At 47.3% G+C, this 72,089-nt stretch overlaps 1 protein-coding gene across 1 annotated transcript; it reads left to right on the top strand.

Moving 5' to 3' along the window:
• Window positions 1-29,566: 29,566 nt before the first annotated feature.
• Window positions 29,567-54,148, top strand: LOC144806529 (uncharacterized). The gene is made up of 3 exons (XM_078672869.1): window positions 29,567-29,700; window positions 41,134-41,201; window positions 52,343-54,148. The coding sequence occupies exon 3, from the start codon at window positions 52,979-52,981 to the stop codon at window positions 54,146-54,148; it is 1,170 nt and encodes a 389-aa protein (XP_078528995.1). The 5' UTR covers window positions 29,567-29,700; window positions 41,134-41,201; window positions 52,343-52,978.
• Window positions 54,149-72,089: the final 17,941 nt, after the last annotated feature.

Here is a 72,089-nt window from a genome sequence, read left to right as displayed (position 1 = left end):
CCATCAGTTGACCTGCATGTTGAACGAAAAAGGTAAGAGAGGCTGGCTAAGTAGAAGGCGTTCCTTTAAAGAACGGTTTCCCTCAACCAGCAGAGGCTTCATCATAGGGAATCCTCCTCACACAATGAAGCGTAGTCATGGTGCGGGCTACAACCTTCTTGCTGTGAGGTAGGAGCTCAGGGATGTTTTGGTTTGAAAAGGGTTCTCATTAACCTCTTCGATGCTCCTGACGGCTCCCAGCCGTCATGAGTCACGGTGGGCGTGTGCTGATGACGGCCGGGAGCCGTCATGACCACGCCCGCGATTGGAATGTCAGCACTGCAGCGGAATTCGCGCCGCAGTGATGAAGTTAAGACCCGATGTGAGCTGGCAGAGTGTTGTGAGTGGTACAGTGCTTAATGAGGGTGAATTAAAGCTAGCTGCATGGTTTACCACATACTTTTATTCTGGCTGCTTTATACTAGGGTTAGAAACAGCAAGGAGAACATACCGGGCAATGAATGAGTAAGTATACAACTCATAGTGGCTGGGTCACTAAGGCCCCGATTCACAGAATGAACTTAAGACTCAATCCTAAACTTACTACTATTTTGCTATTCACAGAATGCACTTACTACTTTTGGTGTTCACAGAAGTTAGGATTTTGTCTTAAGTCTGTCTTAAGTTTGTCTTAAGACAAACTTAAGACAAAATCCTAACTTTTGTGAATACCAAAAGTAGTAAGTTCATTCTGTGAATGCCAAAAGTAGTAAGTGCATTCTGTGAATACCAAAATAGTTGTAAGTTTAGGATTGAGTCTTAAATTCATTCTGTGAATCGGCCCATTGAGTTGTATACTTACTCATACATTGCTCAGTTGTTTTTTGTTCCCCTACAGGTACCACCAGTGAATCCACCATCTTGCTACCCCTGGATCACTGGTCTAGTATCAAACACAGGTTATTGAAACACTTGCCATTCTTGTGATTTCTTTTCACTATTACAGCAGTAGCTCACTCACTATCCTGAAGAAAACCATGATACTTTCAAGTTCATAGGGTGCAACATGTCGATTTAAGTTGAGGATGAATTGATCTAATGGTTCCTGTCATGCCTCTTTTTCTCCTTACTGTTTTTAACCCTAGCACAAGGGGTTTTGCTTTGTCTTTTGCTTTCTCGCCCTAAGTGCGGCGGGTATGCCCCCAGTAGTGGGTCCCGGGCTCACTGTACCAGTGGATTCAAGTTAGCCTGGCTGATGAGGGGTTGAGATCCCGAAACTGGTCCCAGGATGCTTATTTCCAGTCCAGGGAAAACCTAATTTGGCAGTTCAGGCTAGACTGTTCCCATGAGGCACAGGGTCAAGACTGATTTGCATATGGCCAGTTCTAAACTGGGGTGGCATGGTGAGCAAAAGAATGATGGATTTAACCCAGATCTATTGACTGGAGATGAATGTTCTGATTTGCTCGCCATTCCGTCGGTCAATTTTGTTTGTCGCAACTGCTGGAGGTAAGAGCGGTGGGGCAGTTGGGCCAGCTTGCGGGGGTAAGGGGGATTTTGAGAGACAACCACAAGGGAAAATGAATTATTCATTTAATTTTCCCTTGTGGTCGTCTCACTAAATCCTCCCAGCTGGCCCCACCGCTCCTACCTGCAGCGCTGAATAGTGTGTCTTTTGCTGTCTCACCCTAAGTGCGTAAGGTCTGCCCAGATGTGGGTCCTGGGCTCACTGTGCCACTGGATTCAAGCTAGCCTGGTTGATGAGGGGTGAAACCCCGAAACCAGTCCCGGGATGCTTGTTTCCGATCCAGGGAGGACCTGGTTTGGCAGTTCGGGCTAGACTCTTACCATGAGGCACAGGGTCAAGACTGATTTGCATATGGCCAGTTCTAAACTGGGGTGGCATGGTGAGCAAAAGAATGATGAATTTACCCAGATCTCTTGACTGGGGTGAATGTTCTGATTTGTCCTGCATTCCAGCCATCAATTGTGTGTCTTTTGTAAATGTAAATGTCCAGTATTTGTAATGCGCAAACAATTACCTGAAGGTGTCAAGGTGCTGGGGGCCGTTGGGATTAAGCGAGCTATTGCCCAGAGTCACATGGTGCTGGGCAGACACCTGCCGTCGGAGCCGGGGATCAAACCATGCTTCAAAGGATTATGGTGGAGGTTTTCAGAGATCTGGAAAACCTAAAGTTTTCCCAAGATAATTTTCTGGTTTTTGGAGAGTCCATTCAGGAACACAGCAACATCTTAAGGCTAAGGTAGGCTAAGGGAGGCTGGTTCTACCCTAAGGAAGGAGAACTGCAGGTTCCTTGTAGAGGAAATTGAAAACCTTGGCTGTACGATTTCGGGGCAGGGCATCCAACCTAAAATTTAATTTTTGAAAGCTATTAAGTCTGCACCTATTTGACATGATAAAGACCAGTTACGTTCATTTATGGGCTTGGTCGAATACTACACAATTAATTTTCCCAATTTTGCAAACAAGACTGAGGAATCTAGAATCTTATTGCGGATGGGGTGTTCATTGGGTTAGGGCAATGCTTAGCAAAGTGCTTTTGATCGTGTAAGGAGAGACATTTGTGAGGCGGGAATTCTTGCACATTTTGACACTAATCTTAAAACATTTCTAATGGAGGATGCCAGTGCGCATGGTTTGGGGGCAGTATTATCCCAGGTGCGGACGGGTACGCAAAAAAACTGTGGATTCTACCTCATGCTCATTGAGGGAACGTGAAAGCAACTATTCAGTTATAGAGGTCGAGGCCCTAGCAGCTGCCTGCGCTGTCGAGCATTTTAGGAACTCTTTATGAGGTTTACATTTTTGCATACGCATTGATCACAAACCCTTGGTGAAAGTTTTAAGTCCTGGTGGTACTGGTAAGGGCTCAGTTAGGCTAGCAAGACTCACTTCCAGACTTTAGGAGTATCGTTACAACGTTTCCCACATATCAATATGGAAGAACGTGCACGCTGACTGCCTTCTTGTATGTCTTTGGAGTGTCCCGGGGAAAACGGTCACAGTGGGTCTGCCTGGGATCAGGAAGGGGCTTTGGTTTCATTGTGCGATTTGGAAGAATGCTGCGGTGGCTGGGTCTGTGCTGATGAATTGGGTTCGCAGGAACTCAAGTGGGATGAAAACTGGGGGAGGGTCTCTCAAAGGGGTGTGGCCGATGGTATTAAGGGCGTGGCTTAAAAAATCTAAGCTAAAAACCTATGCTTAGCATAATGTGCCACCAGACAAATATTTTGCTGCTTCTGTCATTGCATTCACATACATAATACAGCACAGAAGATTACACCTACAACAAACTAGGACTATTGGCTTTGTCTTGTTTGTTTCAAAAACTTTATTCGATTCAGAAAAAAGAATCATAAAAGTCAAACAATTGCATTTACAAACATAGTGTGGAATTCATTTAAAAGACAATTTTAAAATTATAACACTAAACTAAACTAATAAAATACATTAATTAATATGACCACAGTTGTAACCCATAACTTTTTCAATCAAATTAGGTTAATTCATAAGTTCTTCATACCAGGGTATACATTAAAGGACAGGGAAAGAAAATCATGAAACAACAATATACATGGGCAAAGAGACAAGTTCTAGGAGCCAGAATTAACCATACCGTTTTCTAATCAAGAGTGACACTCGTATGAAATTTAACATTGCACAACAGACACCAGATGAAGACAAAGATAACAGATGGTCATAACCCTCTTTATAGTGACATGGTTGCTTTTCCTTAAGGATCGCCTTAATAAACCTAATTCTCGGATCCTTATATAGGGAACAGAAGAGAACAACATGCATCGTGCTTTGGCTATCTTTGTTGTTACAGGGACAGGGGGGCAGTCTCTCACACCAGCCCCCCTGTTAAGATGTGTAACCTAAACCTTGTCAAATAGAATCGCCATTGCACATGATTTGTAAAGGTTAAATAAAACTGGTGCTGTAAAGTAACCTTAGGAACGTGAGGGCTGACCAAAGAGTGCACAAGTGAGGATTTCCAATAACTTGATTTGATAACAGCTTTAATATCTCCCTGAATATTTTCGGGGTTGTCAAAAATGTCACCCAGACCTATTTTATGGAGTATTTCGTTAACATAAGATAGCCATGGGATCTGTTTCATGTTTGCCAGTTTTAAACAGTCCCGGAGGATATCTCTAGAAAGCTGTAAATCCTCTGATAACCATATTTTACCCCATAATAATAAGGGGGAGAGGCGAATGGTGTCACTCACGTAACTCAGACCTATCTCATCGTGGGCAAATCTATTTGAGGAACTTAATGGAATAGCCAATACACGCTTTAAAAATTTGTTCTCCATGGTTTGTATCGTGTCAGGGCTTTCGGTCCCCCAAACCCCTGCCCCATAGGTAGCTACCGACACACATTTTGCTTTGTACAGGGTTTTTAGGTGTGTAACAGGTTTTTCACCTAGTTTGCCACAGAAACGAAACAGACCTTCAATAGAACGACTGGCACTCTGGACTCGAGTCTTCATTAACGGGGCCCAGCTTAGTTTGTTGTTGAAAAGGTTTCCCAGATAGTTAAAATTTTCAACTTTTTCGATGGTAGAGTTATTTACTACAAACTTTCTGGTTTTGGTACCCTTTGGGCCACAGACCATAGCAAAGGATTTGGTGAAATTTACCTTCAGGTCTAGGTCCAACATGAAGTTGTGGAAGGCATCAAGACAATGCTGCATACTGTTTCCTGTGAGTGTCATTAGTACCGTATCATCGGCGTAAGAAAGCATTGGTATGCTCCTGCCGTTGACCTTTGGAAAGTCATGGCAGTGGTCCAACAAGTATTTTTCCAGCCCATTGGTGTACACTAGAAACAAAAAGGGGGCTAATATGCATCCTTGGCGGACACCCTCAGTTGAGGGAATGGACTTAGTTTTCTCTCCCCCTGGCCCGAACCTTATGGCTACAGTGGTTGATTCATGGAGTCTACGGAGCAGGATGACCAAGGGTTCCTCGAAACCCATAACCTCCATCATTTGCCACAGCTTGCTCCGACACACAGTGTCGAATGCACTTGAGAGATCCATGAAGGCAAGATAGATGGAAGAATTCCTTGCCTTCATGTATTTCCCTATGATCAGAGCCAGGTTCAGGCACTGTTCGACGGTACCTTTGCCTTTTCTGAACCCATATTGAGAATTTACAATGAGGCCCACCGAATCTGCCCATGTTTCCAGTCTGGCTAAGATAACCCTACCCAATATCTTACACGATGCGTCAATTAATGAGATTGGGCGATAGCATCGGGGATCAGATCTATCGCCCTTCTTGAAAATTGGCACCACTACTGCCTCCTTCCATGATGTCGGAATACGGCTAATAACAACTGCTCTAAATACATTTAACAAGAGAGGGGCCCAAACCTTAACATTGTGCTTAAAAAAGTCCAGAGGCACTAGATCAGGGCCGGGTGCTTTTAATGGTATGCCTTTCGACAGAGCATCTTCCACTTCTTGCAGGGTGAGCGATAAGCTCAGGGACAAAGAGGATTGAGAGACCACCAATTCCCTAGGATCTCCTAGTAATGGTTCATTAAGTAAGATTCCATGTGGGTTAAAAATATCCCCAAAATGTGATTCCCATGTTTCACATGCGATCTGCATCACAATATTGTCCTCGCCATTACTTATAAAAAGGGGGCGATTAATAACTTCCCAAAAAAGCCTGCTGTCCTTCAATTCCGAGGCCTTTTCTAGATCTTCCCAGGCTAGGTTTTTTAAGTCCAGCTTCCTTATTCTTATGGCTTCTTTATAGGCCAGTCTAGATGCTCTAACCAAATCTATGTCCCTAGGTTTTTGTTTTAATGCCACTTTCAGGGATCTATGTGTTGCCGAGCATGCAGCATCAAACCATCTGGGCCCTAACCTTTTATTTTTCCCAATTGGTTTTGTGAGACGTTCGGCTACGTGCCCGCATAATGATTCAAAATTCCCTATAACCTTTTCGGGGTTAGCTGTAGGTGATAGACATGCCTCATATTCGGAGCTATATCCATTTAGGATCTCTGCCTCAAGACCTGCTGCGTCTATTTTACCCCATTTAAGAGTGATTCCTTGGTTCCTGTTATACTTTATAGATTGTTCCCAGACAGAATGTTTGGGTTTAACAGGACAAAGCAGGGATAGGATTAAAGGGTTGTGGTCACTGGCAGCATTAGCGGTTACTTCCAATTTATCAACATAGTGAAAATACCCACTGGAAATAGTTGCAAAGTCGATAAAACTCATCATACCTCTACTTCCCTGAAAAGTTGGTATCGGAGCCGAATTTGGACCAACCCAGGGTTCCACTATACATAAATCATTTAAAATAATGATGTTATTTAAAGCGTCCCCCTGGGGTGTATGTTTGAAGTGTGTCAGGGGATGGTCATGGGAGTCTCTCAAACCACACACCTTCGAGTCCCCGTGGGTGCATAACGAGCAGTTGAAATCTCCCACCCAGATGACAAAGAGTAGGGGTTGCTCGTGGCGTGCCCTGGCTATGGCCTCCTCCAACTTCGACATTACAGTTGTCTCATTATTATCAAAGATGTTGTAATACCAATTAATCAGTAACAATGGTTCAGGAAACAAATTGACCAACATTAGCACTTGAAACCATGGGGTGTCAGCTATCTTAGAGATTGCGAGTTTACATAGTTTTAACGAAGTTGCTGTCATTAGACCACCTTTTGCCCTACCCGCTTGTGAAGGTACCGCTAGGGTGTTAAAGGCTTGGAAGCCCTCAATATTCTGAGTGGATCGACTCCATGTTTCCTGGAGACACAAAATGTCACAGACACCCACAAAGTCTAACCATGCCTCATCCTCCAGTCTTGAGGCAAGCCCAGCAATGTTCCAGGAAATTAGGCACATCCTTAGTTCACTTTGGTTCTTTCTGGCTGGTTCAGATGATACTTCCAGATTTTGCCTTAAGATAATTGAGTTTGGTACACTTTCTTTAATGGGACCAGCCTCCGGGGCTTGGGGGTTGGAGGTACGATCGTCACCAATTGAGAGATTCTCCCATAAGTTATCGTTACGACTTTATCCCTTCTCCCTCTGGCTAGACTCTCCCATTATCAGGGCATTACCAAGAGAATTTTGTGATGGTCAATCTAGCTCTTCCATGCCCATAAGTGGATCAAAGCGGTTTCTTAAGGGGATGTTACTTGGAAACCATCCTGCCACCTCCTCCGGGCAACCAAACATATTGGTGGTGGGTGCCCTTTGCCACCAGTTATGCTGGCTGTATCCATCGTTCCTGTTTATTGTCCGTCTGGGATTCTGGACAATTGACCATGAACCTTCCTTCACATGATGGTGTCTTGGAGGGTAAAAAAAGGTAAGGGGTCTCACGACTATTGTGGGATTGACTTCGTACGATGGCCATGCGCATAGGTGCTGTGCTGTGTGAGGGTCAGCAAAAGAAACCACGATACAGTCACCTGCCAGGGACTTATGTGTGGGACCTATCCAAGGCACTCTTCGTACCATTAGTACACTGCTTCTTTGATGGGCAGGAAGCTGTTTGTTGGAATTAAGCCAATGAATGACTTTATTTTTCAGGGAATGATGGTTCTCCTGAGAGTGCTGGTCCAACTCGGGTACGCCGGCTAGTATGATAACATAAGGCCCAGCTTCTGGTGGAAGATCAATAAATCCTCCACGAAAATTGGGACGACTGGCCGGACGCGGAGGGTTATTCACATAGTCTTGCCTTATAGCATGTTGTGGGACAGCTCGTGGGTTGGGATTCTGCCTATGGACTGGATTAAGCAAGGGACGGGAGTTTGGTGCAACAACACTAGGAGTTGTTGCAGTGTGGTTTGCAACAGTGGTGCGTGGCTTCGGTATAGGTTTAGGTATTGGTAGGGGCATAGGAATATTTTGAGGTGATTGTAAGGATAGTGATAAGGGTTCTGGTGCTTTTGTCTGGGGTGATGGTTTAGTTTCACGAGGAAGCTTAGCTTCCATTTCCTTTAGGCTCAGGCTGGCCAGGGTAACTATGGTCCTATCCATTTCTAACAGATTATTCTCTATACGAGAAAGCCTTAGTTCCAAGGGGGTAAGTAGTTGTTTTAACGTGCCCCAAACTATATTAAGGAATTCTTCATCACCCCCTCTATCATTCCCAGATCCACTCAACCGCCCCACCAGATGATTCGTTATGTTCGACCCTGGGGAGGCAACCAAGATGCTGTTATCCGCAGAGGTGATTACGTCAGGAGCGGCTGCCCCACCCAGAATGCTAGGATTAGTTTTAATACTGTCATCCTTTATCCCAAGAGATCCTAATGCCCTTCTACTATTGAAAAACTGTGATCTGGCAATTTTCGCTTTTTTTAGTGCATGTATGGACCTAGCAATGCATTTCTTTTTATAGATTGCAGCTTTCCTAGTCCTGCTTAGACTCATGGGTGGATTAGTTTTAAGGGGATAGGAGGTGCCTGACATGCAAATTAGTGGGACAGGATCCTTATTTGGTTCCAATGGAATGGGAGGATGGATGGGGGGGATATTGGAGAAGTGGTAGAAGGGGCTGGATGAATGGCAGCCATTGTTAACAGTGGCCGAGGACCTACTATATGCTCGGGGGTACGGGCAGAAGCGATATTCCCCAAGGAGGATTTTCTAGTGCTGGCTAGGTGCTCGGATAGCCTTCGTGCAGCTTCAAGATCCAAAGAGACCCTGTGCTGCATTTTACTAATTTCCTCATCAATGGCCAAATTGGTTTTGACTAGGAAATCATCCAGTGTTCGATTAGAATTACTCGCAGCCATAAGGGTTTTGCTCCGACTACCCCTTGAGCACATTATAAAGAATAATAAATAAATACCAATAAATAATGAACCAATAAAACTGGATAATGCACCGACAAGGGGGCGTGGCCCAGCCCAGTCCTCTTAGTCCTCGAACGGCCTCAAACGGCCCGCTCTTTGCCCGGTCTTCGCCCCGGGCTGCGTCCCGCGCTGCGGGAGGTTTACTCAGTTATAAAGGGGCGTGTAGGGCGGGGGGCGGGCCAGCAGGGAGAGCGGACCGGAAGATGGTGATTGGTCTCGCAGGGACTCCTGGTTCCTGGAGTCCCTGCACGCTCGCAGCCCCGCTAGCACCTCGCACCTCTCACCGCCTGAAGCTGTGTGTCCACCTGAAGTGCCCCCTGCGCCTCTCCAGACGAAGCGGCACCCGCGGAGCGGGTGCGGCGAGATGTGGGTCCTGGCGGTAAAGGAAAGGGAGCCGCTGTAGTCCTGTTCAAGTTAGTAAGTGCCTCCGTGAAGAAATGTGACTCACAGGGGAATAGGGTGGGTCGTTGCTTTAAGCCTCAGCAGGGCGGGGGGCGGGCCAGCAGGGAGAGCGGACCGGAAGATGGTGATTGGTCTCGCAGGGACTCCTGGTTCCTGGAGTCCCTGCACGCTCGCAGCCCCGCTAGCACCTCGCACCTCTCACCGCCTGAAGCTGTGCGTCCACCTGAAGTGCCCCCTGCGCCTCTCCAGACGAAGCGGCACCCACGGAGCGGGTGCGGCGAGAAGTGGGTCCTGGCGGTAAAGGAAAGGGAGCCGCTGTAGTCCTGTTCAAGTTAGTAAGTGCCTCCGTGAAGAAATGTGACTCACAGGGGAATAGGGTGGGTCGTTGCTTTAAGCCTCAGCAGGGCGGGGGGCGGGCCAGCAGGGAGAGCGGACCGGAAGATGGTGATTGGTCTCGCAGGGACTCCTGGTTCCTGGAGTCCCTGCACGCTCGCAGCCCCGCTAGCACCTCGCACCTCTCACCGCCTGAAGCTGTGTGTCCACCTGAAGTGCCCCCTGCGCCTCTCCAGACGAAGCGGCACCCGCGGAGCGGGTGCGGCGAGATGTGGGTCCTGGCGGTAAAGGAAAGGGAGCCGCTGTAGTCCTGTTCAAGTTAGTAAGTGCCTCCGTGAAGAAATGTGACTCACAGGGGAATAGGGTGGGTCGTTGCTTTAAGCCTCAGCAGGGCGGGGGGCGGGCCAGCAGGGAGAGCGGACCGGAAGATGGTGATTGGTCTCGCAGGGACTCCTGGTTCCTGGAGTCCCTGCACGCTCGCAGCCCCGCTAGCACCTCGCACCTCTCACTGCCTGAAGCTGTGTGTCCACCTGAAGTGCCCCCTGCGCCTCTCCAGACGAAGCGGCACCCGCGGAGCGGGTGCGGCGAGATGTGGGTCCTGGCGGTAAAGGAAAGGGAGCCGCTGTAGTCCTGTTCAAGTTAGTAAGTGCCTCCGTGAAGAAATGTGACTCACAGGGGAATAGGGTGGGTCGTTGCTTTAAGCCTCAGCAGGGCGGGGGGCGGGCCAGCAGGGAGAGCGGACCGGAAGATGGTGATTGGTCTCGCAGGGACTCCTGGTTCCTGGAGTCCCTGCACGCTCGCAGCCCCGCTAGCACCTCGCACCTCTCACCGCCTGAAGCTGTGTGTCCACCTGAAGTGCCCCCTGCGCCTCTCCAGACGAAGCGGCACCCGCGGAGCGGGTGCGGCGAGATGTGGGTCCTGGCGGTAAAGGAAAGGGAGCCGCTGTAGTCCTGTTCAAGTTAGTAAGTGCCTCCGTGAAGAAATGTGACTCTCTGTGATACTGAAATTGTGATACTCTATTTCCAGGTATTTTACTGATTGCATTTTGAATCAGGCAAGTCTTCACTGTATGAGTTCATATTGTGTGATATCCAATACAACAGTATATTTTCATGATTTATATTAATTGTCCACCAAGGGATAATTCTATATCTTCTTATCCTTTTGATCCACCAGTTCCTTGTTTCCTACCAGTGTTTATGAATAGATTAATTGATGTTAAAATGAATTTCAGTTGTTTACGTGTTTGTCTGTGCTATTGCTGTATCAATTTTGTGAGATATTAATTAGTTCCTAAATAAATCTTCATTGATTCATTTACTCTCATGCTGTCAGCTCTTATATTGATATTAGGATCTGAGAATGCTTGAAATGTATGTCTAGGGCAGGGGGCCTCAAACGGAGGTCGGGCTCTCGTAGGGGGGCTTGAGATGATCCCAGGTGAGGCGCTAGACTCTGGTCAAAAGAAGCATCATGCTGATAATGGTGCTTTGTTTTAAGCTTAAAATAATGAGCAGCAGTAAGCTTCTCTCCAATGGGCCATCACTAACATGTTTTGACGTTTATATACTTATATACTAGCTAGGAGTATGTGTCAAAAGGGACAGGACTCCAAATGTTTTTCAAAACCCTCACTTCACTTCAAATGAACACACTCTGGGTACTTGTACCCGTTATTAGAACATTGGAATTTTGGGAGCTCCATTGAAGTAGCTCCGGGTTGCCTGCTGATATTTCTCCTTACAGCATATTATTGCCGTCCGTTTTCATTATACCTACTCTTCATATGTGGTTTTGCAGATCTTTAAAAAAAAAAAACGAGAATTCTTGTTTGGATACTTCTTTTGCATTCAGTTTTTCGATTTACTTTGGAAACCCTTCTGTTTTTGTCTGAAATACAATAATTATTTTCATATATTTTAGCAGGATTTCAGGACGTTATTCACAGCTTTTTCCATAATCTATCTCCTTTGTAATGACCAGTATTTCACATACCTTCTTCCAATTGAATTGAATTTGTCCATTGTACGGGGTGAGGAAGATTTTCTTTTTGGGGGTGTCTGTTTGCTGCTCTACAGTTTTCTCCGTGCGTGTTGAATCCCCGGAGTCTCCCCTCAGCGGTATTGGGCGTGTGTTGATGCCGCTCTTCGTCAAACATGCGTGCTGTGCGTCCTCCTCCGATTAGACCAGGAGTCTAAGAATTATTGTATTTAAGACAAAAACAGAAGGGTTTCCAAAGTAAATCGAAAAACTGAAGGCAAAAGTAGTAACCAAACAAGAATTCTCATTTTTTTTTTAAAGATCTGCAAAACCACATATGAAGAGTGGGTATAATGAAAACGGACGGCAATATATGCTGTAAGGAGAAATATCAGCAGGCAACCAACCAGTGCCAAAAAGAGAGACACAATTTTTGTCTTGAAAAAGATGGAATAATAAGTTGACGCCATCGAAATGCGTCAACGCCAGCATTTGACACAATCTTTGGGACAATAACCAATTCTCTAAAGATAAGCTAAGGAAATATGCTACTAGGATTGGTCCATAAAGCAATTTGACCCAGATGTGTCGCTGAATGACAAATTTAAGTGTCTAAAAAAATGTTTTTGTCCCTCTATATTTTTATATTTTTTTATCTGTGTTAAGTTCTTAAATTGTATAGGGTTATAATTATGTGTATGGAAGTCTCATATTAGAGTAAATGAGTTACGCTTATTGTGGGGTTTTGAAAAATGTGTCTTGATATACTCTTTGAATAAAGAAAAAACTTTTTTAATTGAACATATTTAGGTTTTTATGTAATTGTGTTCTATTTCATGAATTGTGTATTATATAGGAATATACATTTTTAACTGATGACATCAAAATATTACCCTGTTTTTTTTTTTAAATAAAAAGACTTTTGTGATACTCTATTTCCAGGTATTTGACTGATTGCATTTTGAATCAGGCAAGTCTTCACTGTATGGGTTCATATTGTGTGATATCCAATATAACAGTACATTTTCATGATTTATATTAATTGTCCACCAAGGGATAATTCTATATCTTCTTATCATTTTGATCCACCAGTTCCTTGTTTCCTACCAGTGTTTATGAATAGATTAATTGATGTTAAAATGAAATTCGGTTGTTTACTTGTTTGTCTGTGCTATTGCTGTATCAATTTCGTGAGATATTAATTAGTTCCTAAATAAATCTTAATTGATTAATTTACTCTCATGCTGTCAGCTCTTATGTGATATTTTTTTTAGGATCTGAGAATGCATGAAATGTATGTCTAGGGCAGAGGGCCTCAAACTGAGGGTGGGCTGTCATAGGGGGGCCTGAGATGATCCCAGGTGAGGCGCTAGACTCTGGTCAAAAGAAGCATTATGCTGATAATGGTGCTTTGTTTTAAGCTTAAAATAATGAGCGGCAGTAAGCTTCTCTCCAATGGGCCATCACTAACATGATTTGACGTTTATATACTTATATACTAGCGAGGAGTATGTGTCAAAAGGGACGGGACTCCAAATGTTTTTCAAAACCCCCACTTCAAATTAACACACTCTGGGTACTTGTACCCATTATTAGAACATTGGAATTTTGGGAGCTCCATTGAAGCAGCTCCGGGCTTGTAATGGCTGGTATAAGTCTGTAGCTCCAACATTACAATGTTTGTCTTCATATTTTTCTCTTTTTAATTTAGAACATTCTACCCTTAGTGGGTGGAATGTTCTAATAGCCTTACAGCCCTTCTGCCACGGGATATACTGGTTGTTAAGGACCCTGAACCCGTTATAGTCCTGAGATGCAGGCCCTGGTCAGCGGGCCATAAGGCTATATTAAAGCCTGCCTGACCAGAATAGTATGTTTGGCAATCATGTGTTTGATTGCATTCTTAAAACAGTACTTAACTGCACTGTTTAAATAAGTCTAGACATATTTAAACATTGCCAACTGAATAGAATAATTGTCAAAAATTCTGAGGGGAGCCCAACGATCGCTGTGGGATTGTGTTATGTTATGTTATGGTAGAAGTTTTCTAAAGCGCACAGCTGCCCCAGCAAAGGGGCGCCCCGGCGCTATCAGATCTACGGGTACAACAGTCCAGAGAGGTTAAAGCACTGAACAGTCAGACCTATATCCTAAACTGAGGAAAAAAGGAAAGTTTTGATGGCTTTCCGAAAACCGCGGTACAGTCGCCATATGCTGTCCCAACTAACGCAGCTGTCGTTGAGGAACATACGGGCTCAAAAGATCGCGCAAAAGCGCCGGGCTGCCAGCTTTTAAAATCTTAAAGGATAGGCAAAGAGCTTTAAACTGGATCCGCTTGTCAATCGGAAGCCAATGCAGCCCTTGAATTTTAGCCCCCACCGAGGAGTGGCGGGGGAGACCTATCAGAGTTCTGGCTGCAGAGTTTTGAACTCGTTGTAATCACCGTATCTCTGCTTTGTTAGCCTCTAGAAGCAGGGAGCTCGCATAGTCTAGACGGGAGAGTATAGTAGACTGCACAATAAGCTGTCGTACTACAGGATCAAAGAATTTTAAGAGAGGTTTAAGACCCCTTAACAGTCCTGTACAAGTAGCAGCAGTTATCTTAGTATGGGGCTGGAAGCTAAGCGTGGAATCCATCCAGACCCCCAGGTTCTTCACCACTGACTTAGGCCTGGGCATAGGACCAAGAAGTGCTGGCCACCAATGTTCATTCCAAAGGCCAGCATTCTTACCTACCAGCATAACCTCAGTTTTGCTCGCGTTTAATTGTAAATATTTTTCTGCCATCCATTGAGCTACTGCTGTAATCCCGTCTCTGAATCTGGTAGCCGCTAATGATGGTCCCTCAGCTAAGGTGATAACAAGCTGGGTGTCATCTGCATAGGACACCATCGTAAGGTCCCATTTCTTAGCGACAGCAGCCAGGGGCTGTACATAGAGGTTAAACAGAGACAGGCTCAATGCTGAGCCCTGTGGGACCTCCTGTCCGATGGAGTGGGATTGAGAGAGGAACGGAGGGGCCGACACATGGAAAGATCTTTCTGTCAGGAATGACTTGAACCACTCTAGGGCAGTACCAGTGACCCATGCTGCCTCCAAACGATGGAGAAGGATGCCATGTGGCACCGTATCAAAGGCAGCGCTGAGATCCAGCAGAATCAGCGCTGCACTTTGACCGGCATCCAGGACGGCCCGAAGATGTTCTGTGGTAGCTAGAAGGGCGTGGGGGAAGACTCAGCTCTAGCCGATGACAAGGTAACAACAGGAGCCATGTGTGGAAAAGATTGATAGATCTTTTGAACTTTTTCCACGAAAAAGGTCGCAAGATCCTCACAATGTTGTGTGGATACAATGCTAGGTAGAGCCGCTTTAGTACTCCTAAGCTCCTTAACTTTTCATCGGATTAGCACTAAGCTTTATTTCCTTCGCATAGAAAGTCGCACGAGCAGCACAGATCGCTTTGTGATAAAGCTTGACTTTAGACATATAAATTGTTTTGTCTCCGTCAATTTAGTCCCTTCTCCAGGCACGTTCTGCTTTCTTGCAATCTTTCCTAAGGGTTCTTAGAGACTCATTGTACCAAGGTCTCGAGTTGGAAACGCGTCCCATGGTCCATTTTGGTCCATTTTCCTGGAATAAAGGTATCCAGGCCCTTTAATATCCAGTCAAAAAACGCGGTATAAGCCACCTCATGGTTTGGGGGGGGAGTGGCATTATCAGGCTCCCTCCTCCCATGTCCAGAAGGGCTGCTGGCTGAGTATATTCAGCACAGGTTTGGAAATCAAGGTTTGAGATGTAAAACATGAAAGTAATAGAAACATGTACGCTTTACAAAGGAACGGTGATGGCGATGTCAAGCCCTGTGTGCAACTGTTAGTAATGCTAGTAAGAGTGTGTACATTAATCTTCTAACAGCGCCGCTCCATGGCAAAGGTCAGCCGTCCCTCATCATACCTGCAAACCAAACCTATTCTAGACCCTCTCCAGCAGCACCTGTAGGCGGCTGGCCAGTGAACACTAAACTCTCTCTCATAAACCCACCCTATTCTAGACTCTCTCCAGCAGCACCTGTAGGCGGCTGGCGAGTCAACACTAAACTCTCTCTCATGAACCCACCTTTAGCAGACAGGGGGGTGAACACTTCAGGCAAAAATGACAAACTAGGGCTGCTGATCGACCCAATCACAGGCCCAGAGTGTTTGGTCCCAGAGATCCACGAGGACTAGTTTGGTCCTGTGTGGGGCTGAAACGTAACCGGTTCCTTACAGAAATGCTGAATGTCCACAGGGGACAGGCAGTCCTTCTTCTGGAAGAGCATGGGCATTGAATGCTTATGACCAGGGGTTTCTCAGCCCCTTAATATGATTTATAGACAGTACATACAGCACTAGTAGAGCGTCTGGTGTCAAACTCTTGATGGGGGAAGAGTCGCGTTCCCTAAACCGCTGAAGTTTGAGCTGACCCTAGGAAACCACCCAAATTTCACGCAACTTGGCATTCACTGGTTCTTTTGGTTGGGCACCGCCAGAACCTCCTTTCAGCTTACTTCAGGAAGTAGTGGGTTTGAAACTCTGTAATTTGGATTACAGTCCGTCTTTGTGTAAGTAGCCCTAAAGTTGTAGAGTGCCTTATTGGGTTAGCATTAGAGTTGAAATAAGAATGTCCCCTGCATTTTTTTCGGAGTTTCATTAAGCCCGCACTCGAACCGAAGGTATCGGGGATCATAATGCTTTATATGAGCCCCAGTTGTGTTACAGATGGACGCATCCACTTTTGTTAGGCACGGGGATATTGAATGATTTGCACCGAATCACAGGATTTCTCACGTGACGGATCGGAGTACCATGCCTGAAAGTAGCTAAACCAGAACCCCTAAATGTGCGCTGCCAGCTTTGCTCAGTTTGACTTCTAAATATTATAGCAGCGCTCCAGCACTTGACAGCTCAGAAAGCCATAGAAATGTGTGTCTTTGCATTTCAGTACGGTGATGCGGACCACCACATTCAAATGTGTTAGTCTAACTCCTGATGCGTGGTACTTGTCAGGCCTGTTCCCCTCAACGCAGGCACCCTTGCACTATGGTGCAAGGCTGCCTGCATTGGCACTACGCAGCTAAATTCAGCACCAGCACAGGGAGAAATGCAGGGCTGCACCGTATTCTTGTAAATATGCTGTAGCCCTGCATTTAAGAAGTGGAGAGTGCGGTGTTAAGCCAAGGAGGCCAACGCCGTGCTCCACCACTTCCTTGTAAATATGCCCCTTAATGACAACAGCCTGGCCTATTTTATCAAGAGACAGAAAATCCTCTAATTTCAGAAGATGCACCGCCTTGATGTAGCATTGCTCCAGGACACACACCTGTCACCTATTGAACATGATAAACTCAGAAGGGATTGGATGAGTACGGTACTACTTGTCAGCAGGATCCAGACTACCCTTACACAGCCATCTACTCCTTTGGAACATGGGGAGAGTGGGTTGGACATCTGTTTTCACAAATCCCTGGCGGTTTGCACACTGCAGACATGGCGGGACCCCCTGGGCAGATATATTTTTGCCAAGGTTCAGATTCTCAATGAGTCTTTGTGTGTGGGCTCTATCTATGCCCCGGCGGTTGACCAAACTACTGCTCTCCTTTGGACAGCCAGGGTATTCATGAGGGGGGGTGCTGGAATATGGCACCTTGACAAGTCCAGAAACCAAACGACCAGGCAGCCCCGAGACCGGTTCATCCTCTCTGACATTATTGATGATCATGCCTTGATGGATCCATGGTGATTGACGCACCTGAGGGCCGCGGACTATACTTTCACCTCCTGCGTCCATTGTAAACGTTTACGCCTTGATCCTCCCAAACAGTACCTCTGATCATGATCTTGTGCTACTCGACCATACACTTCGATTGTTGCAAACCCCTCAGGTCCGTTGGCATATGTATACAGCAGGGTATAAAGCCCCTGAAGACAAGCACAGATGGTTCCAATATCTGAGCCAAGACTTGGAGGAGAACGCTGGGTCCATCTCCTCTGCACAGGTGCTGTGAGCGGGCAGGAAGGCCGATGAACGATTTGGCTGCCTATAAGTGCCACTGTGAGGCATAACAATGTTGGTTGACTGACCTTGCGTTTCACCTGGCTCAGACGTATAACGCATTGCTGACACCTGCTCTTCTCAAGGAGCTGCTCGGGGCCAAGTATGATCTGAACTCCCATTACACAGTGGAGGGCCAGAGGGATACGATCTGTTGACGATATAGTAGGGGACATTGAGTTGGCCCCCTTTGCTACTCTCATGCGTGATTATGGGCTGCCACAATCGTATCACTGACAGTATCAACAGCCTATGCATAGCCTGCGACACATGCTGGGTGCTCCCCCTTATGATCGTAAAACTGCCCCAATGTTGCGTTATACTCCGATGTGGAAAGGATTCAAGGACACTATGGGCCCGATTCTGATGCGGACTGGAAAGCTTCCCGACATAATGGGTTTGGGAATGGTTTCCAGCTAAATCGGATCAGGAGAGTCCAACCAACCGAGTATGATGCGTCGGGATGCTTCCAGATATGATTTGGTTGGACTCCAATTGACGTCAATGGGATCCTATGTTCCTAACCTCATCTTAATCGGGCCCGAGGTGGGAATGCTTTACTAATCGGGTCTAATAGGGCCCTCAATTGGTAAGACACGTCCCCGATCCAATTTGGACATAGCAAATGCCATTAGGAGGCCTTCCTAATGATTCAGACAAAAATTTGAAAACTCATCTCTTTCCCAAGTAAATAGTATCCTGATACATTCTAGGATTTTAGTGTGACTTGGTTTTAGCTTCATCTGGGAGCAGTAGTTTTTCAGCGCGGGGACACACCGTCATAGGTGTAACCAGGCGCTTTAGAAATGGTCTTATTATTATTATTCCTAACCACATCAGAATCAGGCCCTAAGGTGGGATTGTATGTTACAGCTGTGGACAGCCTTTTGTAAAGCACTGCCGCCTACAATCTATGCTGTTTGCTGGAGCAGAGGTTGGGCCTCTCACTCTCTGAGCAGGACTTCCATGACCTTTGGAAAGATCATGGCAGTATACCTCAGGAGGTCAGGTTGAAATCAGTTATTTCAAGTTCCTACACCACTGGCACTGGACGCCGGAGTGGATCTATAAAGCACATATGGCAGACGATTCCAAGTGCTGGAGGTGCTGATGGTGTAGCGCACTCGCCTGTGACATTTTGCATTTCCTGTGGACTGTACAGTACTTTGTGCTACTGCGGCTCAGTTTGGGATACCTTGATGACCAACCAAGGAGTGGCACCGCAATTCATGGCCCGTCAGACCTTGCTTCACAAAATGTCAATATTCCAGGATTTAACACCCCATAGTAAGAGTAAGCTGGCTACGGCCTTCGTAGTGGGAGTTGGTTTTTTGGGGGGGTGCCATGGGTCCTGGCACCCTGACTTTTCTCTCCTGTTTCCATGTCCCTTCCCCTCCTGTTCCCCCTCGTCCTCCTTCCCTGATCTTCTGCGGGATCTTCTAGGACACATCACCTCTATCTGGAGATGTTATTTTATTTATCATTTTTCCTGCTATCAATGTCGTCTCACCAGTTCTAGTTTACACAGTATCTTGGACTCTGCTGAATTGATAAACTTCAATCCCTGTTATATGCTCATTGTGTATAAAAAGTCAATAACAAAATTAGATATTTAAAAAAGACACAGGGAGTGGTGTCACTTAACATTTGACTTTGACAATTCCGAAGGAAAATACATTACTGAATTTATAGGCATGATCAGAACAAATGTAAAGTGATAAAATTAACAATCAAGTGTCACTAAAATTGACATTCAATTTAACATTCCACTGAACTGTGTGCAATACTCATGGTGAAATATAAGAAAAGTTTTGCCACCAAAATGTGGGACAGAGGGTCTGCTCTGTGCCGAATAGTCACGTGTGAAGTTCTAGTTAATCCCCATATTTTGGAAGAATGAGCCAAGTTTGAGTGACACTTCAGACCGACCTCCAAATGTGTGAGTGTCACTCGTGATGAGTGATGTTTGAGGGCTCTGATTTATGCACGTCCGAACTAATGTTGCTGTCGAGGCATTCAAGACTGCTTGCATGACAATGCTACAAAGAGTTGACGCACTCACTAATCAATGGTGTATTGATGACGAGTGTACTGTGACATAGGGGCCTATGTGAAGGAGTAGAATATTTTCGAGTAATTAAATGCCCCTCCCCTGTTCCTCAGACCAGTAATACCCACTCATTTTTATGATACAATGCAAACTGTGTGAGAATTTTCTGGTTCATACTTGATGTGAGAAGTTGGCCTGGTAGGGGATGTTTCCAATTCTGGAACCACCTACTACCTGACCAAACAATCCCTTATGGTGTCTGGTTGTAAGTCAACCTTATTAGACAAGCTATCCTAGGGGTAGCATGGACTAAGCAGCCTAAAGGCTTAACTTAAGAGGTCGTGTTAAGCGAGCTGTTTTACCACATACATACCTGTAATACCAAATGAAAGGACACCACACAAGTATATATTATAAAAATATATGTGTTTATTACTAAAAACAATCCCCAGTATTCTTTATGAATAAAGGGGCACAAGCGTTAAATCAAAAAGCACTGTTTAAACATACAAGTTGCACAATTATGGATGAGGGCGGGGGGCCACTCAAACCATATACTAAACAAGTGGTATAAGAGAGGCCACTCGAACAGTGGTTAGGCCTAGGGCCTAGGGAATCGCTGGGAGCAGTCAGGACAAGCAATGCTGAAGTCGGGAATGGCCCTCGGGATTCGGGAGATGTGCGGAAAGCGCACGCATGCACCAATGTTAACCAATGGTGCGTAAAAGTCAAATAGTTAAAGTTTAAGGACACTTCCGCTGAACCTAGAGGAACAAAACTTAACACACAGACCCTAGAGGTGTGCACCAGTGTGGGAACACCGGCGGAGCAAAGTTACCTCACCCACAGGAAGTGGGTGCACAGGGTCGAAGTGGCGTCGGGTTTTGACACGCAGGCTCTTGGTGCTTGAAGCTGAAAGGGCTGCAGGCAGGGTGAAGACGAAGTGTCCGGTGGAGTCCAAGGGTGGACTCAAGTTGTAGAGTACCTGAAAGCAGAGGGGACAGAGTCTGGGTCACTCAGCAGTGACCAGGGTGGAACCAGGACGGAACCAGGCAATGTCGGGCGCAATCAGGTGGTCGTCGAGGAGCTTCTCTCCGCTGTCACGTGGGCTCTGGGGCATCTGCGACGTCCAGGAGCAGGTCACGATCTGTCCCACGCAGGCTCTCACCGTCAGTGCAGTCGGCTTCAGGTTTGGAGCAAACAAGCCTTGGTAAGAGCAATCCACGCAGGATCGGAAGATTGCTTCTCACTCGGACCAGGAAGGTCAGAGTCGGGGCTCCTTTTCAGGGGAGCTGGTGTGGATCTGGAGCAACCAGATTCACGAGTCTTCTTTGGTAGTTCGTCGGCACAGGGACCACAAGCCAGCTGGCAAGTGACCGGGCCAACGCGTTGAGCCAAATCGTGCCAAAGGGCCCCACGCAGCACTCGTCGAGTGTGGAGGGCTGAACTTCGGCTCAGGAGTAGCTCAGGGTGGGGGCTTCTCAAACCCCGGTGTACAGCTTCGAGGGTCACTCGTGGGCTGCACGGTCAGCGTCTCGTGGTCACTTCAAGATGGCGTGCCCCACGCTTCCGGTCGCCTCCACGGGTCTCAGCTTTGCATGGACTGTGGATCGGGCTGTTAGAAGCTGGGCAGGCTTGATCTCGTCGATCTCAGTCGCTCGAGTTCCGGCGGGAACTGCAACTAAGTAGACGTCGAGGGCTGGATGGTGCCTGCTGCTGCAGGGTGGTCACTCCTTGACCACAAGGGAGATTCTTCGGGCTTCCACGTTGAGATGGAGGGCGAAGGGTCCAGAATATCGTTTCAAATGTTTCTTCCAGGAAATCTGATGTGCATTGGCACTGCTCCCACTCTTATTCGAATCTGGTGGGCGTGATTACCTGCTAGGTCCCCTCCTATGGGTGGGACCCAGGAAGTGGGTGGATACACCCCCTTCCTTTGATCCAGGCCGCCCTGGCACGAGGGCTGGAGTGCCCCAGAACCGGTTTGGCCGGATTATGCAAGGGGCAGCCTTGTGCGCCCCAGGCAGTGTCTGGTTTCTTTCAAACCTCCCTGCTACAATACACTATCTCCTGTCTGGAGGGCGGTGACACCCTCCTGTGACAGGAAACCCTTTGTCCAGGACCCCCTTGACTGGGTTTCGGTCAGCTCCAGGGGTCCAGACATTTGTCTGTGGCAGAGGCATCCATTTTGTGGATCTTAAGGCCTTTGGAGAAATCAACCGCATTAAAGTGAAGTAACATGTCTTACCCCTCTAGAGGGGTGGAATGCCATCCCCGTCGCCAGAACTGGCGAGGGGATGGTATTCCAAAGCGTATGACACCTTACACGACATGTTTTGATAAAGCCAAACCAGAGTTGCTAAATAACCGCGAGGATTATAAGGCACTTAATAGTATATGGTATGGCATTATCCTGAAACAGCTTAGGGATTTGTTCCCGACGGCTGCAGACAGGCTCAGCTCATGCTAGAGCTCCATCTCACATGAAACCACGCACTCTGCCTCCAGGATTGATGAGGCCTTCCATAGGAGTGGCTCACAGGTTAATATGTGTCCAGATATAGGTTTAGATATAGGTATACTACATCTAAGCAAGGGGTGATTACACCACCTTACCCCAGCTGAGTGATCAGCCAGTTGTGTCAATTTAAGAACCAGCCAGGGGTGGCAAAAGATATGCTGCAGCCCCTGGTAGGCCTTGGTGGCTCCTACGCCCTGGGCACCTATAGTGCATTATACAGGGGCTGACAAGGAGTCCATTTCCAATTGTGGTATGTACCTAGGGTACATGGAATCCATTTTACAGAGAGAGCAGATGGCCTGGGGCCCTGATTAGCAGGGAACCAGGTCAACTAAGTCAAAAAACCAGCTAAACACAGGCAAAAAATCTGGGGTAACCATAGTCAGGTAGCCACCTTCCTACATAACCCCCCCCCAAACGAAAGGAGATAAGGCTATCCTTGGCCAGGTAAGCCTATATTGCCTGAGTGGCCATATAAGGAAGTACCTGCACTAGCATGGGTACCCCCTGTCTCATGGTCCACTAAGCAGTCCCTCACCCTTTGGGTATTAGAGGGTCTCCACCATAGGGAATCACTACCTTGGGTGTGTTTATGCAAAGTTAAAGGCTGGTTTGGATATGGAGTATTGAAGCGAGGCTCTACTAATTTAGGGCTTAGCTTCCTCCAATTATCTTCCACCATGTGTGCCTTTCTCTCCTTAACTGAGTTGCACTGTGCTCTCAGGGTCAACCTCTGGCTACCTAAAGCTGGAGGCTGGGTCCCTCTGTTTGGCTTGCTGGAGGGACAGTTCAGGTTTGGGCCCCTTGGGTCCCAGGTTTGGCTGTGCCCAACAGAATCCATCTGTGGGAGGTCCCTAACTGTTTTTAAGGGGGCTCCCTCAGGAGTTTTTAAAGTTTTCACCTTACTAGGGCTACTAGTTTTGGTGCACCTAATCTTTTGATGGGGGTGCTTTATTTGACAGGGGGCCCTCTGGGTCTCACTGTCCTTCTTGTCCTCTGCAGCCCTGGGCTGGCTAAGGCAGGGTAGAGAGGGGCAGGTTACCTGCTCCAGACTGGGTCCCACCTGAGAAGGGTCCACTGACATCAGAGGTTCTGTCAGGCTAGGCCCAACCACCTCTGGGGCAGTTCCTTCATCAGGGGTAAGATCAGTTCCCTGAGGAGGCTGATCCTGTCCTAAAGTCTGGTGAGGGGGAGATTTCTCTTCCTCCTCCATGCTCTCAGTTTGTGTGGAGTTATCCATCATTTCAGGTTTCACAACACACGTGTCAGTTTGAGTTTGGGCTGTGGCCATCACAGCCCCACCAACCTTTTCAGGAGGAGACTCAGTTTGGGTTTCTGCTGTTATCATAACAGCTTTGCTATTCTGGTCAGGAAGAGCTTTTGCTAAAGATGGGGCAGAGAGTTTCTCAGCCCTACCAACCTTTTCAGGAAGGACATCTTGAATGGGGGCTGTAGCCATTACAGCCCCACTAACCTTTCCATTGGAATTCACCATTCTAGAATGGGTTTCCTGTTCAACCTCAGCCCAGGCTGAGATCTCCAAATCATTACCAAGTAGGCAGTCTACAGGCAAGTTTGGTGACACTGCCACTCTCTTTGGGCCAATGACACCTCCCCAGCTGAGACTTACTACTGCCATGGGATGATTTGTTTGGATTCCATCAATGTTTGTAACCTGGTATGTGGCACCAGGTAAAAGTTGCTTAGAGGGGACTATGCCATCAGCCACCATGGTGATGCTAGCCCCTGTGTCTCTAAAAGCCTCAACTTTCAAACCATTGATGATGGGTTCTTGTCTATACTTGCTCAAAGTATTTGGGCAAGCAGAGAAGTTGGCAAACCCCATGCCAACCTCATAAACAAGATCATTGGGTGATGGGGACCTGGATAGGCCAGGGTCCACCTGATTTCCAAAAGTAAACCCACCCAGATTCCTGGGTGTGCTTCCACTTCCTGGGGGATTACTGCTGACAGTAACAGGAGGTGTTGAAGCTGGCTTTGGAGGTATATTTTCTTTATTGTTATTCTTGGGACAACAGCTGTCTGTTTTGTAATGCCCCACCTGTTTACAGGCATAACAATAAGGCTTTTTCTCAGTTGAAGAAGTGTCTTGGGACCCACCCCCATCCTTGGAGTTTTGGGGCCCTGGGGAAGTCTTTTCTTTATTTTTATCCCCACCCTTATCTTGAGGCTTGGTAGACTCCTTCTTCTGGTTACTGTCCTGATTCTTAGGCCTAATCCTGGTTCTGACCCATTTGTCTGCCTTCTTTCCCAATTCTTGGGGAGAGGTCAGATCAGAGTCTACCAGGTGCTGGTGTAAGAGCTGGTTCTGACAATTACTTAGGATCTGCTCCCTCATAATCAAATTATACAATCCTGTAAAGTCATGTACTTTGCTGCCATGTAGCCAACCCTCCAGAGCCTTAGTAGCACAATCTACAAAATCAGTCCAGTCCTGAGTCTGTGTCTTCTGGGTGTCTCTGAACTTGAACCTGTACTGTTCAGTGGTTAAGCCAAACCCATCTATCAGAACACTCTTCAGGACTTTGTAATTGTTTGCATCCTCATGTCTGACAGTGAGGAGCTTGTCCCTCCCTTTCTCTGAAAAGGAGTACCATAAGATTGCTGCCCACTGTTCCTCAGGAACCTGCTGTACCATGCAGGCTCTCTCAAGAGCAGTCATCCATTTGTGGATGTCATCCCCTTCTTTGAAGGGGGGCACAATCTTTGTCAGGTTTCTACTGTCATAGGACCTGGGTTTCTCTTTAGGAATATTGCTGCCACCAGTGGCATCTAAGCCACACAATTTTTTCTCTCTTGCCAAGGCAAGTTTAGCTTGGGCCATGCTAAGTTTAGCTTGAGCCAAGGCTACCTCCTCCCTCTCTATTTGGAGTTGGACAGCCCTCATTCTGGCCCTATGCTCAGCTTTCTGAGAAGCACTCATGCCTCTCTCTGATTCTCTGGAGGCACTAGAAATATGAGAGTCCCCTGAGGGAGATCTCACTCTTCTGTTGCCTGGGAGAATCCCATGTGGGGTTCTGGGGAGGTGCTGGCCCTCTCCATTCCCCAGTAGGTCCAAGTTGGCCTGGCTAAGCCTACCAACTGGAACCTGGCTACCCTGATCCTGTACTTCTAAGTCCTCAACCTCTGAGTCCTCATCCAAGTCATCATCATCCTCCTCTTCAGGGGGATCAACTACAGGGGGGTTCCCTGTGTCTAGGGAAGCTGCTTTTGCCTTCTCTAAGTCATCCTGTTCTAGGATTTCTACCAGGATTAGGCAGGTGGGGCTTCTGCCCCTTTTTAACCCTCTTGCTTTGCACAAGGCAATCAAGTCTCTGCGGGTTAGTTTGTCATATCCAAAAGTTGCCTGGGTAGGGTCAACTGTCACAGGACTAGACCCTGAGGCCTTTCCTGTGTCAGACATGGTTACTAGTGAGGTGTAAGTGGTGCACTTACCTACACTAAGTGTTTTCCTACTGGACCTTGCTAGTGAGTTGTAGTCAGGGGTGTGCTACTCCCTTCAACCTACAACTACTAAGTTCAGTAGAACTTAATATGCTAAGCTTTTGATTTTATATGTACCTAGAGGTACTTGATGTGATCTTTCAATTTGATATAAAGATTGCAATGGTAAAACAACAGCAAGCTCAAATCCGCACCGCTGCTCACCAATGTGAGAAGTTGGCCTGGTAGGGGATGTTTCCAATTCTGGAACCACCTACTACCTGACCAAACAATCCCTTATGGTGTCTGGTTGTAAGTCAACCTTATTAGACAAGCTATCCTAGGGGTAGCATGGACTAAGCAGCCTAAAGGCTTAACTTAAGAGGTCGTGTTAAGCGAGCTGTTTTACCACATACAATCCTGTAATACCAAATGAAAGGACACCACACAAGTATATATTATAAAAATATATGTGTTTATTACTAAAAACAATCCCCAGTATTCTTTATGAATAAAGGGGCACAAGCGTTAAATCAAAAAGCACTGTTTAAACATACAAGTTGCACAATTATGGATGAGGGCGGGGGGCCACTCAAACCATATACTAAACAAGTGGTATAAGAGAGGCCACTCGAACAGTGGTTAGGCCTAGGGCCTAGGGAATCGCTGGGAGCAGTCAGGACAAGCAATGCTGAAGTCGGGAATGGCCCTCGGGATTCGGGAGATGTGCGGAAAGCGCACGCATGCACCAATGTTAACCAATGGTGCGTAAAAGTCAAATAGTTAAAGTTTAAGGACACTTCCGCTGAACCTAGAGGAACAAAACTTAACACACAGACCCTAGAGGTGTGCACCAGTGTGGGAACACCGGCGGAGCAAAGTTACCTCACCCACAGGAAGTGGGTGCACAGGGTCGAAGTGGCGTCGGGTTTTGACACGCAGGCTCTTGGTGCTTGAAGCTGAAAGGGCTGCAGGCAGGGTGAAGACGAAGTGTCCGGTGGAGTCCAAGGGTGGACTCAAGTTGTAGAGTACCTGAAAGCAGAGGGGACAGAGTCTGGGTCACTCAGCAGTGACCAGGGTGGAACCAGGACGGAACCAGGCAATGTCGGGCGCAATCAGGTGGTCGTCGAGGAGCTTCTCTCCGCTGTCACGTGGGCTCTGGGGCATCTGCGACGTCCAGGAGCAGGTCACGATCTGTCCCACGCAGGCTCTCACCGTCAGTGCAGTCGGCTTCAGGTTTGGAGCAAACAAGCCTTGGTAAGAGCAATCCACGCAGGATCGGAAGATTGCTTCTCACTCGGACCAGGAAGGTCAGAGTCGGGGCTCCTTTTCAGGGGAGCTGGTGTGGATCTGGAGCAACCAGATTCACGAGTCTTCTTTGGTAGTTCGTCGGCACAGGGACCACAAGCCAGCTGGCAAGTGACCGGGCCAACGCGTTGAGCCAAATCGTGCCAAAGGGCCCCACGCAGCACTCGTCGAGTGTGGAGGGCTGAACTTCGGCTCAGGAGTAGCTCAGGGTGGGGGCTTCTCAAACCCCGGTGTACAGCTTCGAGGGTCACTCGTGGGCTGCACGGTCAGCGTCTCGTGGTCACTTCAAGATGGCGTGCCCCACGCTTCCGGTCGCCTCCACGGGTCTCAGCTTTGCATGGACTGTGGATCGGGCTGTTAGAAGCTGGGCAGGCTTGATCTCGTCGATCTCAGTCGCTCGAGTTCCGGCGGGAACTGCAACTAAGTAGACGTCGAGGGCTGGATGGTGCCTGCTGCTGCAGGGTGGTCACTCCTTGACCACAAGGGAGATTCTTCGGGCTTCCACGTTGAGATGGAGGGCGAAGGGTCCAGAATATCGTTTCAAATGTTTCTTCCAGGAAATCTGATGTGCATTGGCACTGCTCCCACTCTTATTCGAATCTGGTGGGCGTGATTACCTGCTAGGTCCCCTCCTATGGGTGGGACCCAGGAAGTGGGTGGATACACCCCCTTCCTTTGATCCAGGCCGCCCTGGCACGAGGGCTGGAGTGCCCCAGAACCGGTTTGGCCGGATTATGCAAGGGGCAGCCTTGTGCGCCCCAGGCAGTGTCTGGTTTCTTTCAAACCTCCCTGCTACAATACACTATCTCCTGTCTGGAGGGCGGTGACACCCTCCTGTGACAGGAAACCCTTTGTCCAGGACCCCCTTGACTGGGTTTCGGTCAGCTCCAGGGGTCCAGACATTTGTCTGTGGCAGAGGCATCCATTTTGTGGATCTTAAGGCCTTTGGAGAAATCAACCGCATTAAAGTGAAGTAACATGTCTTACCCCTCTAGAGGGGTGGAATGCCATCCCCGTCGCCAGAACTGGCGAGGGGATGGTATTCCAAAGCGTATGACACCTTACACGACATGTTTTGATAAAGCCAAACCAGAGTTGCTAAATAACCGCGAGGATTATAAGGCACTTAATAGTATATGGTATGGCATTATCCTGAAACAGCTTAGGGATTTGTTCCCGACGGCTGCAGACAGGCTCAGCTCATGCTAGAGCTCCATCTCACATGAAACCACGCACTCTGCCTCCAGGATTGATGAGGCCTTCCATAGGAGTGGCTCACAGGTTAATATGTGTCCAGATATAGGTTTAGATATAGGTATACTACATCTAAGCAAGGGGTGATTACACCACCTTACCCCAGCTGAGTGATCAGCCAGTTGTGTCAATTTAAGAACCAGCCAGGGGTGGCAAAAGATATGCTGCAGCCCCTGGTAGGCCTTGGTGGCTCCTACGCCCTGGGCACCTATAGTGCATTATACAGGGGCTGACAAGGAGTCCATTTCCAATTGTGGTATGTACCTAGGGTACATGGAATCCATTTTACAGAGAGAGCAGATGGCCTGGGGCCCTGATTAGCAGGGAACCAGGTCAACTAAGTCAAAAAACCAGCTAAACACAGGCAAAAAATCTGGGGTAACCATAGTCAGGTAGCCACCTTCCTACACTTGATATCTCTATCTAGGAATTAGTTGTTTCAAGGATAAATTGCTTTATTGTTTGTCAGTGAATCTTTGTTGAGAGAGGATGGTGGTTACTGTAAACAAAACAACAAAGCCTGGAAGAGGCCGCTATCTTAATATTTTAGGAGACAGTGTGCTCTTAAACCAGAAACTCAAAACCTAATTAGAACCTACAATTCAGTCTTGTTCGAGGATATAAAACTGTACCAAATATAAGGAATAAGCCTCAGACATAGGAAAATTAGAAATAAGCTATTTCTTCAATTGTCGCTTTGACGCATGACCTATGCCTCATTGTCACTGATCTGGTGCCTTAAACTTCATGGTATTTACCTCTGTTTACTTTGCTATCTAGCACGTTGTGGATTTGAACAATTGCAAATAAATTATTTAAAAGAATAAATAAGTTGTCCAGTTTAATTGCAAAACTGACTGAAATATTCATATATTCTTTGAAATACAGATATATTCATTGAAATACAGATATAGTCATTGAAATACAGACTGCCACTTCCAGTTGTCATCTTTCTTTCAATACTCTCAAGTCCTTTACATCAGTGTTTGGAAGATGCTCATCTGAAGTGAAGCTATAAATACTTTTTTACAGCAGCAAAGTGTGAGGCCCTGTACTTGAACTGCCTGACCCTTAAAAACATTCACGTCTGTGACATCTGAAATCCCAGGTCTTTACAGGCATAAGTGCTTCTTTGTGTGAAATGTATTCACTCCTAGAGCCTGGAGGCAGCTGTTCCGTCAGCGGCCACCAGAGGGCGCTCTTCCCCTGCTGATGAAACCCACTGAGCTGCATATTGTATGAAAGAGAGTAGGGTTTCCTCTTCCGGGTCAGCGGCGGCAGAGACAGCACCAGCAGCGGTTCTGACATCATTTCCGGTTTCTCCTGGCGTGTCCAGCCTGCTGCAGAGGAGGAAGGAGCCCTGTCTGTCTGTGCAACGACCTTCATCTACAGACCCCCCCTCAGACCCCAGATCTGCCCCCCCCCTGGCCCCCCAGGAGGAGGAGAGAGCCTGGACAGGTTTCTGCTCAGGTAGGAGAGCTGCTAACTCACTTGGCTGCAATTTATTAATCCCCCCCCCCTCCTCGCCTGGCATTCATGGTGAGGCCTGTCCAGGGGTGCATAGGAGGTGAGGCCTGTCCAGGGGTGCAGAGGAGGTGAGGCCTGTCCAGGGGTAACAGAGGAGGTGAGGCCTGTCCAGAGGAGCGGAGGAGGAGAGGCCAGCCCAGGGGTGCAGAGGAGGTGAGGCCTCGCCAGGGGTGCAGAGGAGGTGAGGCCTGTCCAGGGGGTGCAGAGGAGGTGAGGCCTGTCCAGGGGTGCAGAGGAGGAGAGGCCTGTCCAGGGGTGCAGAGGAGGAGAGGCCTGTCCAGTGGGTGCAGAGGTGGTGAGGCCTGTCCAGGGGTGCAGAGGAGGAGAGGCCTGTCCAGGGGTACAGAGGAGGGGAGGCCTGTCCAGGGGTGCAGAGGAGGAGAGGCCTGTCCAGGGGTGCAGCGGAGGAGAGGCCTGTCCAGGGGTGCAGAGGAGGTGAGGCTTGTCCAGGGGAGCGGAGGAGGAGAGGCCTGTGCAGGGGTGCAGAGGAGGAGAGGCCTGTCCAGGGGTGCAGAGGAGGAGAGGCCTGTCCAGGGTGCAGAGGAGGTGAGGCCTGTCCAGGTGGAAGAGGAGGAGATGCCTGTCCAGGGGCAGAGGAGGAGAGGCCTGTCCAGGGGTGCAGAGAAGGTGAGGCCTGTCCAGGGCAGAGGAGGTGAGGCCTGTCCAGGGGCAGAGGAGGTGAGGCCTGTCCAGGGGTGCAGAGGAGGAGAGGCCTGTCCAGGGGTGCAGAGGAGGTGAGGCCTGTCCAGGGGCAGAGGAGGAGAGGTCTGTCCAGGGGTGCAGAGGAGGAGAGGCCTGTCCAGGGGTGCAGAGGAGGAGAGGCCTGTCCAGGGGTGCAGAGGAGGTGAGGCCTGTCCAGGGGCAGAGGAGGAGAGGTCTGTCCAGCGGTGCAGAGGAGGAGAGGCCTGTCTAGGGGCAGAGGAGGAGAGGCCTGTCCAGGAGGCAGAGGAGGTAAGGCCTGTCCACGGGCAGAGGAGGAGAGGCCTGTCCAGGAGGCAGAGGGAGTGAGGAATGTCCAGGGGGCAGAGGAGATGAGGCCTATCCAGGAGTGCAGAGGAGGAGAGGCCTGTACAGGGAGCAGAGGAAGAGAGGCCTGTCCAGGGGACAGAGGAGGTGAGGCATGTCCAGGGGACAGAGGAGGTGAGGCCTGTCCAAGGGGGCAGAGGAGGTGAGGTCTGTCCAGTGGGCAGAGGAGAGGAGGCCTGTCCAGGGGGGCAGAGGAGGTGAGGCCTGTCCAGGGGGGCAGAGGAGGTGAGGCCTGTCCATGGGGCAGAAGAGAGGAGGCCTCTCCAGGGGCAGAGGAGGTGAGGCTTGTCCAGGGGGTGCAGAGGAGGTGAGGTCTGTCCAGGGGGTGCAGAGGAGGAGAGGCCTGTCCAGGGGCAGAGGAGGTGAGGTCTGTCCAGGGGCAGAGTAGGTGAGGCCTGTCCATGGGTGCAGAGGAGGTGAGGCTTGTCCAGGGGGTGCAGAGGAGGTGAGGCCTGTCCAGGGGGCAGAGGAGGAGATGCCTGTCCAGGGGCAGAGGAGGAGAGGCCTGTCCAGGGGTGCAGAGAAGGTGAGGCCTGTCCAGGGCAGAGGAGGTGAGGCCTGTCCAGGGGCAGAGGAGGTGAGGCCTGGCCAGGGGCAGAGGAGGAGAGGCCTGTCCAGGGGTGCAGAGGAGGTGAGGCCTGTCCAGGGGCAGAGGAGGAGAGGTCTGTCCAGCGGTGCAGAGGAGGAGAGGCCTGTCCAGGGGCAGAGGAGGAGAGGCCTGTCCAGGAAGCAGAGGAGGTAAGGCCTGTCCACGGGCAGAGGAGGAGAGGCCTGTCCAGGAGGCAGAGGGAGTGAGGAATGTCCAGGGGGCAGAGGAGATGAGGCCTATCCAGGAGTGCAGAGGAGGAGAGGCCTGTCCAGGGGACAGAGGAGGTGAGGCATGTCCAGGGGACAGAGGAGGTGAGGCCTGTCCAAGGGGGCAGAGGAGGTGAGGCCTGTCCAGTGGGCAGAGGAGAGGAGGCCTATCCAGGGGGGCAGAGGAGATGAGGCCTGTCCAGGGGGGCAGAGGAGGTGAGGCCTGTCCATGGGGCAGAAGAGAGGAGGCCTGTCCAGGGGCAGAGGAGGTGAGGCTTGTCCAGGGGGTGCAGAGGAGGTGAGGCCTGTCCAGGGGTGCAGAGGAGGTGAGGCTTGTCCAGGGGGTGCAGAGGAGGTGAGGCCTGTCCAGGGGTGCAGAGGAGGTGAGGCCTGTCCAGGGGTGCAGAGGAGGTGAGGTCTGTCCAGGGGGTGCAGAGGAGGAGAGGCCTGTCCAGGGGCAGAGGAGGTGAGGTCTGTCCAGGGGGTGCAGAGGAGGAGAGGCCTGTCCAGGGGCAGAGTAGGTGAGGCCTGTCCATGGGTGCAGAGGAGGTGAGGCTTGTCCAGGGGGTGCAGAGGAGGTGAGGCCTGTCCATGGGTGCAGAGGAGGTGAGGCCTGTCCATGGGTGCAGAGGAGGTGAGGCCTGTCCAGGGGGCAGAGGAGGTGAGGTCTGTCCAGGGGGTGCAGAGGAGGAGAGGCCTGTCCAGGGGCAGAGTAGGTGAGGCCTGTCCATGGGTGCAGAGGAGGTGAGGCTTGTCCAGGGGGTGCAGAGGAGGTGAGGCCTGTCCATGGGTGTAGAGGAGGTGAGGCCTGACCAGGGGCAGAGCAGGTGAAGGAGGTGGAGGTGTTCCTAGTCAACTTCTAAGTGTCCTGAAACTTTAAATTTCCAACTGCGACTTTTCCCATAGAAGCTAACGGCGCTTGCGGCTGTGTTCCCACACTGCACGTGTCCCCCGTGGGTCCCCTGTGTCACTACCTTGGGTGGTTCCGAAGGGGCCCAGTGATTCTACAGGCTCTAGGTCTTGTGTCGAGGCAAGTTGTGGTTCTTATATCACTATTTTAGAATATGGTTTGGTCCCCCCCCCTCCCCCCGGGGCCTATTGTGCTATTTACTGTGAGTATTTGACTTGTAACTTGTGTACTTCGACTTCTAGCCTCATAAAGAGACTAGGGGGTGTGTTTTAGAATACATACATATATTTTATATATATACCTGGTGTGGTTCTCCTTTCATTTGGTCATTCATGAGATTATAGACTGGTAAAAAAAGCTGCTTTACATTCCTTCAAGACTTAGCCTGAAGGCTGCTCTCCAAAGCTATCATCAATAAGGGTTGTTTGGACTGGTACAAGGTGCCCATTATAACTAGTGGACAGCAAATACCAGGCCAACTTCTCACATTGTCCATGTGGGGGCAGAGGAGATGAGGCATGTCCTGAAGGGTTGGGGGTGCAGAGGAGATGAGGTCTGTCCTGAGGGGGTGCAGAGGAGGTGAGGCCTGTCCAGGGGCAGAGGAGGTGAGGTCTGTCCTGAGGGGGTGCAGAGGAGGTGAGGCCTGTCCAGGGGTGCAGAGGAGGTGAGGCCTGTCCAGGGGTGCAGAGGAGGTGAGGCCTGTCCAGGAGTAAAGAGGAGGAGAGGCCTGTCCAGGGGTGCAGAGGAGGTGAGGCCTGTCCAGGAGTGCAGTGGAGGGGAGGTATGTCCAGGGCTGCAGAGGAGGCGAGGCCTGTCCAGGGGTGCAGCCTAGGTGAGACCTGTCCGGGTGGTACAGAAAAGGTGAGACCTGTGGAGAGGGGGTGAGGGGCAAAGTATGTGAGACCTGTGGAGAGGGGGGAGGGGCAGGGGAGGTGAGACCTGTCCTGTTGGGGGGAGGTTAGAAGAGGTGAAACCTGTCCAGGGGGAGGCACAAAGAAGGTGAGGCCTGTCCAGCAGGTGCAGAGGAGGGGAGGACTGTCCATGGTATGTAGAGGGGGTGAGGCCTGTTTGGAGGTAGGTGCAGAGGAGGCGATACCTGTCGGGGGATGCAGAGGAAGCAAGGCCTGTCCAGGGGGCTCAGAGGAGGTGAGTGAGGCCTGTCCAGGGGGGAGAGGAGGTGAGGTCTGTCCAGGGGGTGCAGAGGAGGAGAGGCCTGTCCAGGGGCAGAGTAGGTGAGGCCTGTCCATGGGTGCAGAGGAGGTGAGGCTTGTCCAGGGGGTGCAGAGGAGGTGAGGCCTGTCCAGTGGGCAGAGGAGAGGAGGCCTGTCCAGGGGGGCAGAGGAGGTGAGGCCTGTCCAGGGGGGCAGAGGAGGTGAGGCCTGTCCAGGGGCAGAGTAGGTGAGGCCTGTCCATGGGTGCAGAGGAGGTGAGGCTTGTCCAGGGGGTGCAGAGGAGGTGAGGCCTGTCCATGGGTGCAGAGGAGGTGAGGCCTGTCCATGGGTGCAGAGGAGGTGAGGCTTGTCCAGGGGGTGCAGAGGAGGTGAGGTCTGTCCAGGGGGTGCAGAGGAGGTGAAGCCTGTCCAGGGGGCAGAGGAGGTGAGGTCTGTCCAGGGGGTGCAGAGGAGGAGAGGCCTGTCCAGGGGCAGAGTAGGTGAGGCCTGTCCATGGGTGCAGAGGAGGTGAGGCTTGTCCAGGGGGTGCAGAGGAGGTGAGGCCTGTCCATGGGTGTAGAGGAGGTGAGGCCTGACCAGGGGCAGAGCAGGTGAAGGAGGTGGAGGTGTTCCTAGTCAACTTATAAGTGTCCTGAAACTTTAAATTTCCAACTGCGACTTTCCCCATAGAAACTAACGGCGCTTGCGGCTGTGTTCCCACACTGCACGTGTCCCCCGTGGGTCCCCTGTGTCACTACCTTGGGTGGTTCCGAAGGGGCCCAGTGATTCTACAGGCTCTAGGTCTTGTGTCGAGGCAAGTTGTGGTTCTTATATCAGTATTTTAGAATATGGTTTGGTCCTCCCCCCGGGGCCTATTGTGCTATTTACTGTGAGTATTTGACTTGTAACTTGTGTACTTCGACTTCTAGCCTCATAAAGAGACTAGGGGGTGTGTTTTAGAATACATACATATATTTTATATATATACCTGGTGTGGTTCTCCTTTCATTTGGTCATTCATGAGATTATAGACTGGTAAAAAAAGCTGCTTTACATTCCTTCAAGACTTAGCCTGAAGGCTGCTCTCCATAGCTATCAGCAATAAGGGTTGTTTGGACTGGTACAAGGTGCCCATTATAACTAGTGGACAGCAAATACCAGGCCAACTTCTCACATTGTCCATGTGGGGGCAGAGGAGATGAGGCATGTCCTGAAGGGTTGGGGGTGCAGAGGAGATGAGGTCTGTCCTGAGGGGGTGCAGAGGAGGTGAGGTCTGTCCTGAGGGGGTGCAGAGGAGGTGAGGCCTGTCCAGGGGTGCAGAGGAGGTGAGGCCTGTCCAGGGTGCAGAGGAGGTGAGGCCTGTCCAGGGGTGCAGAGGAGGTGAGGCCTGTCCAGGGGTGCAGAGGAGGTGAGGCCTGTCCAGGGGTGCAGAGGAGGTGAGGTCTGTCCTGAGGGGGTGCAGAGGAGGTGAGGCCTGTCCAGGGGTGCAGAGGAGGTGAGGCCTGTCCAGGGGTGCAGAGGAGGTGATGCTTTTCTAGTGGGGGGTTGCAGAAGAGGCCTTTTCTGTGGTGTGGTGCCGTGCAGAGGAGGTGAGCCCTGTCAGGGAAGGGGGTGCTGCAGGCGAGGCCTGTCTAAGGTAGTGCAGAGGAGGTGAGGCCTGTCCAGAGCTGGGGGGTGCAGAATAGGTGAGGCCTGTCCAGGGGGGAGCAGAGGAAGTGAGGCCTGTCTAGTGGGGTGCAGAGGAGGTTAGGAATGTCCAAGGGGTGCAAAGGAGGTGAGGCCTGTCCAGGGGTGCAGAGGAGGTGGGGTCTGTCCAGGGAGCTGCATTGTAGGTGAGGCCTGTCCAGGGGAGTGCAGTGGAGGGGAGGTATGTCCAGGGCTGCAGAGGAGGCGAGGCCTGTCCAGGGGTGCAGCCTAGGTGAGACCTGTCCGGGTGGTACAGAAAAGGTGAGACCTGTGGAGAGGGGGTGAGGGGCAAAGGAGGTGAGACCTGTGGAGAGGGGGGAGGGGCAGGGGAGGTGAGACCTGTCCTGTTGGGGGGAGGTTAGAAGAGGTGAAACCTGTCCAGGGGGAGGCACAAAGAAGGCGAGGCCTGTCCAGCAGGTGCAGAGGAGGGGAGGACTGTCCATAGGATGTAGAGGGGGTGAGGCCTGTTTGGAGGTAGGTGCAGAGGCGGCGATACCTGTCGGGGGATGCAGAGGAAGCAAGGCCTGTCCAGGGGGCTCAGAGGAGGTGAGTGAGGCCTGTCCAGGGGGGTGTAGAGGAGGTGAGGCCTGTCCAGGGGAGCAGAGGGGGAGAGGCCTGTTCAGGAGGGTGTAGAGGAGGTGAGACCTGTCCTGTGTTTGGGTGGTTCAAAGGAGGTGGGGCCCTCTCCAGGAGGGATGCAGTGGAGATGGGGCCTGTTCGTCCAGGCGGGGTGGTCGAGAGCTGAGTTTAAGTTTGTTAATTGTTGTCCCAAGAGATTTGTGGAATGAGTGTAAGTTGCTTGTAAACTGGCCAATTGAAGAGCCACAGAGTGAAGTGCCTCAAAATATTTTATTATATAGTACAAGAGATTAATGCAGAGCTACAGACAATATTGCAAAGGCAAAGACAGGGTAAAAGAGGGCGCATCTTTTAGCGTTGCATCCAGAGGTTAGTTCTCATATCCAGCAAAATGTGAGGGGCTGCAGACTAACATTCCGGAAGAGATATTGTTTTACGCAAAGTTCTGTAGTGAGAATTTTGTTACTAAGCAGAAAAATATCAAAATAAAAATAATGATGGCTCAGACAAAATGTTTCCAAACGGGTGACGAAAGTGGTTCTCACGGATTTTATTCTCGTTTTGATTCTAGGTTTGTTGCTGGTGTGACTTTGGATATGCACGGCGTTGGTGTGCAGAGTAATGATGTTCAGTATATGCATGGAGGAAATGTTGTTTCTCTGGGTCAGGGCCGGACTGGGAACCCAAACCAGGCCTGACAATTTTCATGGCCCAGTTCCCTGCCTCTTTTGTTGCTGGGGGCGATATAGCAGCACCAGAGCAAAACCAGCCCCCAGTAACAAATACGTTTCCCAGCACTGAAGAATCAGCCCCCACTCTTCCAGCCCCCCGGGGAAACACCGGAAGCCCCTTACGGCCAGTCCGGCCCTACTCAGGGTGTAGGTTTTATTGACAGTGGCAATTTAAATACCTCAAACACAAATAGTGTGCAGAATAAGACACGCTCCTTGCGATGTTTGCTGGAACCTGGGAACTGGAACATGAATCAGATGGCTCCGAATGGGATGTCACAGTCAATGGTCCCAGCCCAACTGGCCTCTGTGCCGAGCATGCAGAATCAAAGGCAGATATATTGGAACATGCCTTCAGTCCCGATGGCCCCACAGCCCAGTGCAGAATAGAACGCCAAATTCTCAACAATTTCCGTATTTCAACAAAATCCTTCAGTGATTAATAAGGATTTTCCACAACTTCCTCCTGCACTATGAGTTTCTACTGGACTGAATCAGACACAATGACTGTGCCTGAGACGGGAGAAGGATTGCATGCTTAGTGCCGTCCTAGAGGTCACCCAGAGGGGCCCTTTTGTAGAAGAAGTAAATGGGAATCCGGCATCTCATTTAATCAATAAATGTGCCTCCCGTTCCACAGTCAGACTGACGGGAGCTCATAACTCTCCCCTCTTGGGAAAGGAGTCCAAGTTATAGGCATTTCTATTAAACAACTAATAAGCTGTCAGCAAATGTCCCCGTACAAATTAGGTCAATGATGAATGGCCACAAACTTAAACTGTGATTAAGATCCAGTTATTATGTTAGGGAATCACCTTGTAAAATGACTTGTTGCTTTTTGGGGAAGAGTCACAATTCATTATTCATTTTGTAGGTGTGGTTTATTAAATTACATTTTGTTGTGCCATGTTTTCATGAACATTCATTGATTACTGTCATTTTTACCTCATCGTGAACCATGTCAATAATGTGTTCTCTCTGTCTAAAAACTTAAGAACGTTTCCTTGATTCCTAACTGAGCAGATTCTATATCAGTTTTCTATTTGATATTATAAAAAAAAATGTTTTCTTATATCTTAGCACACATTTGTTGTGTGTGGTTTGTCTATTGACTTTATAGCTAGAGTTATTTCTGAGTCTGGCTTTTCATATACTTTAGAGGTTCCCTTTATGTGATTCTCCTGCAAATATTATGATAATTATTTCTCTGACTGAGCAACCATGTTTATGCCTTCAGTAATTATTTGAAACCTTTAATATAGCTTTGAAGCTTGTTGTAGCTCCAAAGGCAAGAGCCTTTACCAAGGGAGTGGTCCTTTAATGGGCAGTATTGCCTGCTACGGCTGTGTTGGACCTGCGATGGGCAAGCCCAGCACAAAGGGGGTAGCTTGGCTCAAGTGACAAGGCAAGTGAAGGCTGTAGTGTTTAGCCGGCTCTGACCCAATAATAACTCCTTGTACATCCACACCAAAAAGAAGGACACCACACCACTGCTGTAGAAAAATACGATTCCTTTATATAAAAGTTCTTGGTTGTAAATAGGGTTGACTGGGAAAGCACATACACATTTCTTTTGGTCATACAGTTCTGGTAATAAATAGTATTAATAAATAGAATAACTTCAGGAATGAGTATCACAATAAATATCACAATAAATATCAGAATAAATATTGGTTCATTTAAATAAACAACCACATTTTTCTTCTGGTATCGCTGCCACCAATTAAATACTTCAGAATCATTACATCTGCAATACGTTTCAAATGGGAAAGATAACTCTTACAGTTTATGCTGTTTTCAATGACCAGGTATACGGCTTCTCTGAGCACAAAATAAGGTTTGGGATTCTTTAATAATCACTCAAGGCGTATGCGCGTATATCTAGAAGGCAAGGAAACACAGTAAATACATCATTTGCACTTGGCGGTCACCGGGATAGGATCTCTGCTTTGCCGGTGAAGTCTATGCGCGCCTACGGGCTTTAGCACCACTTGAGCACAGGCGGCACCAGTTCAAAGTCATTAGACTGACGAACGGGCTGCCGGAGAGGTCACACAACCTTCGCGCACAGTCAAATAAATGCCGGTTCACAGTTCCTTCACAACGCTGCATTCACTATGAGGAAACGGGCCCACCTCACATCGGCTGCAATTCAAGATACGATTCAGTCGGGCACAGCACTCCTCTCGTTAGCGACGGGGCTCTCAGGGGCTCCACGGACCTCCCTCCGACTTCCGCATTCAGGGTGGTTCCCGCCCACAGCTACAGCTCCCGGGTCACTGGGGAGTGGCAGAGACGCTAGTCCCGCCCAACGAAGGCCGGCCTTTCCCCGCCCCGGCGCACCACCTCACCTTCAATCTGCGCAGGAAGCGCTCTACGCTGGTGGGGCTCGGAGACGTCCGAGCTCCCCTCTAGAGGCACCTGTCGCGAAGGGGGCACAGCTGACGATCGCGGTCGCGGTGAACTTGCTCTCGCCTCGCGACTTGATAAATCGATCACAGTTCACCACCGGGGGGACGGGGAGGCACACGAATCTGGCCACAGTCTTTGGGGGCAATGAGGTACTCGCTGGGCAGGCGCTGTAGGCGCTAGATCACTTCTCACGTAGCTGACTGGAACGCCAGTCAGACACAACGCCAGCAACCCTTTGCTGCTCTACTGCTTGCGCTACCAGCCACCTCAGGGGTCAACAGGGCAGGTGTCAATCTGGTGTCAAGTCTGGAATCTCTTCTCTAGTCTGAACTAATCTCCATCCACATCTCAAATCTCCTATGGCCGCCAGGGACTGGGCCTTATATAGCCAGTGCCCTGGGGTACTGGCACGAGCCAGAAGGTTCTAGAACCTTCTCTGGCTGTGACAATGACATGGCACTCTTGAGGGGTATTTAGGACACTCACAGCCACCGTACTGGGGTTCTAGAGCAGCCATTTTGTGTATCTGAGGAAAACAAAGGAATTCCTGTCAGAAATGCACGCCAAACAAAGGGCGCCAAAACCTCAAGAGGCCAGGGTTCATGAAGGCTCCAATGGGAGTCACTTCACATGAGGAAAAAGGGTGTCCACCGTTTTAGGTTCATTTACACAGGTTGACAACCCCAGCTTGTAATGCCACAGGTTTGGGCCAGGCGCCTTGTAAATAGGTGCCACAAACCTTGTGAGCAACTGGGCGTCAAGGAACATCTAACCCCATGAAACAACACATAAAAAGTCCTGGTAGACGAATTAAAAGCGACAAATTTTGGGAGGTACAGGGGAACAAAAGAAATCATAGTGGTGAGGGGACTCTCAGAAGAAGACGGGTCTAACAGGCTGACTATAAGGTCTTTACATTGTTTGCCACATGAGGGCAGAATGTGTTAATCAATAAAACAACGGTGTCCCAGGGACCGAGGGGGTTGAAACACCTCCGGTACTCTGAAACCTTTGTTTCAAAGCTGTTGCTGTGAATGTTGAACAGTTAACAGCCGCATGCGAGACCACAGCGGTTAATTGTGGAACATTCACAGCAATAGCTGTTAAAGGAGGCTGAAGTCAGACTCTGGTCCTCCCTGGGCTCGGTTGTTTTGTAAATCCAGGACGGTTATTTGTAAAATGTGATGAAGTGTGATTGTCAGGGAAATCAAAAGGGGGGAGTGAAGAGGTGGTGCCGATGGGCACCGAGGTGGGCACGTCCTCCTCTTAAAAGGGATAAAGGTCAATCAAACAAGGGCCACCTCGCAATGGGTGGGTGTATAACTGGATATTGTTGGAATACACCTTCTTTGTTAAAATACCCCTCACACACCAAAAGGGCCCTTGGTGTCATGCTTCATCATCGGGGTCTTCCCGTCCCGCTGCGGGGCGGGGCAGTGCTGCGACAAGCGGATACGCCGGAGCACCTTTAGATGGAAGTGCTATGTGTATGGAGTGAGTGTCAGTGGGGTCAGGAGTGAGATATTGGTGAAATGTTAAAAAATACCTGGCCTAGTGGAAAAAAGATATTTATTAAACACTGGCTGGTATTGTTAAAAGAAAAGTGAAGCGGAGAGATGGAGCTGATTAATGGGCTCTCTCTCCTATGTGGGTCAACATGTTTCGAGGCACTCGGCCTCTTCGTCAGGACCTTAGGGGAGATCCCCCTGTCACTCACTAGTGTTTCCTCCACAAAGGTAGAAAAGGTGTATATACAAAAAAAGTGAAAAAGGAACTATGTGTGTAAATACAATTAATAATTATAACACTACTATGCTACCACACTGATAATGTAGTATGCTTTTCAATGGAGGAAGTAATGCCTCATGAGTCAGCTTTAGACTGAAGGGTATAGTGGGGTCCCAATGAGCCCCTTGCACGCTTGTGCTTCCTCCTTCGTCTGCTGCTTCCGTGGTATTTTAACAAAGAAGGTGTATTCCAATAATATCCGGTTATACACCCACCCATTGCGAGGTGGCCCTTGTTTGATTGACCTTGAAGTGTGATTGTCGTCTGATGCCAAATTATTTCTTTATTTCCTTTTAAGGTATTCTGGGATGACAGGCAGTGCAGCGTGTCTGCCACCTTTGGGGGAACAAATAAAATAATTGTCAGGTAAGGATTCCTATAACTCTATGTTTCCTTTTCACCTGTTTCTTCTTTCTCTATTCCCTTTCTTGATCTCTGTTTTTTTTGTCTCTTTACTTCAACTTTTGACTCTCTCTGTGCAGTATTCTTTTTGTTATCAAACTTCTGATAATAATATGATGGAGCCACATTCCACTCTTGGAACATATTGGGGGTTCAGTGCAGGCCCAGTTCCTTTCTAGGTCAGCTTTGCCCAGCAGTTCCTTAACTGTTATCACATTTGTCTCCTCCTCTACACCACGTGATGATGGTTCACCCTGATTAGAGGTGCCTCGCTGTTGCGCTGCTACTGCGTTTAGAAAGTGACTGTGATTTAAAAATGTTATTGAATCATTGTGTGCGTTCTAATGGGGGGAATGTTTTAAAAACTATTATAATTGCTTACTTGTGTCGGATTACTGCATTCTTTCCAGGCACTCTTCCATTTTTTTCTTTATCTCGGGCGGGGGAGGAGGGGAGGGGGAGGGAGGCGGGGTTGTGGTGGTCTTTTGCTCCTTCCTTTGTCCACCACGGCTCGCCAATTGTGTGGAGGTAGGTGAGTGTTTCACTCTTACTTCTCTACTCCACTTCCTGTCCCAGATCGATGGGCAGCGCTCTAGTTGTTCCTGACCGGCCCAGCTATTTAATCTGCATACCGGGCAGGACACGCAGCGGATAGTGGTTCACCCTGATTAGAGGTGCCACACTGTTGCGCTGCTACTGCGTTTAGAAAGTGACTGAACGCCAGATCTCTGATTAAACATAGGGCAGAATTTAATGATTTTGTCTCCTCCCGTAGGCCTGATTGGGTATTTATTACTGAAACCTGTGCCAGAGAGTGTTCAGGACCTGACCTGGTGGAGGCCATCCCCTCAGGGTATGCTCTGTCCAGACTTGATAGGGAAGGAAGTATGGGGGGGGGGCTGGGAGTACTTTATAAAGACACCTTCTCGTACTTCACAGAGGCCCTTACCACTCCCTCAGCTCCCTATCAGGCCCTACTTTTCTCCTTGAAGATCCTACCCACTGATAGTTTTGTTCCCGGACCCAGAGGAATGTTTAATCCTGACTTCAGCAATCGATTGAGCCTTATTTGGCTAGATCCAATGTCACTCTTTTGGGTGCTTTTAACTTCCATTTGGAAAAAACACTGCTATGGAAACTATGGACTCCTGTGGCCTTCCTCAGCTGGTGAGGAGCCCCTCTTATACTGCAGGACACATTCTGGACGGGATCTTCTCTTACGATCCTAGGATAGAGGTGAATAATCCCAATAAACTTTAGCCACATAAATAAGGAGGGTCTTCGAATTAAGCTGAGCAATTATTGCTGTCTCCTCCACCTGGATGTTAACTCAATCTATGATAATTTTTCTAACTGGCTCTTGGTGGCTCTGGACTCTCTTGCCCCTCTTAAGGAGCATTATGTGGCCAGAAAACGCCCTTCGGCGCCCTGGTTCACCGAAAGGTTGAGAAACCTTAGGTAGGTATGCCGACAGCAGGAAAGAATATGGCACCGTGAGCTTATCCCAGCCGAAGGGACCTGCATAAACTCAGATTGAAGGAATAGAGGCTAGCTATTAATGAGGAAAAGGTTAGCTACTATTCCAAGATGACGGAATCCATCAAATCCCAGAAGGAACTCTTCACTGTGATTAATTCCCTCCTAGCCCCCTCGGCCTCTGCCAACACCGAGGTCTCCCAGGAGCTACGTGATAAAAGGCATGCTTTTTTATGACAAAATCCAGGACATATATTCCTCCCTGGACATATCCAATGTCGGAGGGTCAAAGGCCGATCGTCCTTCGGATTCTCTGGTAGCTCCTCCAAAGGATTGCCGCTTGAGCGCCTTTCCCCCTATACTTCAAGAAGACACGGAGCGGATGGTAAGGGGAATTAGATTTGGCTCCCCTATGGAGCCCTGTCCCCTGAAGATCCTGAAACTAGGAAAGGAGGCTATTGTTCCTACTTTGACCGTAGTTCTTAATGCCATTATTACTTCTGGCCAGTATCCCACTGCCTGGAAAACGGCCGTGGTTAAACCTCTCTTAAAGAATCCCTCTCTGGATCCGGCGGAACTAAAGAACTACAGTTCAATTTCCTGTTGCCCGTCCCAGCTAAAATCTTGGAGAAAGTCCTGAACCTCCATCTTAGCACCTATCTGGAGGATCATCAGTTGCTCGATGGCTCGCAACATGGGTTCACAAGTGAGCACAGTACCGAGACGGTGTTAACCGTTGTTTTTAACAACTTTAGACAACAGGTTGACGCAGGTCACACCATCTTACTGACCCTTCTGGACCTAACGGCAGCCTTCTATACCATCTCTCCCCTTAGATTGGCTGGGAGGCTCCGGGAAATAGGGATTGAGTGCTCCGCCCTTAATTTGCGTACATCTTTCCTCACGCAACAGGTTCAAAGAGTTACGATGGGTCAATTTCTTTCTGCTCCTAACCGGCTGTTCTGCGGAGTTCCCCAGGGATCCTCATTGAGTCCCACCCTTTTAACCTTTATGTAGCCCCGCTTGCCAGGGTTGTAAGATCTTTTGGCCTAGAAGTGTTATCCTATGCTGATGACACTCAAATCATGATTACCATCACTGAGAGTGTTGAAGCATCAGCAGCAAATTTTAAAAGCTGCATGCAGGCCGTAGCTGCATGGATGGCAGAGTACTATCTGAGACTCAATAATTAAACCCAGAAAGCAGGTTGGGGCTGCCTGTCAGATTGCAATTTAACGAATTCAAACAGTTTTTTAGGTCTATTCCTGGCATTGTTTAGCTATTTCCTAAAGTCGTTTGCTTTTGAGCTATGTATGTGTTTGTTGTAAATGATTCTTAGAGATCTCACTTGCTGGAGGTGTTCAAGCGAGGAGGAGAATCTCCATGACCCTTCACTCAATCTTAGATTGCATCTTTCAGCGTTGAGACTACCATTGTACCAAGGCTCGGAGTCTTTGGTGGATACTCTATTTGGTTGGAGGGGTGCCATAGAGCCTAGAATGTTTGTCATTGAATTAGTGTAATGATCAGTAAGGTCCTGGACATCTGACATGTCCTCGGGAGGGGGAAGGATGTAATTGCTGATAGATGTTAGTTCATTCAGGTTTATGTTTCGAGGGTTCTTTTTCCAGTGTCTGTTTTCTTTTATTTTAACCTTTTATTAGGACAGCGATTCAGCGATGAGCAAAGTGATGCAGTGGTGGCCTGTCCAGTCACATGGAATGATAGATTCAAGTTGAATGAATTAGCTTTAGAGAAAATTAGATCCAATGTCACTTCCAGGTTCTGGGTAGGACTTTCGCATATTTGGATCAAGTTTAGATCAGCTAGGAAGGTTTTTAGGCTAATCACTGATTGGTCATCGGGTCATTCCAGTAGAGGTTGAAGTCATCAAGGAAGATTTGGGCGCAGTATACACTGGAGTTGGTTGTGATGATTTTCCATAATTTGTTCAATGGATGGGAGGTTATCTCCTGGAGGGTGGGAAAACGCATGCAGTTCGTATCGAGGCCTATCTTTACTCAGGATATCGATGCCTAGATATTCACACGAGATGAGAGTAACGGTTTGTGCTTGCTTCACAGAGATTATTGCAGTGAGTACAGGGTTTACCTCCTCCAGGTCTGTTTGGGCGATCTAATCTGATGATGTCATAGCTGGGCGGTACTAGAATGTCGAGCGTTGGTATGAAGGAGTAATTTAGGCAAGTTTCAGTCAGGACTATAGGTCAAGATCATAAGTAAGGATGAGGTCAGCAATATCCACTGCGTGTTTAGATTCCGATCTGCAATTGAGTAGCGTACATTTCAGGTGGGGTATGGCGACAGCGGAGGCAGCCTGAGTGATGGGAATTTGCTTGAAGTTGGAATTGTTACCTGCTCTGGGATTGGGCCTAGCATCTCTATGTGGATTTGACTGAAGGAGGAGGGAGTAAATATTGTTGTCTGATTGGGTATCTTTCATCCTGATGTGTCGAGATGAGGCGTGGGGGTAGGGAATTGTCTTCCAGGTCAAATGAGGAGACGTTGTGATTGCTGAGATCCCATTGGATGTGGGGGGTGACATCAGTCTAACGTGATTGTTATTGGATCCCCTCTGTGGTGGGATTACAAACATATTTAACTCTGGTAAGAAACTCTCAGCATAGATTCTACTTAACAAGGCTAAGATTTGGCACACCGCATTATATAACAGCATTCTCAAGCAAGGAAAAATGGTCCTAAATTTCACCAAACTGCCCGTGTGATGGAAAGACCCCCCCAGTCCACTATGCACTTCTTACTGTTTTGTACCTTTTATAAAGATATACAGAGAATTGTTATAAAACCACTTTTTTTAACCAATAGGCTTTTCCATTTTAAACACGCTTTTAACTTTTTATGTACTATGGATAATATAAAAACTGTTTATTCTGTTCTTAATTTTATACAAAGGCCGATTAGGAAAAGAAAGGATTTGTCACATCTGGATGCATTAATATCTGAAAAACCTGATGGCTGCCTTTAGTTGAGTCATTATTCCGTAATGTTGATATAATCTATCATGCTAATCTCAAGTATGTTTATGAATACATTTTTTTCTACCCCTTTTGTTATATGTTAGGATTTTGCACAAAAACGCTTGTTTTGTACATATGCGATTTCTGCACTGATAATTATCAGAGTACTTGTATATTGAATAAATATGTAATGCCTGTTATGAAATACTGTTTTTTTAAATATATAGTACCTTCTGTCTAGTATGCTTTATGGTTTTTATGTTTTACACCAAATAAAGCTGGTCTGACTTGACTTGACTATTGGATTGCTAAAAGGAGTGTCTATTGTTACCCATCGGCCTGGTGGGACACCAACAATTAGCGAGCTCAGAGGTGAGGGATATTAGGTATCGAACCTCAGCCGTAAGTTGATGAAGCTCCTGAGAGATCTCAGTGAGTTTGAGTCAATAGTAATGTGGAAACAGGAGCTCGTGATGTGGGAAGGAGGCCAGGTGAGACTGCTCCGGTTTATGGTGTTAGGGAGAAGCTGAGTTGGGAGAACCAGCGGAGAGTGGAATAGAGATGGAGTCATGATTGAGGAGTAGGGGTGTGGGACTCCTAAACTGATTGATGAGTACATAAGCGCCGTGTTATCAGTCATGTTAGGGGGTTGCTAGATAGCAAGTGTCAGGGTTTTCCGGAAAGGGTGTCACAGATGCATCAGTGCTGACAGCGGGGCTCAGCACTTTCACCTATTCTTTTTAATCTACTCATGGAGCCCCTGGCAAACGCATTGAACTCAGCAAACAATCTTTATCTCCTGTATGCGGACGACACCCAACTGTATATGAAAATCTCCTCACCAGAAGACTTCATCTCCCTCAACGCTATTCTACAGAATACTCAAAGTTGGCTCACTATCAACCACCTCATGCATAACACCAGAAAACCCGGAATTCCTCCTCATCGCCCAACCCAATCACACACCCAAGATAGACATGGCTGAAACACCTAACTTCCTTTGATTGTGCTCCGCACATCATTGACTCCGCGAAATCCCTGGGAGTCACCATAGACAAACACCTGAACATGCAGGCGCAAATCCCTAATGCTACCAAGGGAGCTAATCACCAGATGAGTATACTAAGGAAACTTAAACCCTTCCTCCCACTGACTGACTTAAAAATGGCAGTACAAGCCCTAGTGCTACCAAGATTAGACTATGGAAGCACCACTTTATGTGGTCTCCCCAAATACTAGCTGGCCCCGCTGAGGGCATCGCTTAACGCTGCGGCCAAACTGTTATCAGGAACTAAAAGAAATAACTACATCTCTCCGACCTTGAAAGTTCTGAACTGGCTGCCCTACGCGGCAAGAATGCACCTAAAGATCGCTTGCATGACCCATAAAGCCCTGCATAGCAATAACCCCAGTTACTTAGCTCTCAAGCTAGAGCGATCGGGAGGATGCAGACGACTGCGAAGTGCGAGTTCACTTCTACTGAAACCACAATCCTTCCATAACATGAAAACTGGTTGCAGAGCATTCTCAGGGATTGCACCGAAGATTTGGGACGCCCTACCTCCAGTGGTACGTGGAATCTCTTCTTTTACCTCCTTCAAAAAAGAAGTAAAAATGCTTCTAATGAACAAATATACATAAAACTTTAACCCCTTTGCTGCGGCAGCTATTCCGCCGCAGCGCTAAGGGTGGGCGGGGCCGCGCGGCGGTCCCGTGCTCATGACGGAACCGCTCCGTCACGAGCCGCGGGTGAGCTGTGCTTGTGACGGAACGGTTCCGTCACGGCCCTGCCCGCTCTATAGAACGTCGCGCCGCGCAGGCGCGGCGAGGGGGCCATGACGGAACCGTTCCGTCACCAGCACAGCCCACCCGAGGCTCTTGACGGAATGGTTCCGTCACGAGCATGGGAGGGGTTAATTTTATGTTGACCTCTAGCCACCTATGCGATCCATATATTATATCATTGCCTACATCTTTTGTATTGAAGGTGCATACTAAATGTATGTTTACTACTTCAACCACCTAATGTTTAACCCCTCCCACGCTTGTGATGGAACCGTTCCGTCACGCCCCTCGGGTGGGCTGTGCTGGTGACAGAACGGTTCCGTCACGGCCCGCTTGCCGCGCCTGCGCGGTGCTGATTTTGCGCCTGCGCGGAGCGTTCTATTAGGCGGGCGGGGCCGTGACGGAACGGTTCCATCACAAGCACTGCTCACCCGAGGGGCGTGACGGAGCGGTTCCGTCACCAACGCAGGAGCGCCGCGCGCCCCCCCACCCCCGCCTGTTAGCACTGTGGCGGAATAGCCGCCTCATTGAAAGGGTTAATAACTGTGTATTGTTGTGACAGAAACCTGGCTTCGTGATGACACTAATCCAACTTTGACGTTGGCTATTTCCGAAGACTACGGTATTCTGTGTGCCAATAGACAAAACGAGAAACAGGGTGAAGGTGTGGCTATCGTCTACAAAACTAAATGGGGGATCACATCACCTCACTTTGAGCCGATTGATTGTATAGAAGGCCTTTCTTTCTGCATCAAGCTTTCCGCGTCTATTTCCTGCTTCGGCCTCCTGCTCTATCGATCTCCTAACTCTAGTCTGACCGATTATATCATTCAAGCATGCATACGGTACGCTAACTTCACAATACTGGGTGATCTGAACTTACATGAGGACGACGCATCCTGCCCACACAGGTCAAACTTTATTGCCACCCTAGCAGGATGCAACCTTACGCAATTAGTTTCCCTCCCCACACATAAAGCAGGCCACATGCTGGATCTGATATGCTCTAACTTTCCTGACATTACGGTCCAGGCTCCTTGGCCAGTAATTTGGTCCGATCATTTTCTTATCCCCTTCCATTTTCAGCTGACTCATATCGATCCCTAAGTAGTTTGGGAGGAACTGGAGCAAAATCTCCCCAGAATCATTATCCAATTACATGAAGGATTCTAAACCGACCCCGCCACACGATCTTGAGTCTAGCATCTCGAATCTAAATGAGTGGGTGGGCACAGCTCTCAACTCCCTCGCACCTCAGAAATTGGTAAAATCCCCCAGATCCTCGCCCTCAGCACCTTGGTACTCTGAGGAGCTTAGACAAAAAAAGTCCGCCTGTAAGGTTCTTGAACGCAGCTGGAGACTTACATATTCTGTAGAAAGCAAGGCTGACTATCGTGGCGCTCTCAAAGAATACTGCAAACTACTCATAGAGAACAAAAGAGCCTTGTTATCTGATAGGTTTAACAATTCTAGGAACTCTTCCGGAGAGATTTTTAAGATTGTCAAATCCTTTACCGATCCACAGGCGCTAACTCACACTCAACCTACTTCACAGATTCTATGTAACAAACTCTCTGAATTTTTTTAAGATAAAATTGCACTGATTTATACCTCCTTTTCCAATTGCATGACGACCCCCAGACCTTTGAAGAATAAAATAATGGAACAGACCCCTTCATCGGTATTCGCAGAATTCACTGAAATTTCAGAGGAAACCTCTCTTCGGGAATTACAAAATTCAAGTAGGGCAGACCTGGCGACCCCTGGCCATCTAAACAATATAAGGCCCTGGCAGGACTTCTTAATCCCCATCTAAATCTTATTTGTAACTCATCGCTGAGGTCGGGTATCTACCCGGCAGTGTGAAAGCACGCATTCCTAGTATCCATCCTAAAAAAAGCTAACGCAGACCCAGAGGCCCCTTGTAACTATAGGCCCATTTCCCTACTACCTGCACCGGCCAAGATTTTGGAGAAGCTGGTCCATCAACAACTGGCCAGTTTCATTGAGTCCAGAGATCTCCTTCATGACTCTCAATCTGGGTTTCGCTCCGGTTACAGTACGGAGTCAGCCCTTATTGAAATGGCTGACTCAATACGATGGGCTTTAGATGATGGCTCTAAAGTGGTATTAGTGCTGTTAGACTTGTCTGCAGCATTCGACACCATCTCCCATCCCATCCTCCTGAACCGCCTGAAGTCCATAGGAATCCAGGGCACAGTATTGACTTGGTTATCTTCCTTTCTCTCAGACCGCAAACAGCAGGTTCGGACCCATCCTTACATGTCCACTGTAAGACCCCTTAAATGGGGCGACCCGCAGGGCTCAGCATTAAGTCCGCTTCTTTTTAATATATACCTCACCCCCTTGGCCGAAATGATCGCGAAGTCGGGAATCAAAATAACATCCTACGCTGATGATACACAGCTTTTATTCACCTATAATGATGTATCCGTTGCCACCTTTGACCCCCTCAACAAATGTCTCAGGAATATTGCGGCCTGGATGGACCGCAATTTCCTAAAACTCAAAGCGGATAAGACCGAGGTCTTATTCTTCAACCAACCATATCCCCTTGCCTCCAACCTTTGGTGGCCGGAAGAATTGAGCGTTGCCCCTCTTCCCTAGTCGGTCAGGAACTTGGGCGTCAGGTGGGACAACTGTCTGTCCTTTGCTACTCAGGTTCAGACAGTCTCTGCCACCTGCTTTAGTAAAATCAAAATGATTAAAAAATTCATTGACTACCTGCCCAGCGATACACCAAAACTGTGGTCCATGCACTTATTACGTTGCACCTAGACTATGCGAATGGACTTTACCCGGGTCTGTCAGAGGGCCTGCGCCACAGACTCCAGACGGTCTAAAATACTGCAGCCCGTCTGTACTGCGGCGTCTCGCTCAGATAACATATATCCCCCTTTCTGCGGAAGCTGCACTGGCTCTCCATAACCAAAAGAATTGAGTTCAAAGCACTGACACTGGCCTTCTGGGCAGCTAAAGGTCTAGGACCAGCCTACCTTAGAAAGAGACTCCGCCCATACAATCATTCCAGAGCTCTACAATCTAATTCCAAGCAAAAACTAGATCAGGAGGCAAATCTTTCGAGGTGGGTGCCACCCAACGATGGAACAAACTTCTGCTTCACCTCTGCCTGATCCAGTCGGAACTTGAGTTTCATAAGTCTCTCAAGACCTGGCTATTCTACCGCCAGGATTAGGTGTGCCCTTGTGCTGTCTGTCTACCAGCGCCGGGACACCCCGTTGGGGTAGCTGCGCGCTCTAAATACCTAAAATGAATAAAATATTGTGAAGCATTCTGATTCCCTGTGGATCATTCTCTGTTGACTGCTACTCACCTAAGCTATACATATACTACTATCTACAATTGTAAAGCACTCTGATACCCTTGTGGGTCATGTTCGTGCTCTATAAAACGTTAAAAAAAAAGTAAATGTTCAGAGGTGAGGCGAAGGTGTTAGTATCGAGTCAGTGTATTTCAGTGGTCGCTGCTCTGGGGGTGTGATGAGGGTTCAGGCTATTATGACGAAAAATGTTGGTTGAAACAAGCTGCAAGGGTAATGGTAAATGAATGCTGCTGGGTAATCTGATGAAGGTGGATAGGGAGGAGGGAAATGGGGTAAAGCAATACAAGTAGTGGGAAGAGGGGAGGATACAGAACGAGATACCCTTGGGATTACTAAAGGGCTAGGATGAGCTTGGGTCAGGGAGGAAACTTATTCATCAGAGAGAGTTTGATGAGAGGGAATTTTCATCAAGTAATTCTAGATTGGGTTCAGATGCTTGGATGAGGATAATCCCATTATTATAAAGGGAGATGGTTGCCTCTGCTCAGACAACAATAGAGGGAGTTACAGAGAGTCTGAGACTGTGGGAGGCTTTAGTAGATGCAGTGATCCGAAGCAGAGAGCAAAGGGCTTTCCGTCATTGTGCTGGTGTTTTAATGCAAAAGATAGGGTCACTTATGGTAGCGCATTTATTCATGAAGACATAGGGGGTGGAAATAAGGATTTATTGGAGAAATTTGAGAAGCCTGTGATTGAAGTTCTTGAACACGCTTTTAGATAGTTTATGGGGTATATGATAGTGTAGGAATTTCAGCCGTCTGGAACAAGTTTGGAGTCTAGTGATCTTCGAGAAAGGGAATCCATGGCTAAGGGCACCAAATTTCCAGAGTGGAAAGAGGGGAGGGACCGGAATACTACATGCTCACGTGGGGGGAAGCTGAGGGGAGTTGAGGAGAAGGGGGTATGGTCAGATGAAGAAAGGAAGGAAGGGATGGAGCAAACCATGGGGTGGCTGGAGGAAAGTTCCATGACTCGGTTCTACAAAGACAGACCATTAAACAGCAGCATAATGACAGAAGATGTCCAGAGAGAAGAAGGTACTCTCTGTTTTGGGCTTCCCAGCATTATATGCTTGCGATTACTAGGTGGAAAACAGCAAATCCTGAAGAGAGGGCCCAACTGTGAATATAAAAAAGGGAAGTTGAAATACATTAGATCAAACTAGATTATGCAATTAGGAAGATAGAATCCAGACTAGAGGGATAGGGGGGAAAGGATGAAGGAGAGGCCTAGGATGCACTTGGAAATTCAATAGACCGAGCCAATCTGAAAATCTAAGCAGAATTAGTAAACAACAATTTTGTGGAATGTTCAAAGGAACTTTTATACAAATACCTCTGTATGGTTACATTTGTCTTAAATATGTCTTCATAAGTTTCAACAACAGTGATAAATGAGATGCTTTTACAATCAATTAAAAATTTGATATGCAAATTCTGGTATTTTCCATTTAAGTAATTTAAATCTCTTTACATCCGACAGAAAACAATCCTTGATTGCACAAAATGTTTAAGAATAATGAAGATAATACTGTAAATCTGCAAAAGCAAAGTCCGAAACATTGGGTTTCAGTATTCAGGAAAACATAAGTGCCGACAAAGACAGCCGAACCTGAACATAAACTGACAGATCTTTGAAGTACCGTCAATGGCGATTCGGTGGTTCTACGAGTCTCAGCTGTGCACCTCCGTGCCTCAAGATGAAGAGATGACCTCCAGAAAATTTAGGCCACACTGATCAACCACTTCTTGTGTAAACATGTCCAATACCAGCTCTGATCATGAGGTGGTTATAGCAGTACTCTGCTTCCTAAAGTGATATCAGACCACCATTCAGTGCTAGTGGTTTATTGTAAACTCTTTCAGGCCATTCCATAGCAACCAGCGAAAAGCACAGTTAACTGAAAGTTAAAAGAAATGGGGGTTCTGCTATATAAAACACAGAGTATATTTACCAAGCCTAAAACTGCATCAGAGAACACACACAGGGGAAAAGCCATACAAATGCAATGAATGTCTGAAGAGCTTTTGTCAATTATCAGGCCTAAAAAAGCATTGAACACACACGAGAAATCCTTGCAGTGAATGTGGAAGTAGTTTTACGGAATCATCTAAACTCATGAGTCATCAGCGAACACACACTGGGGAAAAAACCTTCAAGTGCAATGAATGTGGGAAGAGCTTTATATATTTATCATACCTAAAACGGCACCAGAGAACACACACTGGAGGAAAACCACATCCTTGCAGTGAATGTCTAAAGAGCTTTAGTCAATTATCAGACCTAAAACGGCATCAGAGAACACACACTGGAGAAAAACCATATCCTTGCAGTGAATGTCTAAAGAGCTTTAGTCAATTATCAGACCTAAAACGGCATCAGAGAACACACACTGGAGAAAAACCATATCCTTGCAGTGAATGTCTGAAGAGCTTTAGCCTATTATCACACCTAAAACTACATCAGAGAAGACACACTGGAGAAAAACGGTATCATTGCAGTGAATGTCTCAAGAGCTTTAGTCAATTATCACACCTAAAAAAACATCAGAGAACACACACAGGAGAAAAACCATATCCTTGCAGTGAATGTCTAAAGCACTTTAGTAAATTATCACACCTAAAACTGCATCAGAGAACACACATCGGAGAAAAAACATATCCTTGCAGTGAATGTCTAAAGCGCTATAGTCAATTATCACACTTAAAACGGCATCAGAGAACACACACTGGAGAAAAACCATATCCTTGCAGTGAATGTCTAAAGCACTTTAGTAAATTATCACACCTAAAACTGCATCAGAGAACACACATCGGAGAAAAAACATATCCTTGCAGTGAATGTCTAAAGCGCTATAGTCAATTATCACACTTAAAACGGCATCAGAGAACACACACTGGAGAAAAACCATATCCTTGCAGTGAATGTCTAAAGCACTTTAGTAAATTATCACACTTAAAACGGCATCAGAGAACACACATCGGAGAAAAACCATATACTTGCAGTGAATGTGGAAGCAGTTTTAGTGATTCTTCAATATTAAGGATTCATAAGCGAACACACACTGGAGAAAAACCATACCAATGTAGTGAATGTGGAAGTAGTTTTAGTGAATCTTCAACATTAAGGATTCATCAGCAAACACACACTGGAGAAAAATCATACCATTGCAGTGAATGTGGGAAGCGATTTCGTCGCTTATCAAACCTAAAACAGCATCAGAAAAGACATACTGGGCGGAGAGAGAAGTCTCCGGGAGGCAAGATGGCCACCGACGGAGTGCAGTAGCAGTCGCATCCTACTCCACCTCCCCTCTCGATGTATTGAAGGGTAGAGTGTGACCACCCCCAGGAGATGGGAGCGGGTGTCTGGTCCCTTGGCCGGGAGCAAAGCAGCAAAACCGGCTGCTCGGTGAGCCTACAGAGTCTCCGGACATACGTCAGGGATATCGCCCTGCAAACTCTCGGGTTATCCAGGGTTTGAAAAGTGGGATTTGATTGGTCTCTCCATGGTTGGGGACCTGTGGGCAAAAGGTGCGGTGGTTCCATTCGGCGAGCTACAATTAAAATACCAACTGCATCAGGGGGAAACGTTTTGTTATCTTCAGGCATGTAGTGCATTGTGTAAGGCAATTCCCAAGGGCTCCGATCTACCCATCTCCTCGCCTCTGGAAGATAGGCTTCTAGACGATTATCTCCCGGATTAGGCCATCGCCCTGACCTACCGTAAAATACTTAATAATTCACTAGAGACTCTCGACAAACTACGCACAAAATGGTGCGATGACGTGGGAGACTTATGTGACGAAGATTGGAGGGAGGCCCTGGCTTCTCCCCGGGAGGTGGCTGTCCGTTCCTGCTTCAAGCTCATACAGCTTAAAATAATTCTTAGAATGGGTCTCTCTGATTCCCCACTCTGTCCCCGAGGCTGCATTTCCACGGGCACCTTCTTACACCAGTGGTGGGACTGTCCTGTTCTTCAACAGTACTGGAGTGTGATTTTGTCCACCATGTTCCGAATATGCCATAAACCTATAGAAACCTCTCTTTGAATTTGTCTCCTAAACATTTGGAACGCAACTGACCTCTCTCGAACTGAACAAAAATGGGTTTCGCTGGGCTCTATAATAGCAAAATTCAACATAGCCAGAACATGGAAGGGAGGAATGGGGCCCCAAAACAGGGACTGGGCGGCCGACATGGACTTTTGCATGCAGCCTGAAAGAGTGGTATAGGAGAGCAGGGGATGCCCAGGTAAATGGACAAAAATATGGGGCCCCTGGAACGAAAGCAGAGGTCTTCTGTGCACTCCATTTGGTGATGGTTCCCCATTTAATATTGATAACAAGACACTTTAAGGTTTAATACTAGTATGTGACCGAAATATTATCAGTGACGCTTCTTGCTATTATATTGATAATAAGTACCTTGTGTTTATTTATTGTGATTCGACTATCTTGACAACTGCTCTCTTTTTATGTTTTTGTATTCTTTTTATATTGTTTTTCGTTGTTTCTCTCAATAAAAAAGATTTATCAAAAACATAATAATGAAGGTCCAGAGGTGCCGCCCTGTGAGAGGCAGGCCGTGCACGGAGCTTTATTTTAGAAGAGTGCGGGATCAATAAGGAAGCAGCAGCTGTGTGATATCCATGGCGAGCACACTTCAGGAGAGTGCAGGATCAATAATGAAGGTCGCAGAGCTGCAGCTGTGTGATAGCCAGGCCGAGCACATGGCTTCACCTCAGAAGAGTGCAGGATCAATAATGAAGGTCACAGAGCTGCTGCAGCTGTGTGATAGCCAGGCAGACTTCTGTTCACCATAGATGAATTATTAACGAAGTCTTCGACCCACATGCTGTGTGATTGCCGGGCTGAACACAGGGCTACTCTGCAGAAGAGTGACGGATCATTGACAAAAGTCACAGAACCTCCCAATGTCTGATAGCAAGGCCGAGCACAAAGTGAACAAAATCACCATTGTACATTCGTGGGAGACAGTTGTAGATGGCAGATGGCTGATGGAGCTGCATTTTGAAATGATTGTTCTAAAAGGAAATTAAAAGAAGCATAGGCATAGCCAATAGATCTCGCCCTTGGGACCTTATAAGTGTTTAGCCACGCAACAGTTGATGTTGTTGCATCAAGGATATTGTGCTGCATAACTAAATACTTATAAGGTCTCAAAGGTGAGACCTATTGGCTATGCGATTGGATGCAATTAATTGATTAATTAAACCCACAGATTAATAAGTATTGTAAACATCCATTTTACATAAATGCACATCCTGGACAGAAATGCGGCAGCGACATGATATGTCCGTGCTATGCTTGCCAGAGGCTGGAGTTTGGGTGTACTGGGGTCCATGCACAGCTTCGTGGTACGGACTCATTGCACCTGACATTATCAGTTTACTTGTGTTTACAATAGTTGTACTTCAGAGAGCCAGTCTGCCTTCAGGCTTCTGTCATGCCTACATAGTCACATTTTTCATTCAAGGCCAAACTCCCCTCATGAAGCACAGCACACTTCAACAAGTGCGTTTTAAGAAGAGGAAATCACAAAATCCCATGTGTGTAATGAGTTCTGGAAATCTAAAATGTTGCTAGCAATTGTTCCCCCTTGACAAAAATAAAGAAAAAGAATGCTAAAATCCATCACCCACATTAAAGATAATCGCAAGGCTGCATTGCTAGTAGTGATATTTTAAACACACTATGGCCAACCAGCGTCTTTCCGGTTCCTACTTATAGAAAGTAGATTTATTTCAAGAAAACACTTCCAAGCTGTGTTTATCAGAAGCATTGCTAAGTGGTGCTATTCGTTTAGAGTATTTTCAAGCTGTGAACAGGCCCCAGACGAGAAGAGAGAGGGAGCAAGTGTGAACCGGAGGAGGCACAAGAGATGGGGGTGGAGAGAGAGGGAAGGGATTGCAATAGAGGAGAAGGGAAGTGGAACACAGGATGAGAGGGAGAGTGTGGATGAGTGACATCTGGGCACACACCTAGCACCTCGAAGCCAGCAGCAGTGCAGTGCTTGGTGATGGCTGCACTCCCACGAGTGCTCAGCTGATACAGTGTGCTGTACGTGTGCTGCCTCTAGGCACTATATCTAGTGAGTGTTGCAGCTTCCATTGCAAACCGTGGTAATAAGGCTTTGTGCAGCGCCGAGAGAGCAGCTGTTATTACTGCAAGGCGCTGTCCAAACCTCAGTGGGGTCTGTGAGAGGGTACCACAAAGACTGCCTTCCATGCACTGCACGACTGTAACCGATGCCAGCATAGTGAGCTCTGCTGCAGCCTTTGTGCACATGAACACACATGACCTCCACTGACCCTCTTCACAGGTCGCCCGCTGTTCTTTAACTCCAAAGACAGCGTAGATACATTCTCACACACAGCAAGAGTTAGAAAGAGCGCACCGACTCAGCCCTCGCAGCGCTACAGGCTGGCAGCCTGATTCCGAGTTTGCTGGCGGCGGATCATGCGCCAAGCAGCAGTGACTGGGCCTTTGAGCGCTATACATAGAGCAGACAGGACGTCCGCTGCCGTTTGGCAGACGCCCAGGTCCCTGCTTTCTGCAGTCTCCGCCTAGAAGACAGACCGTCGCTTTCTAAAGTTTATACCAGAGAGTAAAGGGGAACAGCCCGACGCTCAGTGTTCTGCTGAATCCAGAGAGACATAAAAAACGGAAAAGAGAACATTGAAGGAGCAGGGAGAGATTTACACAAGGAGAACTAGGAAGAGGAAGAATAAATGGTAGATGGAACAAGCAATAGCCGCCTGGCCGTGAAAGTGACACGGCCGTGCGGCATGAAAGGGAAATGAAGAGCTGACCAGGAGGGAGAGAGAGGGGGTAGGCAGCAGCGCGGCGCAAAAGTGAAAGGGAAATGAACAGCTGACAAAGAGGGAGTGGGATGGGGAGGGGTTAGACGACCGCACGAAAGTGAAAGGGAAATGAAGAGCTGACGAGTAGGGGGGTTAGGGGAGGGGAATCACGCACGCACTGTAAGGCTTAATGAGCCATTACAGAAAGCCACATGGCAGCTGTGCACGCCGCACGCGCTTGTGCGTGTCACAGCAAGCTGGTGGCTGGCAAAAGAAGCACTTTTAAAAGCCAGCTTCTAAATGTCTCGCTGACAGCGCATGTGCGCTGGCTCAGCGAGACCTAAAAAGAGATTGATTGCACCATACAATTATATAGTTGGAATTGACACTATAGAATGTACATAATAATTAATAGATTTTACATGGTAACAAAATTGTATGTTTTTGGATATGTAATAAAACAAAAACTAATTTGGGTTTATAGTATTTGACTGCTGATTGTAAAGAATGAGATTGCTCCCCTACACTATCAAGATACTTTGTGCTGTCTGCAGGGAGTCTACAGAAGACACTCAAATGATGGAGGGAATGCAGAACAAATCAAACATTCATCCACAGTCAGGAGATCTGATTCAAATCCATCGTTCCTTTGCTCATCATGCCATCCCAGTTTAGATCCAGCCATATGCAAATCTGTCTTGACCCTGCTCCTCATTGGGAACAGTCCAGCCCGAACTGCCAAACCAGGTCCTCCCTGGACCAGAAACGAGCATCCTGAGAACGGTTTCAGCGTATCCCCACTCATCAGCCAGGTCAGGTTCAATTCAGTGGCAAAGTAAGCCCGGGACTCATGTCTGACCAAACCACTTAGGGCAAGAAAGCTAAAGACACACAAATGATGGACGGAATGAGGAACAAATCAAACATTCACCCCCAGTCAAGAGATCTGGGTTCAATCCATCCTTCTTTAGCTCACCATGCTATCCAAGATTAGACCCAGCCATATGCATAGTAGTCTTGACCCTGCTCCTCATGGGAACAGTCCATCTCGAACTGCCAAGCAAGGTCGGTCCTCCCTGGTCTAGAAATAAACATTCTAGGACCAGTTTTGAGGTATCACCCGCCATCAGCCAGGCTAGCTTAAAACAGTGGCACAGTGAGCCCGGGACCCAAATCTGGGCATACCCGGTGCACTTAGAGCGAGAAAGCAAAAGACACACAATTGCTGGATGGAATGAGGAACAAATCAAACATTGACCCCCATTCAAGAGATATGGGTTTAATCCATTGTTCTTTTGCTCACTATGCCACCCCAATTTAGAGCCAGCCATATGCAAATCAGTCTTGACCCTGCTCCTCATTGGAAGCAATCCAGCCCTAGCTGCCAAGGCAGGTCCTCCCTGGACTAGAAACAAGCATCCTAAGATCAGTTTTGAGGTATCACTCCTCATCAGCCAGGCTAGCTTGAATACTGTGGCACAGTGAGCCTAAGACCAATATCTGTGCATACCCGGTATAATTAGGGCGAGTCTGCCACAGATGGCAGATGAAGGGGGTCCAACTTGACAGTGTGTCCCTGGACTGACAAGGCTTCTTTGGTTGGGATGGTACTAGCTCTCCTGTGTTGCTGGAAAGAGAAGTGCTACTGGTAATTCAGAGATCTGTACTACACTACTTTTAATTCATACATTGTTACCCAACCAATGCATTATTTTTTAGGAACGATAACAATATGCCTGTCGCCTGGCAATCCCCTTGTTAATAATCCATATAAATGCCACAAAATGTTCAGTACTTGAATGTATTTTGCTACAAGAGGGATGTAAATATTCAAAAAATACTTTTTTGTAAGTTTCCTATTTAGTGCAGCTTTATATACTGGGTGTTTGATCGTGATACAGCTAGACCAACGGTATCTGTGATGGATGTGGAATGAAGGAGCCGAGTACAAAGAGTTTCTCAGAAAGCTATGAGCACCTTGGAAGGGTGAAACAGATATAAAGCTAAGGTTATTTAAGGATTGAGTTTCATACCTAGAATGTTGGTCTACCCATGTCCCAGACTAACCGGTCATTTTAAACTTTTTTCATAGTATATAAGGCTGTTTTTCAAGGTCCTTGTGAGAACATACAGTGCTAAAAGTCTAGCAAAAGCAATCTATGGCGCCCTCCACTGGTGTTTCTGAGTAGGACCTGCTTGAGCTTCTGTTGTATAGAAAATTCTGTGGGTTGCTCTAGGGGATAATAATTCCATAGTCCTATGGGAGCTTATCTTTAAATGTTAATTGAGTAGAATGGAACTAAAAGCCCTGCTAGACTGGCCAATATATGGGTAGGTTTGTCACTTTGCCCACAGTAGTATTGGAGACGCCTTAAACAATTGTGTTTTTGCTTTAGAACTTGAATATGCGAACGAACTAGTGAGTCCTGCTGTTGAGTTTAAGCCGACTTTTCACGGTAGAGGGTTTTCTACTATTATTGATTTTATCTTATGTTCTCAATCCTTAAATAATCGATTAAAACATTTTATAACTGGTACTGATCCCTTAAGTGACCACTACTCCAACAGCATTACTATAGTATTAAATACCCCATCCCCAGTCTGTTTGAAAACAAGCCTTTTAACACAGCAATCTCTGGAGATGAGTAAAATCAATGGCTATACTGTTAAATGGTCAAAGATCAATCCCTCAGAGGTCACTAGCAAGATTATCCATAAAACCCTTCCCTTAATCTATCATTGCTTGGAGAAGTCTTCACCTCCCCAGTTGATCCTCTCAAGCTTTGTCAAAATCCTAGAAGCTATACGACAAGAGCTTACACGCCAACATAAGACTCTCGATAGGGACTCCAGAGGGTGGTTTGACTCTCACTGCCGTAAAGCCTTGCGTGCACTAAAAAGTGCTCTACACAAACAAGTCAGGGACATCCCCCTAATTGCCTCCCTAAGAAAAAACTATAAGATGGCACAAAAATCCCGTAAACGGGAAATAAAAAACAACCTTTGGGCCCAACTACATCAGAGCACATTAAGTAAGGACCGTACCCTGTTTTGGAGAACAGTTAAGGCCCCCTTTTTAGCTGATGCAACTGCTGTACGGCATCTTGATGTGGCAGTACCCGCTGACAAATGGGTAGCGCACTACTCACAGATCTTTGGGGACCCCACCTTAACAACCGAGGCCTCAAGATCAGAGGGGGCAGCTCCCACAACCAACAATATCTACCCTATCGACCTCCACTTTGATCTAGAGGATGTGACTGCTGCGCTGACCTCCTCAAAGATCGGTAAAGCGCCCGGCCCTGACGGGGTCCCATTAGACATCTTTGTGAGCAATATAGACCTCTGGTCCCCAATTGTTACGCAGGTCATGTCCGCAGTGACTCAGATTGGCCTTTTAGAATCCTGGTCCACTTCTGTGCTCCTACCCATATTTAAAAAAGGAGAACGTGACAACCCAGCCTGCTACAGGCCCATTTCCCTCTTGGATTCCCTGGGCAAGGTCGCCGGTAGACTAATTTTGGAGCGTCTCCGGGACTGGGCCTCGGAGAATAAGATCCTAACCGACTTACAGTTTGGATTCCAGGAGGGACTGGGCACCGTTGAACAGGCCTTAAATCTGACCCTGCTGATGGGTAAATATGCCTGGGCCAAAGGCGGCAATCTCTACCTAGTCTATGTGGACTTGAGTTCCGCATTCGACTGCGTAATTCATTCCAAGCTCTGGGAGATCTTGAGTAATCTGGGCATAGATCCTGCACTTCTGAATTTTCTCCGAGAGCTATACTCGGACGCAAAAGCTTGCGTGAGATATGGCATCAAAGGGGAGCTTTCGGAATCATTTGACATTGCTAAAGGCGTTAGGCAGGGGTGCGTCCTTGCTCCATTCCTATTCAACATCTACACAAATGGGCTGGAGCAAGCGATGCTAGTTGACAGCAAAGATCTCCCCCGCATAAACACCCGCCCAATCCCTGCATTATTATATGCAGACGATTCTGTCATTTTAGCAAGGACACCCAATCAACTCCAGATCCAACTAAACAAATACTGCCAATTCATGCTCTCTCTTGGACTTAAAGTAAATAAGTCCAAGACTTTTGTTATGAACATTGGTAAGAAAGCCCAAAAATGTAAATCTCTTTTGATTGGGAAGACAAGGCTAGAAACTGCTAACACCTATCCATATCTAGGGATTCTTATTGATAAAGATTTGTCCTGGAAACCTGCCACTTCCAGCAAGAAACTGCAGTTTCAACGCACAACATCGGCGCTGACTTCATTTTCAAGGAAACTAGGCAAGCCCGCTCCTGCCGTAATCCTGAAGATTTACCAACCCAAATGTATGAGCGTGGCTACTTATGGAGCTGGTGTATGGGGCTATATACCCGCTAGTGAGCTCCAAACTACTGAAAATGGTTTTCTGAAGTACATACTAGCCCTCCCCCGAAGCGCTTCTACTTATGGCATCCATACAGAGCTCGGCTGGGAGTATTTATCTGACATCATTAAATATCAGCCGATCCTTCTTTGGCATCGCATATGGACCCAGGAGCAATGCCATCTCACTAGGTCACTAATATCTGATTGTCTTACACTGACCTATTGGAAAAAGATTCCCTGGTTGTTATATGTTTTTAAATTCTTGAACGATCTGAACTGCCCTGCATTCTTCACAGACCCTGCATCACTACTGGCCATACCAAGAAAAACTTTGAAAAAACTATGTGTCGCCCATTTATGCGATTTACGCTCGTGCTCAGAACTTGGTAAAAAGTCAAATGTTCATTTAACGATGATTCAATCCTCCTTTGGTATTCAACCTTATTTGTCTTTTTTTCTGTCTAATTACGAGAGATATGTTTTAACCAGATTTCGGTTTGATTTGTTTTATCGTCTTGTCTCACTGCCTGTGCCCTCTGACTGGTCACGTGAATTATCTAGCTGTCCGTGTGATGGACATTCTCGCCAGTCTACTCTGCATGTAACTTTATTCTGGAGTCTTTATGAGACCCCGCGTAAGCGCTGGCTGGTTACACTTCTTCGACAGTTAGGTTTGAGTAGATGTAGACCGGCGCTTTTGGCACTTCAGCACCTAGATACTCCGTTCATTGCCAAATCAGTAGCCTGCTACCTCAAAGCCTGTTTGAAAATTCATTCCCAAATATTGGCTACCGCACCTTAAGACTCCATATCTGTTCAATCGACTACTAGGCTATTATATTTCTGTACAGAGTGTCAGTGCTTAGTTGAATTTGAATGATCTTTTAATGTCCTGATTTATAGTGTTATGCTTCCCTTAGTATTTATTGTGTAAATGGAAATTTTTAAAAAACTGTTGCAAATATTTGGTTTTAAATGTACTTTTTATGATTGTAAATTCAATCGAAATAAAGTTACCTTTGACTTTGACTTTGAAACAATACGACCAAGGATCGGGTCTTACAGACTCCCTGTACTTCAATATGCTGAAAACCTAATCTTCCTCAACCACACTAGAAATAAACGCAAGGAGCACTGGACCAGCTGAATTCATTTAACTTTTAAAATATGCTTACTGCTAAAGCTGAAAACACTATGGTCGTGATATTCGGCAACTAAAAACATATGTCGAATAAGCACTGGAGGTTAGAATTGAAGATTAATAATTCATCAAATTATAACTATCTGGGAGTATGGTTCCCTAATAAATGCGAGCAGAGCAAGCACACAACTACAGTATCTTAAGAGAATAGCGTCTGCCGTCATATTTGATCTCTGCAAATTAAACAAACACCTGCAAAGTCCATCGGCCAAGGCAATAATTTGATTTGTGCGTGCCAAACTACTGTCAACCGTTTCCTACGGCCAACAACCATACCCGGGGAAACTGTAAATCACACTAGATACAGTTTAATTCCTACAAGCAAATTTTCTGTCTACTAAAACACACAAGGCAGGCATAGCTATGGCTGAAGTTAAGCTTTACTAGGTAAGAGCTGGAGTGCAAGCCATTATATATCAAATACTACACCTCTAGTTACTGCTGACCCAGGAACATTAAGCTCTACTTGCGATATAAAGACCCTTGGGATCAAACTTAGCAGCAACGGCCAATGATTTAAAGATCAGTTTAGAGTCAGTCTCTGCATCAACTGTTACATCCTCATCTATCAGGCTTACTCTGAAAAAACAAGGTACAGCCATCTCTCGTAAAGCTGATACAAAAAAAAAATAGGAGATGCTCCCTATGAACTTCTAATCATTAAATCCTACAAAAACTTGAAGATCCAGCCTTATCCTATAGAGTCATTAAACAGAATGACTAGGCGCTCAAATGTTATGCCTTTGGCTAAGGACTCTTCCCATCAAAGAAAATCGGACAAACTGGGCAAAACAACTGAACTGGCAATATGGCAGATTTTGTAGCTATAGGCGAGAATCAGTGCTTCAAGCATTTTTAAAAGCATGTCGCACTTTGAGACAATGTTTTTAACTCATGAAATTCACACCTCTTAGGTGGCCTGGGTATTCTGTCTATCAACAGACTGTTAGATAGAGCCTGGTTTGGATAGTTAACAAAAATATTTCACGCGTGGGGGACAGTTGGAAGTTATTGATTAGAAGGCAGCATCAATGCACCGAAGCGAGGTGGCCATAAAGTTAAAGCTCGGCTTAATACAGTTCAAAATTCTTCATAGGGTATGCTATGGTAGGCGGAGGCTTCACGCCATGGCTAAGGAACAAGATTCTTGTTGTTTGAGATTCGATGGGGAGGGTTCCTTCTTTAATACCGTTAGGAGCTGTCCTTTGATTCAGGCCTACTGGGGAAAGACTGTCGAGATCTTCACAGAGTTCTTAAGGACTCGATCCTACTGGACCCTCCCTATATGTTTTCTCCTTGGGATTCCCAATGATGTCGATCTACTAAGGTCCAAAATGTTGTTCTGCAGTCTGGGTTTTGTTGTGGCCAAGCGAGATATCGCCAGGTACTGGAGTTGCATCTCTCCCGACTATTCAAGAAAGGAAATCAGATTGGATACACACATGGTAGCAGACAAAGTCACATATGCAAATAGGGAGTGACCTCAAACGTTTAGACAAGAGTGGGGAAGGTGGATGCAATGCAACTCCCTGGACATGCTGGAAGCAGTGGGGAGTCCACATTAGGCGATGCCGTCGTGACCAATAAAGACTTCTGGTGGAGAAACACCGGGACACCTCTTTGGAGGTAGCTTTGCGCTATAAAAATTGCCATGAGTTAAACTGAAGGCAGCAGGCATGGATTCTAGGTTTCTTTATGGATACATATGGCGAGTGGCTGGTCCATGGCGGGTGATGGGAGGGGGAGGGGCAGAGGGAGTTTTGGTATGTTAATCAAGAACTGGTTTCAGGTCATACTGTGCTTTGTTACAGAGTTGTGCATTAATGCAAGTATCCTCATTGATACGCTTGTCATACATGTATCAATAACAAACAACAACATTTTCAAAAAAGAAAAGAAAATCTTTCACCCTGCCATGAACTGCCTTAACCCCCATGCATAACAGAGGGTTAATGCCATCTACGCTGGGTCCCTACATTTGAGACCTCTTTGCATTATAATAACTTTTTGGCTGCACTTTTAAGTCCATTTTATGATATTGTATTTTACACAATACTGTGATTTTAGATTGTGTTATTGTACCAATTTTTGTTAAGTGGCACAATAAAGATTTTACAGCAGCAATACCACAGCGAACTTATAACGTACTATAGTTCAAAATTATAAACCGCCGGCAAGGCAAAAGTTACTGTTTTGATATTCCTTCTTTAGTTTAAACATAAAACATTTATTGCTGCCACCAACAGTAAATCCCACAGAACCTTCAAAGGACACAAACTTTAATAAAGATATGGGAAAGATCACCCCTCTTGATGTCACACCTATATATGATTTCTGTGAAATCTGTAATATGTGAATCTAATGACTGCAATGTATTGTCAAAAATGCAATAAATACTAGTTTCATTAAAAAGAAATAAGGTACCCGGTTGTCAGAATTTTGGCAGTGCCAAACTATAAGAAAATGGTGTGTTTGCATGTGAGGAGAAAGTGTGTGTGTAGGTGGGTGGTGAAGGGAGCAACACTAGTCTTGCATACCACAATTGACCAATGGTGAACTAACAAAGTGATATTTATTTCAGCTCCGGTGGAGCTGCAGCTCTTCACACGCTACTTTCTTGATGGCCCTTCCATAAAATCTTACAATATCAAAGAGTGTAGGGAACAGACGCGCCAAAAAGAACTGTCGTGGCTCAAAGGAGATACCACTCAACTACTCAGATTCCACACATCTCCTTTCTTTCAGAAAACAACAAAAGAAAATGAAAAGAAGAAAGAAAAGAAACAAAAAAGGTACACCCTATTTACAGGTATCACTTGAAGCCAGAAGTTAACACACACAATGTTACAATTTCTTAGGCTTTTTGGTCGGACTACCAAATCTTCCCCATTGGATACCTTCAGCCCCGGATGAAGACAGCTCCACCATAAACCACTGTGTTACAGACCACTTACTCTCACTGCCTCATCCAGTTCCATCCCTGATCCAAAATCCAGCACTGAATTTCACCGGCTTTACCTCCGTGCTTTGCATCATACCATAATTTATATGGAGATTACTCCTCTTCTGGTGACTATTCCACCTATCTAGCCTTTGGCCTCCACCCATGGTGACTGGCAGCCCCCCCATTCATCAAGACAAAAGGACTGTAGCCCAAGACCTCACATGGTGTGATGTGGTATGCACAGGCCATACCCCCCACTTTCTATTACTCTGTGCCAGCTTTATACCCTGAATCACACTACTGAAGTGCTCAACACTTCCATTTCCTTCTGGTTGATAAATAGATGTGGTCCTGTGCAAAGCAACATTCCTCCTCAAAAAGCTTTGGATTTTTCCGATCAGAACTGTTAGCCATTACCACTCATGAGATACTCGGCACATATTCCCTGGGGAAACCCGTATCCAGGAACCAAGAGTCCACAAACATCACAACTTCCACTTCAGGCCATTTTCAGAAATGACCATAGATCCCTAATATGCATTTCATTTACCGGCCATTCTTCCATATGGGTCCCATCACCTCAACACTAACTCTTTTCCAAGACATACGGGGATCGTTTACTGGGAATAAAGTTGGACTGAACGTGAGCTGTGATTTTATTAGAATTTATGCTTCCATAGAATCCTTCATCTTCCTTGTCTATCCTAGTCCCCCAATACAATATTCGTTAGTTAGCCCTTTGTTTTTCATATATCTAAATGCCCCCTGTGATAAGTGTCAAGAGTTCTCTTTCTCAAACTTTCCAGAGAAATGACAAGTCTGCCGCAACAATAATTCATCCTCTTCAGCCAATTCTTCCTTACGTCTCATTCAGTCCATCATTCATAAGCCAATAACATCTAATATATTTATTCATGCCTATCAATATTTTGTCTTCCATAAGTTTTTTTCCCCAATTTCTCATGGCTGAGGCCATGGATCTTTTTCCTTTTACAATCATGCATTAAAAAAAATCCCCATCATTCTTTGGTACTTTTTTGATAGGTAATGGCTTCAGACATAAATCAGAAACTTTTTTCCACAATTGGATCATATTGTACAGTGTAATTTAGACGAACAACTTAATGGCCATGTGAGCCAATGCAGCCACCGCCGCCCACCACAACCTCATCAGATACACTAGAAGAAAGCACTCCAGGACAGAATCTCCACCCACGCACACAACAGCAAGGAACGCCCAATGCAACAGTGAGACAATCAACATCTCCCCGGACCTCTGCGACAGACTCTGCACCTTCTTCCACCACAAAATCAAGACCATCTATGACAACTTCAACAACAACAACCTACACAAGGAACCTACACCCACCACCCCCATACACCACGCAGCTTACGCTAGACAGCTGGACTGCTGTCACCATTGAAGGCACCCTGAAGACTATGAAGTCAACCCACTCCGGGGCCCCCACGGACCCCTGCCCCCACCAGATCTACCACAGACCAGCTGACATCATCGTCCGAGCTTCGTCAAATCATCAACAGATCCTTTGAGACAGCCTCCTTCCCCAACGACTGGAAACATGCAGAGATCAACCCTCTCCTGAAAAAACCCACGGCGGACTCCACTGACCTGAAAAACTACAGACGGATCTCATAACTCCCGTACCCAGCGAAGGTCATCGAAAAAGTCATCAACAGCCAGCTCGCATACCTCATAGAAGAAAACATCCCTGACTCGTCCCAATCTGGCTTCAGGAAAAACCACAGCACCGAAACCACCCTTCTCGCCGCCACAGACATCCGCTCCCTCCCTGACAGAAGAGAGACAGTGGCCCTCATCCTCCCGGGCCTATCCACAGCCATCAACAGTCTCTCAAAGCACCATAGCCCACACACTACATGACGCAGGACCTGGGGCATGCCCTCAGCTGGATCCACTCATTCCTCTCCGGCAGGACACAGCGGGTCAGACTTCCGCCCTTCCACTCAGATCCCACACTGACCACCTGCGGAGTTCCCCAAGCATCTACATCAACCCCACACTGCGACTACATGGCTCTGCTCGCACCCATCGTCAGATCCTATGGACTCAACATTGTATCCTACACAGACAACACCCAACTCATCCTCTCCCTATCCAACGAACCAAACATCTCCATACAAAACTTTCAAAAAGGGATGGAAACTGTTGCCAGGTGGATGAAGAACTGCTGGCTACAACTCAACAGGGACAAAACCAAAATATTCATGAAGGGCCCACACCCGATGCCTGGAACGACACCTGGTGGCCCCTGCTCTTGGGGACCAACCCTCCCACACCGCCCAAGCACGCAACCTTGGAATCATCCTAGACTCCAAACTCAAAATGGACCGTCAAATCAACGCTGACTCCTCCCATTTCCATACCTTCCGCCTCCTATGAAAGACCTTCAACTGGATTCCTCTTGAACACAGAAAGACCGTCACCCACACCCACGTTAGCAGCAGACTGGACTACGGTAACGCACTCTACGTCGGGATCAACAAGAACCTCACCTGCAAACTCCATAACGCCTCCGCCAGGCAAGTCCTCAACCTACCATGCCATTGACACATCACCCAACACCTGCGGACACTACATTGGCTCCCCGTCGAGAAGAGAATCACCTTCAAGCTTCTCACGCACGCCCACGAAACCCTCCACAACACCAGACCCGCCTACCCGAACGACCGCCTCTCATTTCACGCACCCCAAAGATCCTTCCGCTCAGCCCAGCTCTCAGTTGCGACAGTGCCACGCATTAAGAAGACCAGAACAGCAGGTCGCTCTTTCCCCTTCATCGCAGCCAAGGAATGGACCACCCTCCCTCTCCACCTCTGGCAGACACAAACACTCTCCAAGTTCATGAATGACCGCAAGACCTGGCTCTTAGACGAATCACCATGAACTTCCAAGAGCCTCCCCAGCGCCTTGAGACCCTTTCAGTTGAGTAGTTACGCTTCACCAACCCGTTGACTGATTGAAACTGTTAAAAAGGTTTAAAGCCCTCCCTCGGGCAAGGAATATTTTGTTTCTGCAGGTCAAACACAAAGGTTATAACTATTTCACATCCTCTCTTACCACTTGGGTCAGTACTGTTCCTAACCCGTTAAAATTGCAGCAATAGTTACTACACCTTTCAAAATCAAAGCCACATTCAGGCGGTGCACTACAAAAGTCTTTATTTAGTTCACTAAACCCTTCCCAACACTACTGGCAATTCAAATTTAGACGTATTATTTAGCAATCGCCTGACGTTGTAAGTATTTTCTAGAAGGTTATTCACAAACTTTGTGTAAAATTCCACGAGGTATAAAAGCGCCCCTGTATCTTCTTTACTTTTGGGATGAGAGGCAATGTTAATTGACTCCATCAACTTCTCCTTTGGTTTAATAACTTCCCTGCCAACTTCTTGCCTCAGACATGCCACATCACCCTTAAGTGGTCAAACCTTTTCGTTTGAAAACTCCCGACCAACTCCTTCAAATCTGTATCGTGCCCATTTTCATGGTAGTGATTTTGTGTGTAATGGCGAAAAAAGTGAAATTAAAAATACCTTTGTACCGTCATTTATTAGCCATGAAAGGGTAATGGTTAAAAACTGCGTGAGGTGCTTGGGTGGATGTATTAATGGTCAACTGAACCTAAATGATTATTGTGTTGGTGAAAAGCACAGGCTGTCACGGCCAGCCTGCTCCTCTCTCCAAAACAGACTTCAGGCAGTTTTAAGTAGACACATGCGCAAGAGCCTGATGGCAGCATTGATGGAACTGAAAGTTAAGCAGTATGGGCTGAGCTGCTGGCAGCCCGATTCTGCAATAATTGGGGTCCTCTGACAGGGATGTGGAATTCCTATAGCGCGGAGGAATAGATTATATAAAGTGGATTTTGTTACATGACAAGTGGATTTATAAGGCATTCTATGACTTTCTAAACCCCTACTCTGGGCCTGCCCACAAGTTACAAAAGAGTCACATTCCAATGCAGCTCTGGGTGTCTACAGAATCAACCCTGTACTCCCAAAGCTGCTTGTCCAATATCAGCTGCCTTCTACCACTCCTCCCTTTCTAAGTCTTCACACTGCGACAACTTGGAAAGGGAGGAGATGCCGCATTTGCAAGATGGTCTTGTGCTCTAAACAGAATACACTGCACATGCTTCTGAGCCTCATGTATTCTGTTTACAGCATTAATGCAGACAAAGAGCTACAGCTGGGCCTCTTAGAAAGGCAGCGTCGTGGACTGTTGGGGTGCAGAGCCTCCGGCTCCCCAAAACATACCCTCATAAACATCAGCTTTACTTGCAGTACAATACATTCACTGGTTTTACGCCTCACCACTTTCAAATACCATCAGCCGCCACTGCACTGCTGTGTCCCCAACTGACATCGGTCACAAAATGGTTGAATTGTGGAAACATGTGGAAGATTTTGGGAGAATTCATCATCTGACAATTGAACCCCAGATCTCTATGTAGCTAATCTGCACTGCACTGGCAGCATGTGGCCTGAAATTAACATCTGGATGGTAAAGATCACTGAAGTGCATTACTTCTGGGCAGTTATTCCCCTAATCTAATATCTGTCAGTAACCCGTGAGACTCATGGGGAATAATTGCTTCTTTGCAAATTTAGAAAAGTACGAGGAGCATTGTTGACGGGATAATAGATCTATAATAACGTTAAAGGAGCTATGATAAATTGATATCTTTAATTTCAATATCGAAGTAACACTTGTCAAATTATTTCCCACCCCCAGATATGAACCACTTAAAACTCTGTACTGGCATTTGACACGCCGAAAGAATGCCAAAAAGGGTTATATAGGACTAGTGTGCAAAAAGCAGTGTCTCTATCTCTCTCAGAAAATAGGAAATAATTTAGTTTGGTAAATTAACGTGTAAAACAAATACTAACAGTTTTGTAAAGTGTCCTAATGGAGATTCCTTCTTGCACATGCTCTTTGTTCGAATGAACTCTCACTTCTGGGCACCCGCTGAGAATCAGAGAGTGGATTTTGTCTAGAATCACACAACTGATTCAAATGGAGATTCCCGGTTTCAAAGGATGTCTCCCTATACTGTCATCAGCAACCTGGGCACTTGCCCATATCTTGTCTGGATGTTCTTCCTGTACAGCAGTATTTTGGCAAAAACAATAGAATAAGCACTTTATGATCGTGACGGAGATGTACTGAAAGTAAATAAATATTAATGTTCCAGGATAAAAAGTGTAATGGATACTGCTCTACCTGTCACAATAGTTGTCATTGTTAAACAAATTGTATAGGTTTTGTCAGAAACTTGACAGTTCACACAAATAAGTTATAGTCGTGTTTAACATGCAAACACCACTTGACCCACACATAAATAACGATTAAGCAGAGGTTTGGACTCACAAGTATCTGCTATACATCTGCTGTAAGCTTCAGCACCTGTCGCTGTTTCAAGTTAAAGGCAGAGCTGGGCGTCCACTGTGAGCCCGGCTCTGGCTCGGCTCGAGGTTCTGTTGGAACCTCAGGCCCACTGCGAGCCGGGGTTCTGCTGTACTCTTTAGCACCTGTCGCTGTTTCAAGTTAAAGGTAGAGGTGGGCGTCCACTGTGAGTCCGAGCCCGGCTCTGGCTCGGCTCGAGGTTCTGTTGGAACCTCAGGCCCACTGCGAGCCGGGGTTCTGCTGTAATCTTTAGCACCTGTCGCTGTTTCAAGTTAAAGGTAGAGCTGGGCGTCCACTGTGAGTCCGAGCCCGGCTCTGGCTCGAGGTTCTGTTGGAACCTCAGGCCCACTGTGAGCCGGGGTTCTGCTGTAATCTTTAGCACCTGTCGCTGTTTCAAGTTAAAGGTAGAGGTGGGCGTCCACTGT

This window comes from Lissotriton helveticus (genome assembly GCF_964261635.1).
Source record: "Lissotriton helveticus chromosome 1_1 unlocalized genomic scaffold, aLisHel1.1 SUPER_1_unloc_8, whole genome shotgun sequence".
Classification (NCBI taxonomy): Eukaryota; Metazoa; Chordata; class Amphibia; order Caudata; family Salamandridae; genus Lissotriton; species Lissotriton helveticus.
Note: the sequence above shows the minus strand (reverse complement) of the source record. Positions and strands in the feature narration are given on the sequence as shown.

Bases quoted from the DNA above. Each gene is read 5' to 3' on its own strand.
- LOC144806529 (XM_078672869.1), top strand. From the start codon at position 52,979: ATGAGTCATCAGCGAACACACACTGGGGAAAAAACCTTCAAGTGCAAT.